Source organism: Cydia amplana, chromosome 14, assembly GCF_948474715.1.
Source record: "Cydia amplana chromosome 14, ilCydAmpl1.1, whole genome shotgun sequence".
NCBI classification, from domain to species: Eukaryota; Metazoa; Arthropoda; class Insecta; order Lepidoptera; family Tortricidae; genus Cydia; species Cydia amplana.
Window position 1 is genome coordinate 8,478,608 of NC_086082.1, and position 72,089 is coordinate 8,550,696.

Below are 72,089 nucleotides of genomic sequence, written 5' to 3' on the forward strand. Positions count from 1 at the left end.
TGACCATAAACTACGCACTTCGCGACCTATTTTTTAACCGGCAACGTCGACTTTGCCGTCCATTTTTGAGAAAAAATATTTTAAACAACTAAAATGGTCTTAGCCAAAGAAACATAATTGGTGGCTTTCCAGAGAAGGGTCCTTATGCTTCATGTGCATAAGGACTATTCCACCACCACTCTGATGGAAGGCCACATTTGAATAGGCTCACATGGAGTCAAGGCATGTGCTAGATGAAGTTTTTTTTTTATTTCACTGTTGGTAGTCGAAAGTCTAACGGCATGAATAACTAAGTATGTAAGTACGTCGAGTTCTCTAATTCTCTCATTAATTCTCTAAGATACAAATGTGTACAAACGGCAAATTGCCAGTTTGTAACTACACCTACTTAAGCTAGTCATCATTCAATGGCAAGTGGGTAAACCTAGTACTAGGAGCGAACTCACGTTCAAACTGAATATTTTGCAAATATTTAAGCAGTTGTTAGAGAACTCTTGGTCAATAGTCAATCGAGACACCAAAATATTAATCAAAGATTTTAAAGGTGATTTACTTATTTTTTTGTTACTAAAATTGCTTTAATAATTTTTAAATATATTTTGTTTTATTACCAGCCGTCAATTACTAGAAGTTATGTAGGTTTGATCTCTTGAGTCCCGTCCCCCTGAATATTTAATGCCAGTTTGCGGGAATCCTAAATGCTTTGGGAATAAGGTTTGAAAACGGTAGCCCCAGTTACAAACTCTTATTTATTTCTTCTCAAGTAAATGAAATTTATGGCTTAGCGAAAATAGAAAATGTTTTTGCAGTAAAATAACCGAAATAATAATATTTTATTAGGTATATTGTGTTTGCTACGAGAAACATAGAAGAAATAAATCTTTGTTTGTAAGCCATGCACGAGTAAGATATGGCTATCATTATTCATTCGTACTTATACATAGATCCCATAAATTTGTCTCCATAAAACTGAATGGCTCTATTTTCTTTATACAGCATCATGGCTGCCTCGCCGCCCGAAGACAACACGCCTCTAACAAGAAATGGCTCGCTTAAAATATCCTTACCTACAGTCCTCTGCACTCCTGAATCCTCAGAAAATTCTGATATCCTTTGTAAAACGAAACCCTTTATGTCTTCGGAGTCCAAATTGTCTTTACCGTCTAACCTAGGCACACCCACGTCACCTTTACGGTTACCTTCCCCGTTGTCCTTGCCTGCATCTCCTACTCCTTATATGAAGATCACGCAGCCACAACCGGAGAAGACTGTTGCTGGCCAGATGAATTTTCCACCGACGACGATAGTTCAGCAAACTGGACAGAAGCAACCTCTTGTCAACACCGGGTCGGCTACAGGTATGTTTGTTACTCGCTGTCAATATTTTAAAGCTTTGATTTACAGCAAATGTACCTTTGGAATTTGGATTCAGTTCAGACTATGCCAGTATTACTGCGTCGGTATTTGCAATGAAAGATTTCAAAAGTAAATTCAAACTTCCACTTAGTATACAGTCTGTTTTCACTGTTATCAGTATATATATATATATATATATATATATATATATATACTTATCGATCTTATCTCAGTAACCCCAAGAACAAAGGGGTGTATACTTTTTGGCACTAGATGCGAATATCTTCAAGGTTTACACCTCATTTGTTTTAGTACCTGAAAATATAAGAAGGAAAGTGCTGTGGGAGCTGCTTTCCACTGGTTTGACAAAGTCTGAATACTTTTAAAATGGTTGTAAAACCGATTTTTAAGTGACTACAAAATTTCGTTGCATATCTATGTTTGTTACGTAAGTTATTTCATTTGAAAGTACCTATGTATTTTTTTCTACTCCAGCACTTAAATGTGTCAATTAAATGACTGACAGTGATATCTAAAGCAATGTCATTTGAATGCTTTGTCTATAGGCTCATAAGATGACTGCTAGCAGTCATCTTATGAGTATAATACAACTGCTTTATTTTTTTTTAAGATACAAGTTCCGATCATCTTGATTGAAAGAGGTATGTTTTCATTTACAATAACAACTCTTTTTTTTTTAAATAATAACTCAATTTTTTTTAAATAATAACTCTTTTTTTTTAATAATAACTCTTTTTTTTTTAATAATAACTCTTTTTTTTTTAAATAATAACTCTTTTTTTTTAATAATAACTCTTTTTTTTTAATAATAACTCTTTTTTTTTTTTTTTGCTGCAGCTGTCATAGAAAAAGTAATGTATGCAACAGCTCATAATTGGTTCTTAAAATTCTCGGGTCTTTTTTTACAAAACTCGACTACGTCTCGTTTTGTAACTTCGACCCTTGAATTTTAAGAACCCTTATTATATCACTGTTGCATAAACTACTATTATAAGAAAGGGTTCATTTCATACTTTACGTAACCCATTGTCATTAGGTCAGGTATATTTATTAAGTAGGTACTTACTATAAATAAACGTACCTATAAACCAAAAAAAAACACGAGCGTGATATATTTTTGGTCGTTACTGTCAGTATTGCGATTTTTACCCTTTTATTAGCAAGAACATTACAATATCGTTTTGGAATAATGCCAACGGCTGAGTCAGCCCACTCAATTTTGTTATCTCTGCCCTCTGCCACTTAAATAATGTACCTCTATAGGAGTTGTGACCCAGTTCTTAATTTTTAAAGTTTTAACCGTGGCGCTATTGCAACTAAAATTTGTTACTATCCCTACCAATTAAAACTTCAGATAAGTACCTACTCAATTCGATTTGTTTTTATTATACATACATACCTTGGATAAAACGCAAATTATTCATTTCCAAATCGTAGATAGTTAAAGCGGCTATATACAGGGTGGTCCAAACCTTGACGTCCAAAAATTTCGCGATTTCGGTGTTGGTCCCATAATAAAATTTGCTCAGTATAATCCCAAAACCTCCCTGGCAACGGGAATGCAGTTATTTTTTAGCCACCCTGTATGGGAACCCCGGAATTTCATAACAAAAGTTAAAAGTTTAAAAAATCATAACTCGAAAACTACGGAAAATCGGCTAACATACATGGGGTATATTCTGATAGCCCACGACGTGAGGAATCTAAAAAAAAGTTTTGGACGTCAAGGTTTGGACCACCCTGTATATACGTATTGTATTACGTAGTTTAAAGTAGTAATTTTGATATGTTCAAGGATAACTCAATGTACAATAATAATTTCGTATTGAGACTATGTAGGTATAATCTGTCTATAACATTGAAACATATTATTTCTTATAAACATATTTATTCATTAACAATATTACAATTGTGTATGAATAAAAGTCGGTACGCTATTTCGCAGAGGCCAATATTTAATATATTCATACCTCAGGCTAGATCTAGGTCCTACGTACTATTTCCTGAGCATTTTCAGCATCTATAAGCATTTATTGGAATTTCTCGCGATCATCCATGAGATGGGAAATATGTGAATATTAAAAGATGCTTTGTACAACGCCTGCATATTAAATATTTCTCTAAGCCTTAGCAATAGCTATTCATGTTATCTTAGGGAAATAAAGCCATATACAAAAATAAAATATAAATGTACACACAGCTACAAAAGTGCATAACCACTTTTTGAATGGAAATCATTCATAAAGTGGTTATGCACTTGTGCAGCTCGCTGTAGAGTCAGGTAAATTATTCGTTGATCGATTGTACAATGTAAAGTTTTTATGCGGAGGTAATTTATTTAGCTAACTTCTTTAAAACTTTTGATTATTTTTTTAGTTTTTTTATCTCTGTAACCATACAGAGTTAAAAAAAACCAGAGAGGCATACCAATGCCTTGTTTAAAATAGCATACAAACTTTAGCACCCTAAGGCAGGTAAGATAGACAGGTATTTTCTTACCCTCTGAAGTGAATAAAGTAGGAGCTGCATCCACTGAAGCTGCACTTCAGTTTATACAAAGGCTGGCCCCGACACGTTGTCATAAAACACTGCATAGTTCTCCCCGATTATCTAGTCAACTAAAGGTGCTTTGCCGGCGCTGATGAGGCAGAGAAAAACGGATAACATATTATTTATTTTTATTACGAAGAGATTTATATTAACAGACACTATTTGACTTACAACAAATCCTGAAATGAACTCTCAACCTTAAATGGCGCCATACATGATGTCGACGTATCTTTGAATGATATTTGAAGGGTCACAAAACCGTGCGTATTTCTAGAAAACCGGTTTTTCGGTTTTTGTGCAACAGCAAAACCGGGTTTCCGGGTTTTTCGGTGATTTCGATTTTACATATAATTTGTAAAATAAGCAAGTATTTTTAGGATTCAGTCTTCCACGACATTTCTATTTACTCTATCTTTACCAAGACCATAAAATTCCATTAATAAAGTTTTTAACCTCATAGTCAGCAATTCTGCAACGGAATGCCTAAGCAAACTATTACGTGACAACGGGGTTGACATAGTCCTCCTTCAGGAAACACACACCGCTGATAATACCCAACTCGCTAAACGATGTAAGTTACAAGGGATTTCATTTGGTTGCGGCCGCTACATCAGCTGAGGATATAAGAAATCTGATGGGGAAGGCGATCATGGACTGGACATATAGGAACAACACCTTCTTAGCCATTTCTAACAAAGGCAAAGGAACCTGAAGGAACAAAGAAGAAGAAAACTGTACATAGTAAATTTCGCGAGATTGACTTTTGTTATAATTACTACAATCAACATTTTTAACTAGAGATCAACGAGCGTTCCTACTAAAATGTTATTTAAACTACGTATTACGTAGTATGTACGTGTACGTATTAAATTAAGGGATATTTAGTGAAAATAGTAAACAGTTTTTTATATAATACGTACACATACGAACTTCGTATAATGTATTGTTCTGAATATAATAATAAACTCTGAAGTAATTGTTGCTCATAATGCTCATCAATATAATTAAACTATGTTTATAAAACTGTAAAATCGAAAACCTCGAAAAAGCCGGTTTTATCAAAGTCAAAACCCGGTTTTGGCAATTGGCCGAAAACCCGGTTTTTTCGATTTCGGTGAAACCGGGTTTGTGACCCCTAGGTCCACGGAAAGAACATGTCTAGTCACACTCGTGACATTTTGAGTAATCGCGGTTTTAAAACTTGGAACAATTGAATAATTTTACGGTTTAGAATCACTTGTTTTAAGTCACTCGCGCGACATGTTTCGGGGAGCCTAGGTGTTAGTATGTCTCACAACAGTTTAAATTCGATTTGGAACAATGTCAAAACGTATGGTAATTCCGTGACCAGGTATTATTTAACTAAAAATAAAGTTGTGTTACATTTATTATACAGTGGTAGCAAAAGATATAACTAATAGTTCATTAAGAGCTCTTCATTTTGAGATAAAAAATATAAAAATAACATTTTCCGAAAAATGTGACTACAGACATGTTCTTTCCGTGAACCTTTCATTTATAAACCTACATCTCCTTTGTTTTTGTTTACTGAGGAACGATATGCTAACATAATATATTTGTGCAAGTACGGTTAATTAGAGGCATGTAGTGGTGAGTAGTGGTGGTCTCCAGTCCTCTTATATGTTATGGTGGCTTTCATACAATCTCATGATACGTTCCGAATAGGTCAGTATACTATTTAGTATGTTCACGCTGTATGTATAATTTACCTATCGAACGTTATTGGAGAGCATCCTACAGTCCTACACCCATCCATGCCATAATTTTTCATCCAATAATAAAATATTTATAGAATACTTGGCACTAAAAATAGCCGTGCTAAACAAAAACAGCTTATGTCGGTAAGAACAACAAAGATAATATTTTTTTTCTTATGCATAGCTTTCTTTTCATCTTTTTTGCCCTCTTTTATTTTAGTAGGCGGGTCTTGGATAAATAATTTCGGTAAAATTAAAACTGGAAAGGCATTTTAGACATTCTTGGAAGCTTGAGCACAATTCTACATTGCTCTTTGAAGACTTATAATATCCCCAATGTAAAAAAAAATATTCATTCAATCACTATTAATAGAAACGTCGTGTCTTAATACTGAATAGTTAATACAACAGCTTTTTTGTTTTCTGGCTTAACTAACTAGTGGCTCTGTGAGCTGTAGACCTCGCGAGCAGAGCTTAAAACTGAATAAATGTATGGCAAAAATATTTATTAAATAAAATATAGGTATAGTACATGTAATATAAACAAAAAATTAAAAACTACATAAAGCTACAAACAAAAATTAAACGAATACGCTTAACCCGCGCTTGATAAATGAAAAATACGAAATTTTTCATTTTTCAAAATAAAAAAATAAAATAAAAAACAACTATATAAAATTTAAGTATAAAAAAAATACAAAAAGTTATGTAGCAGTATACAATTACTGGGGATGGAACCAGGGACCTGCCGATGCAAACAAAAAAGCGAACGTTTGCAAAATACGCCATTATAGTTCTTACTAAAGCTGACGAAATTTAGCTACTCATTCTCAAGTAAAAACTAAATATCTAAATACCGCCAAAACCAGCGATACAAATTTTCTGAATTTTTCGCCATTCAATCTATAAACATATCTCAAAAAGAAAAAACTCTTATGATACCGATACGACTATTTGTTTCGGCGGGAGCTAGCACGACTCCACCATTTTGAAAAATTTCCAAAAACCGGATCGACAAAAAAATTTTATTTAGTCATAGAATTCGGTCACAAAATTTCACGAAAATCGATTAAGAATTGCGACCTGTAGAGGAGAACATCCGGACATACAAAAGCAAAATGCCCGAGTCAAAACGTAGACCTTCGCTACGCTTCGGTCAACTAACGATGCCCACGTCTACATACAATGGCTTCATTTATTTTCTAGATATAACAAGACTTGGAGGCAATTTCTGCCTATATAACAGATTATGAAATTGATACTGATTTATTATGGATATGATCTGTCAGTGCAACCTTTTTCCTCCTTATTACAAAGCAGTCAGGTGGGAAAGTGTAAACATGCTTTTAACGTCGACTGTACATACTTGTAGGTATGTGTATTTATGATATGTCATGTCAGGTATTAGGAGTAAGAAACTTTCTACTATTCTATTATTTATTGCCTAGGTACTGTTTGATCGTTTATAGTTGACATAGGCAGTTACACAAAAGTAGCAATGTCACTGGCAATCACTTAAGAAATTCGAAAGTCACTCCTGAGATATTTCAAAATTGGCGAAGTCGAGGGGTATCTTAGGACTTTATTAATTGTTTAAGTATCCTTCATTCAAGTGAAGATTTCGGTTATCCATAATGCCTATTGACGTCCCATCTGTTTAAATTATCATAATTGAATTAGGTATCTACTTCTCTGTCATTAATTTGTTAAAGTGGAATAGGATAATATTTTATATTATTTATATGCACTTAAGTCGCACCTTTAGAAATTGTGTAATGTTGTGGTTATTTGCTTATTTTCTCAACCAGCTCATTATGGCTCTCTGTATTTTGTATAAAATAAAATAAAATCGTGACTAACTATTAATTAATTATAATCACAATTTTGATGAGATTATATTTAAGAATCATTAGTGATTCTGATAAACCGTTTAAAGACATTAGAAATCCATTTATTGAAACACTGGAAAGGCTCGTGGTTAAATTGTACTTGTATAAATTAAGCTCTTAAAGTAGACTAAGTACTATATTACCCTTTAATTAAAAATTTCGGCCGATGTTTGTCTCGCTAAGAAAAATACAAGTAAACGGCCAAAACAAACAAATTGTTAGATATACCAGAAAACTGCCATTACGGGATATAAATTGTTTAGCATTTGTCCCATAAAGAAGGAAAATAACAAGACAGCATACATACATGACATTGAAAATAGAAAACCCTCATCATTTAACCGCAGTTGAGCGCAGGGCGCCGCGGCGGGCGGGCGCGTGCCAGGCTGCGACTGCGACAAACGCGATGCCGACCATCGCACAAGTTCTCCCGACCTGAACGCAAACTGATGGCTCTCGACATTTCATATTCATGTGAAACTCTCTCTGGCTCACTCATGTGGCTTTAGGGCACAATTCATACGCCTGCAACATTTTAACTGCAGATAATAAAAGTTTTCACGCCAATGCCGCTGGGAAATTTTCTCGTTCGTTTTTTCGCAACTTTCATGACGGAAAACATTTCGAAAATGTTTACTACTTATTAATGATAAATAGTTTTGATGTCGTGTTTCTTTAACATAAGGCGCAATGAACAGTGTCAGTTAAGTGAGGATTCCGAAATGCCTTGCTGCGGGTGCTGGTGGAACGGCCGGCAGAGGCACCGGCCCCCTGACCCTCCTGACACCTCAGGTGACTTCCTCGATTATTGTTATGCCAACCACGTCCTACGTACAGCTCCCCCTACGTTTCCACCGAAGTACCCACGGCCAACTTTCGAAGCTAACTTAACCAACTTTATTCAGAAAGTTAAATAGGGGTCCCAATTGCCAAACACTTTATGAATACCTAACTTTACTCTGAATACTCTGATATTTCACGTGATTTGACTTTTTGACATTTTCATTCAAAGGCAAGCTTTCGTTAATTAATTAAACTTGTTGTTTCCGAGTAAAATTGCTTTTCCAGTACAATTAACAAAAAACGCTTTTTCGGCGCCTAAATAAATTGCTAATTCTGGTTTTTCCCGCCTTTCCCCAGCGATGGTGTAGGGACGCGTTTCACCGGCTTGGCTTTACAAGTAACTTTCATGATTAAGTAAGGATAATGGCGTAATTTTATTAACGAAGTCATTTTGTCGGAGATATAGAATTAAAATTGCCCGGGACGTTGTAGACGAAGTTAAACAGTATTTTCGTATTTTTGACAAAGGTCATCGACCCACATGGCATAAAATTCGTACCTATTTATATTTAATAAAGGAAATAAAGTATTTTTGTCTCATTTAACATAATGCATCCCAAATGAAAATCTACCTAAGTACTTAAAAACCGTACCCTATTTTTTTACGTGCCTGTACTTTTTCCACTCAGAATCATGAACTCTTTCAATGGAGGTTGAAAAAGGTTTCCTAACTTTCCATATTTTACTGTATTTTTATCCTATTACAGATACAAAAAATCTAAAAATAAATTGGATATAAGCACGGTTCTTATTTTGGAAAGGTTCTGGAATCACCAACCCTTTTTCATCGAAGCAGTCGTTAATCGTAACATTAAATTCTTAATTTCATGTATATACCTACCAAACAACTCTGACAGTGTCACAGCAAACATTAGGACCGAACTTGTAGGTAGGTATGTGTGTGTCAATAAGAGTAAGATATACGTTAAGTATTTCGACAAATATACTAATTTCAGTACAAGTCTGCGTTTAAACTAAGTCGTACACAAATTAGATTCACTTTGTCAAATGTGATGTCATTTCATTACCATATACGTAGTACCTAACAATGTCGCAGACCCGAATTTGGAAACAGAATGGGAAGCATACGCAAACAATTTATTCCTTGGAAGGCATTGCTTGATAAAACATCCTCGTATACATTTTAATAACGCTATTGTGTGTTAATGAGTTTCTGATGATAAATAGGCTGGAGGATTATTTGATTGGTATCGGTCAGATACTCGTCGGAAACTAGATCGAATGTGAGTCAGATTTTAATTGCTTTGATCATTTGAAACACGCAATTACGTTATAGTTGTTTCCATAATTGAGTTTAAATAGTTACTCTACTATACTAGGCGAATGCTCTTTGGGCAAAACTTTAATCTTCTTTTGTAATGGCCATTACGGCTGTTATGTGTGGTGTAGCAGAGTAGGTAGTTATTGTTATTAATACTGTTTCACTGAGCCTCGAGCCTGAATTTGACGCGATTTTGATGTGAGAGATATAGTTAAGTACCTAAGTTTCGTTAAGTCCTGATTAAGAAATTAAGTTTTAAAGTTTTTTGTGTATTTAGTGTATTATCGTATCTCCGAAGCAGGAACGTAGAAAAATCTCTTTAAAAACTGGAAAATAAAATCTTTTAATTAGATTTATTTACTTAATTCGTTCTTAGAGCTAAATAATACGTATTTCTTACAATCATACTTAATACTGTTTGTTTAGATAAGTAGAAAGCTATACTAAATTTATTTTACTACTTCTCTTTACCTAATTAGGTACGTAAAATGATTACCATATTGGCAAAAGCCACGATGGCGTACGGCCACGTTTGAATTGCAAACCTGCTCCGGGTGCCTACATAATGTATTTAAATTCCGAAATTAGGTCGATACATATCAAACTTACTCATGTGTACCTTAAATTTTCAATTTAGTTAAGGGAATTATCCCGGCAACCAGGCATTTTCTGCAAAATGCCGTAATTTTAAAACAAAATCCTAAACGACAGTCAAAAATTCAATTTAAAACTGCTCGTACCCACTTTATACTCTAAGCTGGGCGTCTTATAAGTAAGTTATACTGCGTTTATGCCATACTAGTAATAAAACCATGTACATATAAACTTATGAAGTCTGCTCAGATATCTATGAACTGGGAGCATAATGGGAGACACCGCTGCCGCAAAAAGGGTAATGGTCCTTGATCGTAACTCCAATCGCTTACAGAGCAAAGGCATGTCAACGGTTCGAACACTAAAAGAAATCAAGAGGTCTATTCAGAGTAATTCCTTGTTATTCATTTGTAATGGATATTATCCGTCAGCTGTCAATGGTGAAATCTGAATACATCTAAACCTGTTTTAAACATAACTTGTTATTTAGTTTTCCTTGAATTATTTGCCCAGAATAGGTAATTAAATAAAGCTACGTACCTGCCGGCAGTTTTGAGGTCTAAATACCACTATTGGGACCCCAAAACTGCCGAGATATAGTAGCGCGGGCCATCTACTTCACCGTAACGACGTCATCAAATTGTCTCCCGCCTCACTGCGAAAACTGCATATTGCACGCAAACTATGCATCGGACAATCGCACATACATACAGAGCGGGATGCACTACAAGTAATTTTAAATCAAGTTTAGACATGTATAACCCGAATGCGGCTCCTGTTGTTCCCCTGCCCCTGGAATGTTTCCTTTTACTATTGTCTCCATCTATTGAAGGAATACAGCGAGTTGACGCTCATTGTTTATTTGTATTGACTGGAGATCTGTAGGTGTGTAGACTAAACTCGACAGACGGGCTATAAGCTAATAGCGAAGTTATTCTCATAGTTTCACAAATTAACGTATTAAGGCAGGGACAACCTTATCCCACGTACGCAACGTATGGTATATTAGGTATATTTCTATAAGATCTAAACATCGTCCATGGATGCGGCGCACGCGCGGTTTTCTATTGTTTTCCGCTACATACATGATTGAAACGCTACGGGCGCTACGGCGTAGCACTTTGTGACCATTAATAGGTCCGTACATCGATACATTTTGTGATTTGTCATTGTTTTCAAAATTAGTTATTAGGTGTCGACAGGAGAGATACTTACACAAAGTTATATAGAATGCAAAATAGCTAGAGAATGTGATTTTTGTGCACAGAAACTTTTTGGTAAATCTTGCAGTTGGATGTGGAACTTGTTACCGGTACCGGTACAAAAAAAACCCGCTGTTACTTCGACTTCAATACTGGTACTGATACTTGTATTCAAAGATACATCAAACGCTAAAAATATTCTCTACTCGAATTCCATAACGTCGGATGTGAATGTTCGGCCAAAATTACATTTTACCGTACGGTACTATATAGATAGTTCATTATCTTTCTAATAGAACCTGACTCCGATATTTTTGTCATTTTCAGTTTCCGATATACAGAAAATACATAAGGTCTGATTTGACGATTTTATTTATTTCCGTGAGGCATAAAGCATTATTATTATAGGCATATTGGCAAACAAATATGTCAATTTATTTTTCGGGTTCTCTAATATGTTCTCACTGCTGAAAAGTTTTGTGAATTACACGAGATCAAAGTTATTTACATCTCGTGCGCTTTTGAGTCTCTTACTACGCTCAAGATTCTAAATTAGATTCACTCGCTACGCTCGTGAATCTAGTATAGAATCTTTCGCTTGGACGGGACTCAAAATAAGCACTCGAAGAAATATCAAACTTTGATCTCTTGTTGTACAAATAACTATTACTCTTCTGAAAAGTTGACTTTTTCCATATCCAGCCTTATGGAACTCGAGGCGAGATGTGTAGATGTATGTATAACCCTATTGAAACTCGCTATTCAGATAATCAAACGGCAGCCTTGTTACTGGTGACTACGCTACCCGGAGCTGCATTCGAACTTAACAACTTGATCGATCTTATTTTGACATAACTATCAGTGTATCTCGCTCGTGCATACATTAGAGCGCGAGCGAGATGCGATGTGAATATTGTAAGAATGATATAGGGATGAAGTTGATGCTCGAATGTGTCTCCTACTCCTCGACGATTGCTCGTTAGCTTTGCTTCCGCTGGCTTGAGATGTTTACTAACGCTCCCAGCGACTTATTTTAATAGTATGCTGCAAGGCAAGGCCTTCCTTTGAACTTAAAATTACTATTACGTCGAGGAAATATGATATGTACCTATTGTACCTACCTACATTATAACATAGAAGTAGTTTCATAAATGTTTACCGATTTTTTCCGTTCATTTTAGTCTACGATTTTACGTGCTATAAGACAAAACATGGGTTTGGGAGGATTCAAAATAAAAGATTCCGACAAATCAAGAATTCCCTCCTATTTGAAGTCGGTTTACTACAGGTACTTTTAAGTGAATAATCCATTTGGAGTTAGATATAGGCTTGACAAATTAAACCCCAGTAATTAATCTAGTAAGCCCACGGGGCTATAAATTTGGCGATAACACTGCTCGTATTCGGGATTGCTTAAATCTCTATTACACGTTACAATTGCTATTGCTATTAATTCATAACCCCACCTACATTAATCAGGCTAAGTACTTTTCGTTATAGTTTTATTAAAACGTAGGTACTACATTTTGCCCCCTCCCGTAAAACTCATTAATCACACTCCCATATATACAGTTTTCCACATATTTCGTGACTTTGCGAGACGATCTCCGAAATAAAAAGCATCATCCTATTTGTTAATAAGTTAAAAAACACGACTTTTATATATGCTTTTCGCTATTTTGCCTAAATAAGTACGTAACCAACATCCAAACTCTCCCATATATAATATTGGAAGAATTACACTCCACTTTTTTACGGATTACTTTTGCCTGTAGGTTTTCAACGGACTGGAAAAGATTGAAAGCACTCAATACGTACCTACCCTTTCTTTTGATATTTTCATATTAGAAAAGCTACTTTTGACCGGACGAAACTGGGTCATGTAGAACGAAAACATAAACAAAAGTAGGCGGGGCGCCAAGTTTCCTGGAGCCAATATAACGACGCTTAGTTAAATGCCATCCCTCAAGATCCCTCTAAGGCCACCCTATATTCTTAAATAATTATTTTTCTGTTACAGAACTTATAGTGTACAAAACCGTGCACCTGTACGGATATGATGGTCGTTCTTGTCTACGTGACAGCGTGATAAAACGGTGTCCGTCACTTTCTTTCCCACGGTGTTAAACAGTGACAGTTATTTTATCACGTGGATAAAGATGGATAAAGCTATCCATAATAGGCTGGCTAATCAATGAAATTTGAAATACTTTAAACCTCGGTGGCTTAGCGACGCAGTCTAAAAGGTTTACCGTCATGAAAGCTCTTGGCAACACTCGTTTGCAAGAATTCAAAGAGTGATTCTAAATGAACAAAAGGAGTTTTAGCAAATGCCTCATTTTAAAATTTTATAAATAAAATAAGTATAAAAAAGCAGCGCAACTGAATTGTTTAGACTTGCAATTTCCATAAATAAATGAATGAATGAATGAAATCGCTTATTTCAGGCAACTATAGTGGCCCATACATAAATACCTTAAAACTAGCATACATATTATAAAAATATAACTAAACACTAAAAATCACATTATGATTGCGATGCATTACGCAACCCCGCAGTGTCAGGGAACCGGCCGCGGAACCGCCGAAACTTGACACCCTTCGGCCAAAACTCCTCCTTGGTGAAGGTCGCTAGATGATAAATATCAAATCAAATGGTTGAAACTAGCGGATGTCTTTTATATTTACCGCTAGTTTTTCAGTGAAGGAAAACATAGTGAGGAGAATTAGAAAGCCTACCAGCGTTAATAGCTGAATCCCTTTCGTTCATGAAACTCGATGCCTGTACCTGCCCAGCAATAAATGTATACGACGGCGGCGAGGTTTATACCTAAGCTTTGTCTTTTTGAAATTCTCTAGAAATTTACTTGAAGTACAGCCTTTAGAAATCACACCGCCTGTATTTTACCTCTACACATGCCTTTTCTGTGTATTCTTCTGTAGCTATTCAATTGTATGGAGCGTGTTTTTATATTGTATTGTACCTTAACAAACGTGTCGCTCTGGCGGTAAATTACAGTGTTTGCGTACACCTGTTAATCTTACTTGTAGCACAAACCAGTTGTTCCATCCTTCCACGAGACTGAATGATTTACTTAATTACACACCCATTAGGCATTCCCGGGGATTGAGAACGGCGGCCCCACCGCGTATGTCAAGTTCAAAGCATAAGGGAATCCATTTGTTCTGACATTTTTAGTAATTATAATCTACGAGTATTATAGTTCTTATTTATTTAAACTATTTGATAATTATTGACCTATTTAGATTATTAGAAGAGTATGTATACCTAGGCCAAATAATATCTTTCAAGGACCAAATGGATAAAGAAATCGAAAAAAGAATAGCATCCGGCTGGAGCAAATACTGGTCACTCAAAGAAATCATGAAAAGCAACCTAGGTATAAGGATAAAAAGCAAAACCTTCAACACATGTGTCCTTCCATGTCTAACCTATGGCTGCGAAACTTGGTCTCTTACTAAAAAACAACGAGATAAACTTGCGAAGTGCCAGAGAGCGATGGAAAGGAGCATGCTCGGTATAAAATTACAGGATAAAAACCGCAACTCTGACATAAGAACCAGAACAAAAGTAGCAGACATCCTCACCCACATAGACAAGCAAAAATGGAGATGGGCAGGCCACACTATAAGATGCAAGACAGAGAAGTGGAGCCAAAGAATTCTCATGTGGCGCCCCACAGATGGGTCAAGATCGAAAGGCACTCAATTAACACGATGGGAAGACGAAATTATACTCACAGTGGGACCACTCTGGACAAGGGTGGCAAGAGAGAGGAAATACTGGAAGGAGTTGGAGGAGGCCTTTGCCGACAGGCACACTGAACTAAGAGACTTCATATAAATATTCAAAACTAAAATTACTACAAAAATCAACAAATATGTTCAGAATAAAGGGCTATATAATAATAATAATTTAGATTATAATTTGGAAAAGCCGAGCAATGATCATCTGACTACACTTTGATTGTTTAAAAAATAGTCCCTTCCGGATCCTGCTCGCCTGTACTAATTGTTCATCCCCATCACACCCCGTTTAGAGGATGAATCCTAGGATAAAAATGTTATAAGCCAAGTTTCAAGCTAAGTACCTATGTAACAAAAAGTTTAACGAGGCCGTATAGTAATACGAAGCAGCCAATTACTGTACCACATTGCTTTTCTCGATAAATGAGCGGAAATTCAATAAAAACCAAATATTTTATCCTAAATGTTCAACGTATTCAATGTGTGGTGCAAAGTTATTGCTTGCCTAGGCCAGCAATTTGAATGCCGCCATTGCCGTTGAATGTATGAAAATACATTGACAGCGTCACTACCTATCGTTAAAGCTCGAATATAAGAACGACATTTACGTACATCTTTGAAACCTATTTCACCTTGCATCTATTTGACCTTTTAAGATGATACGGCTCTAACCGGTCTGGATTTAGCCATGAACTTTCATCTTTGTTATATAAAACTGGAATAATTAACGAAGCGAAAACGGAAAAGCTGAGCAATATTTATAGGAACAATGTGACAGGACAGTTGGTAGTTTACATGAATAAACGAATTCTGCAAAACTCATTTCGTTCGCAACCTGAATTGGGAAAATGGAGGAGCGGGCACCGCGAGCAATGTAATTTTTCATATTCATGTGCATGTGAATTCATAATTCTGTTGGCAATTATTCAAAAGTCACGAACAAGAGTTCGTGTTGCCTACTAACTGGCTTGCAATTCCTCTGACTTCAAAGCCTACTTTGACAATTTGCGTTTCATGAATAACGGGGCCCCGAGAGAGCAGAGATAGACTAAAAACGAGAAAATTACATGACGACCTACTGATTTTCACGACGAGAAGCGGAAATACGTTTACATAGGTGCCTCTGTTTTGTGCAAAACGCGTCCGTCAACAAAGTAGCTAATGCTTTTGAAATTTTAATAGATACGCCATTATCATGAATTGTCTGTCTGTGAAGCTAATACATTTTAAGGAATCTTCTCATTCTGCCAGATTAAAGGGTATTTTGGTAATGCTTTGTAAGTTTGTATTCCTATTTGCTTGTTTTCTTAATGCTTCAACCATCTCTAACTACATCTAATAGTTGCGCTGGAGCGGAAAGGATGAGCCCCGTATCCAGGATTCGTGGCTTTTTGTTTCCTTTATCTTATTCGTAAACCGGTATCGGAATCAGAAAGTATCTCAAACATTCAAAATCTTTGATCCGAATTACATACTTACATTAATTAACTTTATTCGTTTGATATAATATAAGGAAAACATATGAGGCTATACTCATCATTACGTATAATTTGTTAAGTATATGGTTATTTTGCGTAGTATAGAAACATTTACATATATTTGTATAAAGCACAAAGAAAATTTCTGTGTTAGCTGATAAACATTACATTATACGAGACAGATTTAAGGACACCGTCTGATTGGTCATTGGACTGTTATCATTATGGAAAACATATTAACATTTCATTAGGTTAAATATTAGGTACCCGTAAAACTGTGACGTAGGGAATATTGTTAACACTTATCGTATATCTCGTAGCAATTCAGAAATCCAGAGTAAACAAAATACCTAGTAAAGTCGCTCCACCCATACAACCCGCTTTTCAATGTTACGGAGAACCCATCTAGTTTTCTTTTCGCAAACTTGCTGCTTACAAAGTTTCTCCTGGCCTGGCTACGAATTCTGGTTCGTTTCAAATTGCCAATTAATTATTTCAAGCCATGACCATTCCAATTCAAAAACTAAAACACGATTTTCTGCGCTTACGGATATTGATTATTTACCTTTGTATGTCACGACGTCGTTTCTTTCGGAGTAATGGGCCATTAAAAGCTTCTTTATTTCAGAACACCTATATAAAATACAACCTTAGGAATAGTGTCCATCAAAGAGAACAATATATTTCCTCGTTCCGTTTCTTATGACATATTAATAGCCATGCATAGTCTATACGTCTATAATAACGATAAAGCTATCAACGAGGATGCGTTCAATAAACTTTGGCACCGCATGAAACGGCTATATCGGTTTTGATCGTAAATTATATCTACAATATTGATTCATTCCACATATCATGAAATAGGTCGTCGGGTGTATTGAACAATCCCTCGAATATGTATATTAATTGGTGCCATACATCAGTTAAAAATGCCTTTTATCGTGAGGTAAAATGTATATACGAAATACATATATGAACTACCCAATATGCTACTTCAATTTATCATGAGTGTAAGTAGGGACTCCTGACACTCCGTATTTTATTATGACATTTAGTCTAAAGTTCTTTTAAGTCTCAGAATAGGCAAGCTGATAGGAGACGCCCGAAACTAGTACCTAAGTATGTACTTTACTAATCATATAAAAAATGCGGTCCACGATCACCGGTCGGTATATTTCATACATTAATTTGATTTGCCCCCTAGTTAGTGTAGTGTAGCAAGGTAACTGAGTTTATAAGTGCGTTTTGCATCAAATGAATGTTTAATCAGCTAATGTTTTAATATTTACTTTTTGAAGTAAATAAATAAATATTAGGGGACATCTTACACAGATCAATCTAGCCCCAAACTAAGCAAAGCTAAGCTTGCACTAGATACATAGAAAACACCCATGACAGGAACAAATAACTGTGTTCATCACACAAATAAATGCCGTTACCGGGGATTCGAACCCAGGACCACAGGCAGGGTCACTACCCACTCAGACCGGTCGTCAACTACCGGTCCGTCGGTAAGTATGACATATATATATATGTCGCTGGGGTGTCCATCAAATCTGGAGTTCGTCGGACTGTTTCTTTTCAAAAAACATTTCCTTCGCAACTTAACTAGACGGAGCCCCGCTTCGCGGGGCTCCTATTTCTGAGCGGTTTACCCTTCGGGCATCTGAAGCTACCTAACGTTCCTAACCTACCTACCTATTGATTTAGTGAGACGTCCGTGAAAACATTACACTTTGGGGAAAAAAGCGTAGGTAGGTAAGTAGGTTAGGTTCGTTAGGTAGCTTCAGATGCCCGAAGGGCAAACCGCCCAGAAATAGGATCCGTCTAATTAAGTTGTGAAGGAAATGTTTTGGAAAAGAAACGCATGTAGTGCGGTGGGACCATGGTAAAAATAAATTAAATTGCAAACATTGTCAAACTCCGGTTACGTAGACGACCGAAAGAACTGGTCATTCTACAATCTAAATAGTAGATACGATGCGGCTAAACGTAGGCCGCCTTATTGAAGAACGTATCGCAATGACAATCCGGCTAATCGTCGAACCGCCGCATTTCAAAACGCCCCTGTTTTGTAAAACGGCTAGCCGTAATGTAATACGGCGGATTATACGATCTGACTACGACATATATATATCTAAATATACCTAGATATATACCTATTCACCGCAGACGTCTCAGTTATTTTAAATTCAAAAAGCTCAAAACCAGCAATCCTGAGAAAATTACGAAGTCTCAATCAGTATTGGAGTTTAAAAGTAATTCCAGTGTCGCCGTCAAAGGCATCACCGCGCTTGAATCGTGTAATATTTAACGAGCTTCGCTACGTATTCTGATTGTTGAAAGATAAAACCAAGTAAAACATTCGAACGGTAATCAATAGCGTACCGATTGGATTAGGTAGATAAGTCTATCAAATATGCTCGAAATACGATTTTCCGGCAATGATTAACAGAGGCCAATTTGCGAATTTCCTGGGGCAAGTCGCAATCCGAAAGTTTTCGGTTCGGCCCGCCGAGGGCCTATAGCGGGCTCGTAAATATTTTGGAACTAGTTGGCGAAGCGACTAAAATACCGAGTTTCGCAAAGTTATCCAGACAATTTTATATGTTACTAGCTCAGGTACTCGGCTTCGCTCAGAGAGTTGACATGTGATTGTGTGGTAGTTGTAAAAAAATCAAATGGCCTCCAATATTCCAGGATATTCTGCATCCTATTCCACAATATTCGAGAGTGTTCTGGAATATTCCACAATGATCTAGGATGTTCTCGAACATTTAAAGACATTCCAGAATGTTCTGAAATGCTGCGGAATGCCTCCGAGACCCGAGACACCACACCAGCTACAAATTTTTGTAGGTATATATTTCACGATATATTCTGAACTTTCGTCTATTAAGTTAAGGTTCAAAATTCAAAAACAAAACGACTGCTTCTGGGTCTGGGTCTGGGCGAAACTTTCAGCCCTTATATCTTCAAAAGCACACGCTTGAGGTAAAAACGGGAAACTTCTTCATGGACGGGAGATAGAGGGCTACCACACCATATAACTTCCTTGAACGTATCGGGGCTCATTTCTGAGTTTTAGCGGCACGCACATTGTACACTTGCTTTTATTATATATATTGATTTGCATAATTTAATAGGGTGACTGCTATAGTTATTGGCCACTCCAACACAACCCATTTGTAGATTTGATCAGGAAGGACCATGGGCGTACCCAGAATTACCCAGAATTTGTTAAGGGGTGGGGCAGAAGTAAATAAACTTATAAATCTTGGTCCAATTTAAAAAAAATATTAACTTCGGGTCAGACAGCAGGGTGGGGCAACTGCCCCACCTTGCCCCACCGTGCGTACGCCTATGGGAAGGACCCTAATGACTTCAAACATAATTAGGCTATAGCTAACTTAACTGAATTAAATGATTGTTAGCAACACGAACGATAGTTAGGTACTTATATAAAGCTCTTTCATCACGGCTTTCAGTGAACTCGGCCGCATTTATTTAATTGCGATTTTAAATCGCTATATATACGGCTAGTTTTTTCAGTTTGTGATCGCTTTCGTCTGTTTTACTAGATGATTTTTATTTTAAACTCACATTTACTAACGTATTAGACATAGTTCATATAGTATTAACTATTGTCCATGCTTATTTTATGTATCAAGATGAAATGTATTTTTACGCAATTGCTTCGAACAGGCAATGAAAGGTTTATTATCGGAACCGCAGCTCATTTATAGCTTTGATACGACCCTAAAGGCTTCAAACATAATTCGGCTACAGGTAACTTTCATTAAAAGATTGTAAGCCACACGAACGATAATTAATTAATTATATCAAGCCTTCCATCCCAGCTTTCAGCGAGCAAGCCGCATGTATTTAATTGCGTGTCCCTTCGTTACGTGCTACCTAGCTAAATTGAACTGTTTATACTGAGCGCCCATATTTGTCCTGCTAAACGAGGGAGGCAGATAACTTTACATCAAACAGCTAAGGTAGATAAAGCATTTTCGGCCAAATCGGTTGTATTTATTTACTGACGTGCTTTCACGGGCTTAGTTAGCAGTGTTTATTTACGTTCCTGGTAATTCTAGATCAATAAGTTAAATCGTTAATTGTGTTTATAGTCGTTTATACAGTTATCAGTTAACTTTTAGAAATAATTGGGTAGGTAAGTAAATGTCATGAACTCGTGAATCATCATTTCCAATGATACCAACAGGCGTATACAAAGCCTTAGCTTAGCAAATAAATCAAAATATTTATTCAGTGTCCACAAAACCAATTTGCATTAAGGACGGGAAGGTCTCTATTGTCCTTGTTTAATCTCTGAACCGCAGAACCCGAGTTGCAATCAAAGTTGGAGTTGTATCTAATCCATATTTATTTTTAAACAACTAATATTTGTAAACAAGGTTTTGGAAATCTGAATTCGACTGTATTTTATTTATTTAATAACCCCTTTCCAAAATTCGTAGCTTTGAATATTGCACATCCTGATGGATGCAGAATTTAGTGGATGTTATTTAAAATTTATTTTTTAAGAAGAGCAAAAAAACAGAACAGTCCGACATGAAATACTTTGTCCTCAGTTAGTTTCTAAATTTTCATTACGATTGGTTAAGGTTTGTGGGAAAAAAACTGGCAGCAGACCTTTTTTTTTGTTTTTACTTAGGATTTTCAGTCAGAGCTGCAGTTTATCGTATGGCTACGGGCACAAACGCTCACAAACTAAGTATCACATAAATTCGACAAAACGTCATATGTTACACGTATCGATACTGAACAGCTGTAAGAGATTTTTCAAACTCGAAGGAAAATAAATCTTAGGGCCCGATTCGGATTTTGAACTAGACATCTATTAGATGTCTATTAGACATCACCAAGATACGACAAGGATATTTTTAAGATCTAGCCTGTCAAATTTGACATTTCCGCGATTCTGGAGATACTCTTGAACGATTTCCACAAGATATTATTACGATATTTTAACGTAAAAGTGACATTTGTTGCCCGAATTTAGCTGCAAAAGAGAACTAGTTGAAATCTAAACTACAACATATCTAGTACATATCGTATCGTTCTCTAGTCTAGAACGGATCTTGTTTTCCGAATACCGCAGATAGTCTCTTCCAAGCTCGATACGTGCAGCTTACTGGGTTTCTCTCACAAAAGCGAACAGCGCTACCGTCGAAAAGGAAGAACGTGGTATAAATATACAAACATGTACGTGTTTAATGCCTTTTCCTTTTGAGCGGTATACTAGTGCCTAACTATATATAGTGTTCACTGTATGAGCGCTAGACGGTGGATGCACCCGCCACCCGCTAAAAGCAAATATTCCTACTTGCATTTGCTAGAGTTTGTGTGGCATTTTATGAACGCTAGAAAGATATATTTTTTAACACGATTCCGTTTTATACTCTGGTAAGCCAGCTTTGTCAGTAGAAGGATCGACCTTCCAAACAAATTATGAATTTCTTAATTTTTCTACTGGAAAAGTTGGTTTGCGTGAGTACAGTTATAAATGACAATGTCACCGGCGAGCTGAAAAGTAGCACAATCGAGTAATAAAAATCGGCCAAGTGCGAGTCGGACTCGCGCACGGGGGGTTCCGCACCATCAACAAAAAATAAAGCGAAAGAAGCAAAGAAACGGTCACCCATCCAAGTACCGACCCCGCCCGACGTTGCTTAACTTCGGTCAAAAATCACGTTTGTTGTATGGGAGCCCCACTTAAATCTTTATTTTATTCTGTTTTTAGTATTTGTTGTTATAGCGGCAACAGAAATACATCATCTGTGAAAATTTCAACTGTCTAGCTATCACGGTTCGTGAGATACAGCCTGGTGACAGACGGACGGACGGACGGACGGACAGCGGAGTCTTAGTCTTAGTAATCCCTTAGTTTTTACCCTTTGGGTACGGAACCCTAAAAATGCTAAAATAATTAATTGTTCTGAAAATAAAATTTATAGCAATTTTATAAACTAAACTTTATAGCACAATCGAGTTATAAAAATGCTAAAATAATGAGAATTCATATAAAGATTTATTAGAGTTTTATTCTGATTTTAATTTCTTGTTCTGAAACTCTTCCAGAAGTTTCGCTTTTGACAGCTGACATATCAATTTCATAACAGTTTCAGAATAAGAACCTAAAATCAGAATCGGGCTCTAAGTTTAGTAGCGCGAACCCGTTTACTTGCGTACGTATTTTTACATGCAATTAACGTTCCCACCTCTCACCGCAAAAAGAAATACGTAAAGAAATATAGCAAACCATCACCAATAATACGAAACTCAACACGTATTTCGTCGTCGTATATTTATTTAGCGGAAATACGAAGCAATAATAATTGTAGTATTTACTATGGACTTCCGCAAAGTAACGCCTGATTCGACAAAATGTGTCAATATTTGCGAAGAAAAAAAGGAGAATAAATGTATATTTACCTACCTACCGCTGCTCTAGCTCACGATTGCCATAACGTATCACTTCTCATAGTAAGTAAATAAGTATATTTACGTCTTTGATGATTGGAACTTTGCTACCCAGACAACTTATGCAGGCGACCTCAATCCTCGTCAATTCTAGCTGAGTTCAAATTACAGATCACTTACCTACTAAATGAAGCATAATCATGTCCGTGCTGGTAATTAATTAAATATCGACTCAAGTGTTATCGACATCGATACGAAGCATGCAATTTCTAAATCATAATAACAAATGTGACTTCTCTTTGAACTTAACATTATTAATTAAGAACATCTTAGTTCTTTTATTACCAACTTGCAAACATCTTTCAATTATTCTTGTTGAAACTATAAATATCCGACATCTCACTTTTGCTCGAGTCGTTCTGACAGTGGTATGAGTACAATACTTATTGTAAGATGTCCCTTGGCCGCCTCTTTACTACTAAAGGACGACCGCTTATTTTACTTGCATCCTGGTTTAGCACCTGTTCATGTGTATGTGTAAAAATATCAGCATAATTCGGGTTCAGTGCCGAAAATGGCCAATTGTGTGTTAGAAAGGGGTGCAACTCGTTGCTACTTGCCACGGGCTTTCCTGTTTACAAGTGTCAGTGCGTTCTTAATGCAGAATCTATAAAAGATAGTCTATATCCCTAGTAGAATCTTGGACGCTATATAAATTTCAAAGTACCTACCGACCCAGCTTCGCTGTGTCAAACTCCTTGTAATTTTGTTCGGAGTTTGTCCTAAGTTTGTTAATTGCTGGGCAATTATAAAAGCTTAAGTGTTTCATTAAACAAAAAGAGCACACGTCTTTCACACGTAGCATAGAGTAATAAACAGAATTAAGTTATTGTTGGGGTAGTCAAGTTTCATAATTTTGGTAAAAGTAAACAAAAGTAGGACGGGATTATTATTGTCTGTCTTTATATTATCTCGGGATCATGGAGTCACGGACATTTGGAAGTACGTGGAGCCGAAGCCAACACACAAAAAAAGGCTGTTAACAGCAACTGTGCCAATCCTCGTCTTATTCAAATGCATCTTCCACTTGCACCCTGCGAGCATATATATAGCTCTGCCAGTGCCACCCAACTCTCATCAGCCGGCCAATAAAGGAAAGCCGCAGAGAGGGGCCTGACCGCCTCACGGGGGGCATGGGACCCATGAGACGTCACTTTCCATTCAGTTCGGTTCGCCACAAGCTGTCCGGATTGTGGGGGCTTATGATTATTAATTACCTATTTAAGTTAATAGAGTTAGACCAAGATAAGTCTGCAACGATTTTGATAGTGTTATTTTAAACGTCGAACTTCTATGAAATAGTGACCTATAAATAACACTTGTACTGCGTGTGCTATCAAAATCGTTGCAGACTTATCTTGGTCAAACTCTATGACTTACGTGGCTTCATGTCTTCTCAACCTAAAATGTTTGTCATCTGTTTCAGTTTTCTTATCTATAGTTTGTCAAAGGACTGTCTCATTTCAAACATAGAGAGAATCATACTATATTTGTCTTACACAAAAGAAAAGGATGAGTATAGTTTTCCTGGTTCTTACTGACTGACAAATCGGTTTGACCAACCATATCTGTAAAGTTCTGAATATGTGTGCAATCTATTACGGTCTAGTCAGTTGTGTCTGGATATGTCATCCCAACATCATTGCTTCTTTTCTCCATTAGTGCCAGTCATTTGTTTTCTTCATTGCTCATATCGTTTGACATTGCAGTAGGTTCACGTTCCGTGATAAAGGAAATGTCAGTTAATAAAGGATTATACAATCTGACATGTGTCATCCGCAACCGAGTGCTCGGATTACCCAACAATCACGTTCTTGTTTCTGAATAGGAAATGTCGATTTCGCGTTTTGGGCGGGACCATAGACTAGGAATCCTCTAGACGGAGTTTAGAGCAATTATTTCATGAAACCGATGCTGCCAAAAATACGGGGGTGCGGGGGGACGAGGTGAGCGAATCCCGTGCCGTGATTGGTCCGTTCAAAGACACGGACCAATCACGGCAGGGGATTCTGACACTTTGACTCGAAGATGGAGTAAAACTATCGTATATAGTGGCAGAGGCGTTACTATGCTCAGTCTAGAGGATGTCTTGTCTGTGGGCGGGACAGTGGGAGCAATTTGTTACGTCAATCACTCTTTTTGAGCAGTGTCTCGTCGGAAACGTAGTCGGGGCCACGTCGGGGCTAATGGTAATGACATTGCCTTTTGATTATATGAAGAGAATTAATTTAGGCGAATCGGGTTTTTACATTAACTTGAATATTAATAGCGTTGACGAAACCCGGAAAAATACGACAAACTTTCAAAACGACTCGTTTTTTTTTCATGTTTCTTTCGAAACAAACAATGCAAATTTCAGTTATTACAATACTTCCGAAAAAAACGAATAAGGCCGAAAAAAACAAGAAACTATATTATGTCGTAATATTCCCCAAAGAAAAAAGTTGATTATTTCCGGAATTTTCATCTCTAAACACATAAAGTACATAGATTAAATCGAATCAAATCAAAATACATTTATTTCGGATACCTATTAGGACCCATACATGAACATTTTAAGAATATGTTGGTTGGTTTATTTTGTCAAAGTTAAATATTAATGTGTTTATGTTAGTACTTTATTGGACAGGGGATAAAAATAATAGACAAGTAGGCACAAAAGCAAACTTATCTTAGGGATCTTTTCGAACAAAAATTTCAATGAGCAAAGATATAAAATAAACTCAAAGAATGTAGGAAATAAAATAAAATGATTTAGGATTATATCGCTTATAATGAATCCAAAGAATATCTTAAACAAAAAAGTGCTGGTAGAATCTTACTTATGAAAAACCTTATTTGCAAAAAAAAGTTATTTTTATTCGTCTTTTGTATATTTGTATTTTTATTTTGAGTGTTAGCGAATGAAATCAGATTTGCCGCTGATGAGGCTCATGTTTAATCGAAAACCCAACCCAAAATAAATCTATAGCTGGGTAAAAAGTTGTTTAAAAGTTTATACAAAGGTTCAATCATCTTTTTTTTTTAATAAAAGTCCAGTCGCCAGTAACGCTGTATTAGTATTTCTAAAATACAATTTAGTAACTATCTAAACAAATTCAGTATCCAAAGCTAAAATGTTTTAATTAAGAACGTGCCCAGACTAATCGCAACTGTTTGCTGGTTGCAGAATCTAATTATTCTGAAACAACCACAAAAGATTATTCTATTAAACATGTTATTAAACTGAATGCAATATCTTTGTAGATGTTCCATTATGTAGACATTGCTTTGCATATATAACATGCACCCTCGGGTACATTAGACTGTGTCTACAGTACAATATCAGGCGTATTCAGAGTTTAAAATATGATTTTGACATAATACAGGTTCATGGCGTATCGTTCATTATATTCATCAAGATTATCAAGGAGGCAATGAGATTAACATCAAACCAACGTTTTACTTTTAAAATCTGAATGTGCCCTCAGTGTAGTGTAACCTTATTGTTGCGCTGCATAGTGGGCTAAAACGCTATGTAGTTGTATGTCTACTTGTCTATTATATTGGTATAATCTTATTTAGTTTGAATTCGCGCTGGAAGATATAACTGTAGATAGCTGATAGTGCAGATAGGTATGGATATACATATACGTTGCACTACTGCAGCGCCAATACTGATGCGGATTTTGCTGTTTGCAAGTGGTGAGCAAAAAGTTACTGTTTAGCGTTTCATTAAGTAGTTAAGTGGCCCACTGATTAGCAGTCCACCGGACGACATCAGCCTGTCAGTTAGAACCACAGACAAGACATCCTCTAGACTGAGCATAGTAACGCTACCCCCTCTGCCACTTATACGGTAGTTTTACTCTATCTTCGAGTCAATCCCGTGCCGTGATTGGTCCGTGTCTTTGAACGGACCAATCACGGCACGGGATTCGCTCACCTCGTCCCCCCGCACCCCCTTATTTTTGCCATCATCGGTTTCATGAAATAATTGCTCTAAACTCCGTCTAGAGAATTCCTAGTCTATGGTTAGAACTAAAAGTTGACAGTTCCGAACAGCTGAGAGGCTGATATCGTCCGGCGCACTGATAATCAGTGGGCCCCTTTAGTAGGTAAATTTTCTAAATGTATACTTTTAATCATATTGCGTAATGTATAAGTGTAAATTCCATTTGCTTTCTTTCATGGGGATGGTTGTATGAGATGTGCCAGTGCAACACGTATATAAGCAGTCATTTGCACCTCGTGTGTTTTAGGTCACTCGCTACGCTTAAGATTATAAATTTGAATCACTCATTACGCTCGTGACTCTACTAAAGAACCTTTCGAATGCCGATACAAAAAAAACGTCTTTGCCATTTGTGTGGCCCGCGATTTGTATTTTATTATTAAATTAATTTCTTATATTCTAACTGTGTAGGTAGGTGTGGGTAAATGTGGTTGAAAATCGTGTTTATACAAACCGAGAACATACTTTGTAACAAAATTCGAATAAAATGTAACGGTTATTGCTGTTAAATGAGTAATAATGTAAGATTTCCTGCAATAAACGCTGAAATAGTAGGAAATGTAATAATACATATATAATAAAACCTTGAGTTTATTGCTCATAACAATTTGTTGACTAAAGTGTTGTGTAAATTATCAAAACCTCATCAAAAGGTGTCAGTAAAAAGAACGCTGAATACGCGTAGCGAAGGGTGGAATAAATTTAAAAGGAATGTTTAAATATTAATGATGTTTCGCTCTAGTCCGAAGATAAAAATAAAATTCTGCCGCTTCACAAAATCTGACGAAAACTGCCATCATGCATAAAATAAATAAATTAAAACTGTAAGATTGGAAACAAGCAAACTGTGAATTATGCTTGCATATAGTACACGTATATGTGTTACCGTAAAGACCCGTTTTTTTAGTGAAAACGCGTTTTCCACAGTTAACGGCAGAGTCGAAAGATATAGGTGCGATGACGAGCGATGCGGGTAGAAACGTTAGGTTAACCGTGACCAAATATCGTGACCAGACCAGACAGGAATCCGTGGGACAAATTTTCTTGATAGGTAGGGACTTCCTATATCGATAAACTCAATTATCGATGCTCGTTCTATATACTAGTGATCGCCCAACATTGTGTGTTTTTTGTAACTATTGTTTTGAAGACAAGTATGAAATTCACACATAGCATATTTTAAATAATCGCTAGGTTATATAAAGGTAGGGCGTAATACTTATTACACTATGAAATAGTCAATATTATCTCAACCTCTTTTATTGATTGATTATCAATCAAAGCGAATTGAGTTATTATTTTATTTGATTTTTACACATTTAATAACAACATATTTTTACAAGCAAACCATTGAGTGATCACTAGTATATAGAACGAGCATCGATCAATGAGTTTATCGATATAGGAAGTCCCCTTGTCAAGAAAATTTGCCCCACGGATTCCTATGTCTGACCAGAACCGATTTTAAGTATTTTATAATCTTTACTTAGATGTTTTTTGTGTTACATCGTCCAGTAAAAAATGTTTTTACTGAAATCAAGTTTTGAATTATTAGGGAAAACTATTTTTCACAAAGCCCCTTTGTGAAAACTAGTTTTGACTCAAAAATCCCAATTAAAACTGTTTGATCATATAGCCTCCCTTTCATAATTGTATACCAATAATTCATCGATTGACGGTTTCTATCAACAATTGACGGATTCTGGTTTGTTCAAAGTTAGCAGTTCAGTTCACGGCACCTTTACCTTTTCAGGTGGGATGAAGAGTGTTTTCTTTCCCTCCGAGTTTCTGAGTTTCCCTCAAGTTATTTTTAGCATTATCGCACCGAATCCCTTGAACCAATATTTAATTTAATAACAACGCTATCTTTGCTGAGGTAATTTTGCGGTAGGCATTACGTTGATAAGATAACTCGAAATCAACCGAAAAGGATTTATATAATAATAGATTATGACTTAATTTGCCAAAAATAAACTTTTACTATATCTAACAGATCATCTCAGTACCTACTTATAGGTACCATATATACTTATTAACAATTACGACAACTGAAAAAAAAATACAACCAAAGTAAGACGGCATGGATAATTTGAATCTGTTACCTAAAGTGACATACATACATTATCTATGTACAACACTTATGAACATGCCATATTATTTTAGTTTGTATACTATATTTATTCACCATTATGGGTAACTACGATACTCGTATTCCATCAATCTGATTTGCCTTCTTTAAATTCCAAGCGTTTGGAGAAACTTAATATGGCCGAAATTACAATTTTTCCACGGGAAAGATAAAAAATGCCTGAATGGGAGAAAAAGGTAATGGCGAATGCCGAAGGACGCCATTTCCGTTGACACCGAAAAATTGTTGTTCATCTCATTATATCAGCTTCAGAAAGGGACAGGATTTAGGCATGAATGCTTAAGTAATTACTAACGCATCTGAGTAATAAACAAGAAAGGAGCTTGGGAATCGCAAAGTAAAGGATGATATTATACTTATTATATTGTCTTTGTTAAATTAGGGGCCCCTTTATTGTGTATATTTATTTATGTTTTTTTTGTATGTATGAAAGATAAATACAAAAAATTAAATATAACACTAGACAGCAAACCATTAGAATATGTTGATCATTATATATATTTGGGGAAACAGATTGGGTTCAGCAGCACAAACAACGAACTAGAAATAGAGAGGAGAGTCAAAAGTACATGGAACAAATACTGGAATTATAAAGAAATATTCAAAAGCGAATTGCCAATTACATTAAAAAAGAAAGTCATGGACACATGCCTTATACCAAGTTTAATTTACGCATGCCAAACATGGAATTTTACCGAAAAGGTAAAAAATAAAATAATCACATGCCAGCGAGGAATGGAACGCAGCATGCTGAATGTGAAAAAGATATATAAGATAAGACACAGCACAATAAGAGCAAAAATAAAAACAATTGATGCTCTTGCTCAAGCAAGCAAGCTAAAATGGAGATGGGCTGGACACGTGGCGCGTCTGAAAGACCGCAGATGGACAAAAATAGTAACATCATGGAAAGGGCCTGATGGCAAACGCCGACAAGGAAAACCAACTGCACGCTGGGATGAAGATTTAAGAAAAATCTCCGGGCCGAACTGGCAAAAAACTGATCAGGACCGAGAAAAATGGCTAGTTTTGGGATAGACCTTCACCTAAGGGGTTCCTGCTTTAGACTAAGTAACTAAAATACTAACAACCAAATAAAAAAAAATAAAAAAAAACTAATATCTAACTAACCAAACATACATCCATGTAACATATTTGTAGCAGGAAATAAAAGGCTTTTTATTTTTGTTTTTGTTTTATTTTATGTATGAAAGATAATAGTAGCTTATAATTTTGTTAAATGTAACTTGAAAGATCAGTAGAAGTAATTGCATGCCGTTTCTTATCTGATTCTCATTCTAACTTCCTTACATGCTCGACCACCCGACGCTTGTTTAATAACTTACACGTAGCGCTTAACTTCACTGGGGATGAGGCAATGGCTTACCCCGACGTGACTTGACGGATGTATGCTCTATTAACGGCCGAAAGGAAAATGTGAACTTAATTTTCTGAGTGAATTTATGATTTATGATATTAAAGGTTAATCTTTCGACTTTATTAAACCGGGGAGTAATTATTATGCTACCGAGTATTGATTAGTACTTCCGTACTTTACGTAAATTAATACTCATACATATGAATGGTATGAATAGATAGGTAGATAAGTAAAAATGTATTGGCAACATCGTGAGGAAACTGTATTCACCTTATTCTATTAAAACCTAAGTTTAACTTTCGGATTGGTGGATCAAGTGGCCCTTGTTTTTTTTTTAACATATTAGACTACGCTACTTGTAGGGATTTAATTTCCCATTGTAACCCAGCAGCCCTAGGAGAGCCGTGGAAAAAAGGCCATATACAGGGTGCTTCCTGTAACAGGAGCAATAAATTAAACTAAAGGCTGCACTCCTCAAACTGACCTACATTTGTTCAGCAACTTTTAAAAATTATGAATCTTTTACACTTCCGCTTTTTCATACAAAATAAATATTGCCTTCAATGTACGCTGACATCAGTGTGTTTGACGTTGCTTGTCACGCTTTAAACATGACAAAATGTGCAATACATTGCGTCTTAGAATATACTTTAAAGTGTAATAAAAATCAAAAAATGAGTTATTTTCAAAAGTTACTGAACAAATGTTGGTCAGTTTGAGGAGTACAGCCTACAGTTTCATTTATTGCTCATGTTACAGGAAGCACCCTGTATAAACGCCACTAGGAAGATGATGACATAATGACTCATTATATTAATTTTAGCGACTTGGGAACGAATAAATAAGGCATTAAATAAAAGAATCACACAGGGAAAAATGTCACAAATAATAGGGAGTAACATTATAACTTAATCTGAATAAAAATTTAAAACAAAATTACGAGGTACGACTCACGAGTTTTCCCATTTACTTGTAAATCATATTCTATAAAGTCCCACGCTATTGAAAGTTTTAATGATTGAATTCCTAATTCAATACGAATTTATCATTCCTAGCGCTGAAGTTTGATCGCTCACGATCGTTGGCGTTCCCATCCGTTGTAATTTCCTATCGGCTTAAAGTTATCAGTTTCCTAATCACTGTCACCGCGGTATCACATGGTCGGATATGTTATACGTCAGCCATAGATCACTTATGCGCCCACTAGATGGTTCATTTATGACGTCATGCGCCACCAGACTGGCGCTCATATCGGAACACGGCTGTGAGTCTGGCCAAGTTACATTTACTAGAACAGAAACGCTGCCTGCGGGCGCATGAACTCTACACTAACAAAAATTGCTGAACTGAAACAATAATATATCCGCGAAATAATACCAGCCCTTTGCTAGCCAATAAGTGCCAACCTGTTATACTTACTTGCGTGTTTTTTTATGCAACTGATGTCAAACCCCGCGAAAAAGTCTGTTATTAATAGTATTTTATGCAACCGTTGTTTAAGAGTGGTCAAAAAAGGCGAGTTGCGTGAGTAACAATTTGAGGCGAGGCCGAACCCAATAAGGTTAGCAACATTGTATTTCATTCAATATTTTTTAAGTGGTCATTACACGAAGTATCTAAAAAGTGCAAAAAGATACTGCGTGTATGCACAAATGCTTTTTTGGGGAATAGACTAAAGACTAAAGACTGTCTTGACAACTATAAGGTAAGGTTTTAAAGGTTTGTGCGCGACCCTTTAAATGACAAATAAAAGTACGGGAGTAGAAAAAATGGTTTAGGATCCATCTCCAAAGCGTAGGGTTGGACGATTAAAAAAGGCATGTGTGTTGCCTGCGGTTCTTCATCAACGCTACTAATGGGGAGTCTGGGCGAGGATGTCAACAAGGAACCCATCGATCCGACGTAATTAACTCTGTGACGGAAGTAGCGTGACGGTTTGCCAAACTCAATCCGTTTACATTAATCCCGGACATGGTTCACTAAGGATATACTCCATAACATGCAAATTAATCGTAGAATGAGTTCAAATTCACCTTGCATCGGCTTTTATCATAAACTAGCGACCCGCCCCGGCTTCGCACGGGTTAACAAATTATACATAAACCTTCCTCTTGAATCACTCTATCTATTAAAAAAAACATTAAAATCCGTTGCGGAGTTTTAAAGATCTAAGCATACACACAGACAGATAGACAGGGAAGCGACTTTGTTTTATACTATGTAGTTATTCAATTCGAATATCCCTCGGCGTGTTTCAAACCGTTCCGAATCTCTTTATCAACGAACTTGAGCGCTCATCTCACAACACTTTGACGGTCTTCGTTGATAATAGTTCTGTATTTTACGACGCGGCAACTGTTATTTTAACGGATAGACTGTTATAATAGTTTGAGACATCAAATACGAATTTTGCATGACCTATTTATAAGTTCTGTTAGTGAAACTAAAACAGTTAGCTTGATTTCCCTTTGCGTCGTCGATTCTCTAAAGCGCCATATCTATATAGTTTTAAACTAGGCAAGCGGGTGAAATTAGAGTTCAGTAGGCAGCGCCTATTTCTAACGTAACGTAAGTCAAGGCGTCATTTGGTTGAGGCCGTAGTCTCGCCATTTGCGGTTAGCTTTAGCTTGGCAAAAGTTATCAATATTTTAGGATTAACTATAAGACTAGAGTTGGTACATGTGTGTATAGGTTACATGTACACGTGTCACGTTTTTCCACTTTTTTTATATTTTGAACATGATGCGGTGGCACAAGATAACGTCATAAAACATATAAAAAATCACACAATATACTCTCACCATATGGCAACTTTTCCGCACTATTAGTAGAATTGAATCAACGAAAAAAAAAATTTTTTTTCCATACAAGTGCCCTCTACCTTAGGGTACCTATAGATACTGTATCTTATTAACTCTCTTGTCTGTGTTTAAGGGTAAAATTGAGGGCGTTATCCATGTGATAACATAATCGGCACTTTTTTACACTGCCAAAATCACACTTTATTTAAATACAAACGATTCTCAAATATTTCGACATAGAACTTTGAGGGTAGAGTCTGTGCGGAAAGAGAAGAGTCGTGGAATGTATTGGTCTCCATACATTTCACGACTCTCCTCTTTCCGCCCAGACTCTATGTAATGTTTCTTGGGCTGTTATATGGAAATAAAAATATCCCGATGTCTGTTTTTTTTTTCTTTTTTTTGTACTTACATGTTTTACGAACAAGCCTTTTCTCAAACATTTTCCTTCCCGATTATTAAGAAAGTTAGGTTAGGTCCATTAATCATGTCTACAGTTATGTTTAAATAGAAATATAAATGGGGTGGTTTCTTTTATTTTCACTTTATGAAATCGGATAAGCACTATATAAGAGGATTATTTAGTTTGGATTGAAAGCTTTAACTTTGCAGAGGAGAAACGTAACAACCATGTTCGGTTCGTGTATGAAATGTCAATATATTTCATAAACAGGGACTGTTGTATCAGTTATTTACCGTATTTCAGCACGTGGCTGAAACAAATACGTTAATAAAATAACCGTTTCTGTTGACTGTTCGTCTACTATTAAAGTTAAGTAAATTGCAATTGCGAACTTTGTTCCAATACTCGTAGTAATAAAACTTATCATTTATAATTTAACGAATTACGACTCTGGTTGATTTCACTTTTCATTAAACTTACGATACCATCAATGAATAGAGGTCAATTCATTAAAGATACAAAGCAGCTCACTAGTAATAAATCTGATTTAAAAACCACTTCAAAATTTCGAAGTTTTGTATTCGTTGTCCCCCAATATTTATTTATTTATTTAATGGTGAAAGCCTGGAGGAATCGAGGAAACTCTACAAATATTATCTACAGGCACGCCTATAATGATACCCATATTTTATAGTAACTCTAGGTTTTGATATTGTTAAGATAAGATGAACCTACGCAAAGTTTTGTATATTTTTATCCACTGAATTTAAATGGAAACGATATAATTATTACTTATGATGTATACTCTATTGCACGCATGACAATAAAGTTGGCCAGCTGCATTGACCGTGTACACTTAGGGCTCACGCTAGACAACGTTCATAATATTTATATAGCATCGTCGTCATCGAAAACGATGAGGACTATAAATAAATAAATATGTATAATCTTATGTACCTATGTAGCAGATATATTTAAGCAAACGTACATTTACCATATCTGATTACAGATGCTATCCAAAATGACACATTATCTGATTTGCGTCGGCACGTATTATTTTGTCTCCTGCGTGTGACAAATATGAACACTAGCGTATATTACTTATAGGCCCGGAATATACGCTTTCTATCTCATCGAAGCGTAATGCGATTGGGATAACATCGAGTAAGCCCTTGACAGGATCGATAGCTCGTTGTCTGACAAACAAAGTGTTGCTCTAGAGCAAACGCTTTACGTTTTCTTTACGGCATGGAAAGGAAACGGGAGCGCGTTTTATCTAGCCGCGTGTAAACTTTTACGATGTACGGCTCAAAGTTTCAAATACGGACGGCTGCTGCAGACCTCCAATAATGTTATTTTTGTACACAATTCACCGTAGACGATTTCATTAACGGAATACATTAAGTACCTAAAGCGGTTTCTATAGAATTTATTTAGATTTTTGAAGGTACTTTACTTAGCCACATTTCTCTGTCTTAGATTGGTAATGTTGATCGGTGATCTCTTAATTAGACCAGGTTGATACGATCGATAAAGATCAGATAAAAAAATAATTACCTAGATTTGATATTTAAATTAATTTCAAATCGATTATTCTTTCAAGAATTTCCGAAAGCTAACATACCAAAAATAGACGCTCCAAATAATGTGGCTCATGTCCTAGTTCGTACGAGTAATAAGTTTAGAGGACATGAAAGCACTTCCATTATAGCGGCATGTTTTCAAGTAAACCCTGATTCAATAATATTGCAAATAGCTTAGCGTACTGAGTTTGCCGGTCACATACACACACAGATAACTTGATATTTGCTCCGATTCTGTTTAGAGTATGCTGCAGGCTGGATGCGAATTCGTACAAGAATACAATAAATCAGTGTTTTACCTGTTTGTATTGCTACATGTTTACCTGTGCCTGTACCTGAACAGGTGTGTTAGTTGGGTGCCGAGGAGAAATGCGTTCGAGGCAACCTACTACAAAACTACTCGTTCCAGCTTTTGCTTTGCTGGTTGGTTTCCAATAGGATTTTACTTGCAATACCATTGATGTTGTTAAGGATATAAGGTCAAAATAATGAAAAAATATGAAAAATGGCCCCGAAGCTTTGCTCTTCAGTCGTAATTTAATCAACCGTAAAGCTACACGTGATGGCATTACAATTCGTAAACACCGTTTCACAATGCATTATATTAACATTTTCTGTACTTTGAAGTAAGTAAAACTTTTACTTATAAGTATAAGAAGTCCCTTACAATAAGTGTGAATCCAAAAAATCTGTTACAACTTTCAGGAGAGCGTATTTTTGGTCCAGTGAAATCCACGTGAAATCAGTCCGGCATCCATCGGATTATCGCATTTGCAAACTCATCTTTTATTCACCGGCGCGGCACGAGGGTCGGATAGTCGGATCGATTGTCCGGAATGATAAAAATAAAATTCATTTATTATAACCAACGCTAACCGATCCATATTGTAGCTATTGTGGTCGTCCAATAGAATGCCGGCAACCCGTTCATTCAATAAAACGTACTTTGCTTAAAACCGCATTCCCCGAAGCTACAATCACTCACCAGAATTGCAGTCGTAATTCGATTGCGAAAATTTCAATTTGTATATTCACGCCTCCTCATTACGGGCTGGCAAACAGATTAAGACGAATCCCTTCAGAGCCTTCTATTTATTTACGTTACGTTTCACTACTTCAATTAAATTCCCGGACTTTTTCTCAATCTTCGTCCCTGAATTCTTTGTTCGTTTTTGCTCTCGTACACGTACAAGAATCGCATTCGAAATAATCCGCTCAAGTGGAAATAAGGTCATGCTACAATACGTGAAAGCAGATTTAGCGTTTAGCTGAAAATACGTGTAGTTTTTCGGACGAATAAGGCCACCAGTTTCAATGATTTGTGGAAAAATATTCACGCTGACGTCGTAAATCCGGCTTGGCATTAAATCCCGCCTTTATAAATGTCCCAGTTATCAGGGAGTGGTTAGTAGGCAGTTTTCCACGGCCGAGGCGGTGTTGCTCATTAGGCGCTCACTCGGCGCGAACATTCATTTTGATGATGGTACGGTTGATAGATAAGGCAATAAAAGTAATAGAGTTTAGGATCACTCACGCTAGACCCTCTTCCGGCGCTTCGTTTTCTATGGAAGGCACCAAGTGATCAGTTGATCACCGATCAGCTGTCATATGAAAGTGACATGTTGGGTCGGACGCCTCGGCCTGGACCCGGCCCGGCCTAGCGTGAGTCATCCTTTAGTTCTGCCTTAATATTAAGATATACATCGACGTATTTCAGGAAAAAGTTCTCAGATACATAGGTATAGATGAGTAGTACTCAGACAAGCCTTTCACTATTTTATATTCTTGTTTAGGTACTTTAAAGTTATTCTTATATCATCGCCATCTTTTATTATCATTATTAAGGCACTTCCCACGCTAGCCCAATGCGAATTAGGGAGTTAAGTACATACCGTCTTTACAAATGTAATGTGTTGGTTTTCGCATACTGTTTTCCTCCATCGAAATCTCTTAAATACACGTCCTATTTCGAGTGTTTGTTCAAACATTTCGGGAACGTATTAACATAACACCTTATTTTTCTCTTTTATCTTTATTTTATCTGTACGAGGAAAACAATAAGTGATTTAGCGAAAAAAAACCTTTTCTTGGATCACGCATGGAATTATGTTTTCCTTGTTTCGTACGGACTACGGTACACGATTAGTCTTTTTTGAACGACCGAAGAGAGTAGATAAGACCCTAATAAAGGAAACCCTTGCGGTGTTCGTTTTACGCGAGAGCTTTTTCTTTTAACGATGAAAGTAAACGTGGACAAAGAAAGCCACACCTTACTTTCCCCAAATAATAGTTTCTATCCGTGTAAGGCGAAGGCTGACGTGCAGTAAGATTGTGGTCTATTGACCGTGTACTTGATGCAAATATTGAATACTTATTAATGCGTGTGAAATGACACTTTAGATTCACCAAACTTTGTTTGCCTGGTGACTCGGTTCGTTTTTAACAAGCTTTTATTAGGTCGACCTTTATGTAACTAACTATGTAATGGAATCTTGCAAGTTATATTTGATCCACTTCCCGGTTTCCGATTGAGCTGAAATTTTGCATACACATGTAAGTCGGGTGACAATGCAATATTATGGTACCATCGAGCTGATCTGATGATGGAGACAGGAGGTGGCCATGGGAACTCTGTGATGAAACAACGCAACCTAATTGTGTTAAATAGGGGTTTTTAGAATTGTCTCGATGAGTATTAGTTGTCTGTCGTAAGAAAAGTACAGTCAGCGATAAAAGCTTGTACCAAAAATGAAAATTTTGACAAAAACTTATTTGGGGAATGACTTACTCACCCCCGTAATTATACAAGTTAATTACAAGATCAGCGTACCTATGTACTGTATTATCACAGAATATACCATATTAAAAATCAGTTTTCATTATAGTTACGGACGACAGTATTTACTGAACGTCTAGCCTTTGTTTAATAGGCACTTACGTGAAACAGCGTATACTAACGCAATACGAGTATAACGGAGTACTTTATAGCGTTAATATTTAGATTAATCCGGTATGTTGGCGGAGCTTGTTCCATGTTATCCTTTAATCTTGTTTGTGTTCGGATGCTGCTTATTTTCTTTTATGCGGAGCTGACGAAAGCGTGTTTTCATACGAGTCTTTATTTTGATTATATGTTTGAAAGATATTTAGACGCATTGGATGGAATGTTAATACCTAGTATGTTTGTGAATTGATATGTTTAGCAGTATTTATCATATATATATATATATCATATAGTTTATAACCTCTTCATGCTTTTATATATAGTCATAGTCACGTCACGACCAACAAAAACGGAAATATGTATAATATAATATGATTTCTGCAAATTTAATGATATATTTGTAAGAATATGAAACGTACCCATGGAATTTCAAAAGACACTTGTTTAATTAAATTCAACCTAAATCTGAACGGAGTTTTGTTTCAGTTTTGGCAAGTACTTATTAGCATACCCCGGCGATTTCGGTGCACGAATGTTTAAAAATGGAAATCAGTCTACTGTAAAAGAGATAACTTGGAATAAATACCTACCTATACCTATTATTTAATTAAATTCTTTGTTTCAATTTTATAAATACAAAAGCGTATGTCATCATTATTTCTGATCTTTGTATTATGTATTTTTGTTTAATTTATTTGCATTATTTTTTAGCTGTGTTGTAATTTTTTTTATAATTTGCATGCAAGAGTCTGTTCGGAAAGAGTCGTGAGATGTATTGGGCCCCATACATTCCACGACTCTTCTCTTTCCGACTCTATGTTTATTAAAATAGACTTGACAAAATCATATCATTGAACAAAGCATTATTGAAAGGTCGGATTGACAAAAGATCCCACCTTTTTTAAAGTACCTATCTATTTTACACCGGTTTTCTACTACACAAATCACAAAGCTAGTGCTTCACTTTCCACTTCTATTAGATGTGCGCTTGTGAGCCTGAAGTTCAAGTGTTCACATTGCTCCAACTTACCTAATAATAGCTAGTTGTCTGCGTCGGAACTCGTACTTAATTGCTTTCGTCAGTTGAAATGGTGTGCGTTTTATATTCTTTTAACCGGATTCAAAATATGCAAACTATTTGGCTATATCGTTCTGATAGAACACAATCCTTGAATTTTGATGATTAGGTTTTGTCATAAAAATGAAATTATATAGGTACTTCTAAATATTAAGTAACTTATAATATATTTGTTAATATCATCGCATCTTTTGTTTATTATATGAACCTCCGTCTACAAACGATAAGAGCGTGAATAAGCGTGTTCATGACGCGGCGCAAAAACCTATAAAGAATTCAGCGTTAAATTCATCCTCTAAACAATCAGCCAAGTCGGCTCTTGAAAAATATAACATATGTAGGTTATATAATTATCTCTAAAATTGCTTTGGTAACTTTTTACACTTATAACTATGATGTGATTAGTGTATAATACATATACTTGGTCAACCAGATCTTGACAGTAGAAAAAGGCGGCAAAATTGAAAAATGTAGGCGCGAAGGGATATCGTCCCATAGAAAATTTGAGTTTTTTTACTGACAAGATTTGGTTGACCAGCTATAATACATATAATGATGAGCTAAAAATAAAATTTGTCCATCGATTGGGATAACTGGGGACGGGTGGGGTAAAAATAGACAAACGAAATATTCCCTAATTGCCGGGTGGGTGTGTAATACGAGCAAAAAATTAAACTGTAGGCTGGTATATTTAGCGTCAAATCTAATTTACTCCGATTTTTGAGCCAATATTAGCGAATGAGGTGTCGATTCATTTAGTAAATTGCTTGTTATAAAACACAAACGAAATGTCAAACATCTACTTACTACCACTCTAGCTTAATTAGTCAAACAATATTAAGTACTGAAATCCTAATTAACAAATCACCTTTCCTGTTGAGCTGTAATCTATTTCAGTCCAGAACTTAAATAGTCAAAGCTGAGAAATTTCGTCGTTCTCAATTAAGTTACCCAATATCGATTCGTAACAGAGAAGTTTGGGACTCATTACTTTCAGGCGCCTCTAATGGTGCCACATATAACATGTAACTTAACGAAAGTTTACTTATTGCTCGAGCTACACTGGCTGAACATTAGATCCTACGGCATCGATAGTAAAATGTCCAAAAAGGACCAAAATCACTCAAGCTAAGAAGTGTATACGATTTACCCCTATAAATGTTGAAACAGTCCCTACGGCCGGGTTCTAAGCAGTATTTACTTAGGTTGCTAATTTACAAACTAACATCAACTACTTATTGTAGCTATCGGGAACTACAAGTAAATTCAATAAAGTCTGTCGTCCTACGTTGTAGCAAAGACTGTCGATTATCCTACTTTGTAGCATAGCTCAAAGACTGTCGAATAGTCAATAAAAATCCGACGGCGAACACGTAAGTAGATGGGCCATCGGTTAGTGTCTGTCTCAAGGCACCTACTTAATGTGGAAGATTAACGTAATAGCCTATATATTTTATCCTAAAAGAAAGCCCTGTGGGACGTCTAAAAGTCGACGGCAATATGATATCGGACATGAGGGGAACTGTCGAGGGAGTTATATGGACCCGTTACTGCCACACATTGCCACACAATTCAGCCTTTATATCTCGACATCTTTGTTCCACGCTATATTGTAGGTACTTCATGATTTTCTTAATATAATCAGGCGTGTCTCACTCCGCGATTTCGTCGCTTTGCTACAGGTAGCTAAAAGTACATCCGTTCGGCCCCAATTTTAGGGAATGCCATAAGCCGCGCGTGGCGCTGTCGCCACCTAGCGGCCATATCTGTGCTGATCGTAACAGACGCGTTTTGTTAGAGAGTGAGTCTTCTGTACATAGTAGGTACTACATATTATTTATTCTGTGATATAATTTAAACTTTTGTTCCTTTAAAAATTCTTCATCAAATTGTTCTTATTAGCAAGTAAGTAATCAATGAGGGCCGCTCCATTAATAAGACATCTGAACCAGGCAGAACTGAACAAATCAGATGTTCGAAAAGTCAATAGTACAATACTAATTTGATTGGTATTGAGAGGAAAAAGGGAACTTTGAAGGTCTCATAACATAACTTAAGGGAGCTTTGATTTTTTGACCATTTGTTCACAAACGCTAACCAGTGAAGTTATGTTTACATACACAAACGAAAAATCGATTCACAAATTAATTAAAAAAGTCACACGAATTTATTAAATACACAAGGTAAACACAGGATCCTCCCAAAGTTAGAATTTATTCATATTTATAGTACTTACCTTGAAAATTAGCTGCTATATTGTTGTCAGCTTTGTAGTTTGTTCTCACTCTTCTGACGGAATCCAGCGAAAACTGCTTAAGCTTGGTTACTGAGCTAACAACTAAAAATATTATCCCGGTTAAAAATCACCCCACAAGCCGTATTTATTTGTATAAATATGAATAAATATAAATGACCATTATTTGTTCATGAAAACTGGAACCTAGATTAACGTTCCTGGGGTTCCTGTCACACTGTCCATTACTTGGGTTATTATTTATATGAATTAATTGGAAATGTAAATTTGACACCGCCCGCTTAGAGTACCTATACAAAAGCTATTCAAAACCAAATTACGATTTAGATAGGGGTTAGAGGTCTGGATTGAATTTACAAATGCCCTTTGAGGAAAATCAAATAAGCATTAGGTATTACTCGACGTCCAATTTAATGGACGAATGAACAATAAGCGTCTTAGGAGAAAGGTAAATACAGAGTTAATTTATTTCGCATAAATAAACTGTTGTATTATCCAAGATTATTCCTGTTTAGAGCTCGTAAAAAATAGTCTATTACCAAAACACCTGTTAAACAAAAGGCAATGAAATTTCTTGGAAATAAATATCAGCGAGCTGTCTAAACAGCTGTAAGTAAAAATATTAGTTTATTGTACCTAACGTAAACACATACATGCGCATCAGTAGGAACTAGGAAGTCACTTTGTCAATCTCTACCACAACTGGGAGGGTGCTGTGGAATGTTATTTTTTTTTTCGGTACATGGATCTTAAAAACAAACTTACCAAGTTTCATAAAAAAGCGGCCAAGTGCGAGTCGGACTCGCCCATGAAGGGTTCCGTATTTAGGCGATTTATGACGTATAAAAAAAAACTACTTACTAGATCTCGTTCAAACCAATTTTCGGTGGAAGTTTACATGGTAATGTACATCATATATTTTTTTTAGTTTTATCATTCTCTTATTTTAGAAGTTACAGGGGGGGGGACACACATTTTACCACTTTGGAAGTGTCTCTCGCGCAAACTATTCAGTTTAGAAAAAAATTATATTAGAAACCTCAATATCATTTTTGAAGACCTATCCATAGATACCCCACACGTATGGGTTTGACGAAAAAAAAATTTTTGAGTTTCAGTTCGAAGTATGGGGAACCCCAAAAATTTATTGTTTTTTTTCTATTTTTGTGTGAAAATCTTAATGCGGTTCACAGAATACATCTACTTACCAAGTTTCAACAGTATAGTTCTTATAGTTTCGGAGAAAAGTGGCTGTGACATACGGACGGACAGACAGACGGACAGACGGACAGACAGACAGACAGACATGACGAATCTATAAGGGTTCCGTTTTTTGCCATTTGGCTACGGAACCCTAAAAAGTGTGTAGGGGGCTATTCATAAATTACGTCATTTCAAATTGGGGGAGGGGGGTCTGGACATCGGATGATGGTAGCATGACGTAGGAAGAAACGGGGTCATTCGAAGCATGATTTTTGGATGATTTTAGGGGGGGGGGGTCAAAAATCGTCAAAAATAGATGACGTAATTTATGAACAGCCCCTAGGTATATATAAGTAATAATCTTTGGTACGCATCTCTAATAATCACTTCGTTTAAAGGCTTTCGTTTTTGTTTGTTGCAGGCAATCCCAGGAACAAATGCGCACTGCAGCCCGGACACAGTCTGATGGACTGGATCCGGCTCGGCAACTCCGGGAAAGACCTCACGGGCGTCGGCGGCCGTATGCGGCCCGTGTCGCCGGACGAACTCGCCGCGCATAATACGCAAAGTTAGTGTCACTTGTATAATACTGTTCATGCGAACTAACCCGACTTGATATTGTCATTTACGAGCTATTGTGTTTTCAGATGACGCCTGGTTAGCTATACGAGGTCGTGTGTACAACATTACACATTATTTGCCTTATCACCCTGGAGGTAAGATTTACTTTGACGCTTTTGAATATTTCTAAAGTTCTCCATGGAATTACACCTACTTACAATTTTGTTCTGTATTTAGGCCCAGAGGAATTAATGCGCGGAGCAGGAATAGACGCTACTCAACTATTTGATAAAGTACATCCATGGGTTAACTACGATTCCCTTCTCGCAAAATGCCTCGTGGGACCGCTACGACTGGACAGGCCAGACGCGGAGGAACTCTTCGGTCCATTCACTCCCTCCCCCAAATCAGAAAACCGTCTAAGGGAACCCTCCAAAGCGCAAGAGCTCGTCAGAAAGTCCATGGAAAATCTTGCAAATTGTATTACCCCTGTTAGAAAAAAAAATTCGGCAAAGAGCGAAGAGAACGTTAAAGGCAGCCCGCCAAGCAAAATAATGCAGAGTTTAATACAATCCAGCGATCTACCAGTGTCAATAAGTCGGAGAGCAGCTGCCAGCCCTGTCAAAACGTCGGAAAAAAGTGTCACCGCCCCTTCGCCTCTCCGCTTTGATTGGATTCAAACGTCTGCTAAACTGACGTTGTCGGTATACACGGGGCCTCTGGCGAACCCGGGCGGCTGTGCGAGGATCATTGAAGGGATATTGTTTGTTGAAGTAGCCATTAACGGCTGGGTGCGAACACTCAAATTAGTTCCCGAGGCGAAGTTGTTAGAATCATTACAGCTGCGAGTGTATGCTGAAAGCGGGAAAATCGAGGTTCGTATATTTATGCGTTTTAAAGTAGACATTTTTCGGCGTTCATTTCGTGGTAAAAGTATATTTGTTATCGTATTAGCAAGAAAACCAATTTGAAAATGTCGCTTCATAAAAGTTTAAGCGCTGGGTATTATAAAAGCTTCCTTGAATTTTTCATACGTTTTTTACGATACCACCAGAGTCACCAGACCGGACGTAACTCAGTATAAACTTTATAATGCAGATTGAATAGGCACTTTTACAACCTACTCGTATTCGTCGTATGGTAAGATTTTAAAATTTTATCGGTATTGCTAACTACAGTCATATGTCTACATCGGATCCAATTAATAGTTAACGGGGTCGCATTGGTATTTCAATATCCAAATATCCGCTTCCGAAATTATGATCGCTCTGCAAGTCTACATCAACTGTGGTATGGTATATGCATTCCAGTGGCGGGGAGTATAAATATTTCAATATTTCCTTTCTTCAACATATAGGTGATATCACACAAAGCGGAGCCGGGCTTGTGGAAGACCTGTGGGGAAGCGGTGGCGGGCGCGGCAAGCCGGGTGTCGACGCCGCGCTCCGTGTCGTGTCGAGTGGCGCGCGTGTCGCGAGTGTCGCACGACACGGTGCTGCTGTCGCTAGCGGCGCCCGCGCAGGCACTGGTGGCGCCGCTGGGACATCATGTGCGAGTGCATAGGACTATATCTGGTGAGTAAATATACAAAGCAGAGCTGAAGGTATCTATGGCGAGGCGGTACCAGGCGCGGCAAGCAGAAGTTATGCTCATCTTGTCTTTATTACCAATATCCCTCAAATACAGAGCAGTACCGTTAAGTAGTACTTACAGATATGTTGATTTCAAGCAAATATAACATAATGATTAGTATTAAAAGTACGTACGTTTCTAAATTATAACCGCGAGTCTCCTATTTTTAATGTGGATATCCCGTAAAATAGGAAATCTGACCTGGTAACGGCCTGGCCACGACATTGGTCTAAGGCGCGCGTTAAGTCGCAAAAACAACAGCCCAGCCCTTCTCTCCTGTAAGTACAAGTTGCTATTATAGGCACTGATGTGCCACTTTTGAAAAAACAAACATGTTTTAAATACGTATACGCCCCAGCCGCTCCTAGTCGCTGCCGCCGCTACTGAAAGTACGTGGCATGCCTGGCGGTCGCTCGCGTTTATCGCGTCGCCAGCCGCCCCGCGAGTCGCCTTATACCAATGTCGTGGCCAGGCCGTAACCACAGTATAATAAAGAGTACTAGCATACAGTATGGACGCTCCCTGCTAGAGTTGTGCCGTTCTCGAGAACGTTCTCTGTTTTGTATGGGGAACGTTCTCGCTCGAGAATATTTCCCATAGTAAACGGAGAACTTTCTCGAGACGGCACAACTCTGCTCCCTGCCTCCCGTTGAAAGTGCCGCCCACCCTCTGAGACCCGCTCTCGGTTACCTCTCAGTTACCCTACAATGTCTTATCTCACTCACACAAGCATGGTTCGCGTTCACCTACACGAGCTTAGGCTGTGTGCGTAGGAACGCGTTTGTTTCATACATTTGATCGCCAGTGTCCGAGGTGTGCCGTAACGCTAATTGACGGGGTAATGCCGGGCTGCCGGCTTTAATTTTCGACTTGACCTCATTTTGTGAATTATTTACCTGTCTATCATGTTTATACAGTAGGCTGCCCAAGCGTGGAGCTCATCAATCATAACTCACAAGTCATGATAGTTCTGACAAAGTGCTATTGACCCACATAGACCCGTACTTATTATAAGTAGATAAATACATACGAGAACAGCTTACCTTACTTTACTTTTACTACACTCTTGACTGAAACAAACTTCTTGAAACTGAAAGACTGTTTTGCTCTATTAATTTTCTAATTCAGAGTAAATAGTTCAATTCAAATTACCTTAAATGACGTAGGTATAAATATAATAAATATCCTATAACTCATGGTGTCTCGTAACTCCTGTTTTTATCTTAAAGGCAAAAAAGTGGAAAAAATAAAAATTGTCTCTCTTGGAAATAACCTTAATTAATGAGAAAGTTGACTGTACAATATTATGTACCTAATCGTATCACTATCTGCATCCTAAAAATATCATACCTACCTACCTTCATACCTATTTACCTACCTTTACTAAGTGTCTCTTCTCAGACAAGCTATCCCCGTGCTCACAGTCAACGGGGTAACTTTATTTCTATAGCTATTTCATCATTTTAAGCGCACGCCTCAGCCCAAACAGTAGTTACACTTATCGAGATCCAAAATAACTACGCGAATGGAATGGAGATCATAATAATATCTTTGTTCTCCCCAGGAAATATACTCTGTAACGTGATGTATAATGTAAGTAATCGGCTTAATACCTTACGGGACCCATGAGATTACTCCGGCCAACGTTATCCGTTCGCTTGTTACGAACATAAAGTACGGATTAATATTAAGGGAGTAAGTATCATAAATGCCAGGCCCTTATCAATCCCTTATTCTGTTGACAGTGACAATATTTCATACGTAACATCTACTTTTGTAAGCAATTATTAGAAAAATAAGTGAGGTATTTGGCGTAGGTGTCGTCTGCGTGAATTGAACAACTGTTTATTCAATTAAAACGTTAATGAAAGTAACTCAAACTCATTTTTGTTTAAAATAAACTTTATGGATTCTAAATTTGACTTTTGTTCAATGCTTTGTTAACTTTGGGAGTTTAATACTTGGGGGTTTGGGAGTTTTTGGAGACATTCCCAATTCTTCTATTTCACTTAACAGAATATATATAGGTACCTACGTTTTGTACTTATTTCCACTCTACCACGACGCGCTCGACGCTTGCTTTTCATGTACCAGTTTGTATGTTCTCATAATACTGGAGTTTACAAGGCGGTCGCTTACCTTCAGGGGTTTAAAGATTTACTGAGGTCGGATTTTTTTCTCATGTTTTCCTAAAAGTGAAAAAACCGGCCACGTGCGAGTCGGACTCGCGCACGGAGGGTTCCGCACCATCAACAAAAAATAGAGCAAAAAATCGTGTTTGTTGTATGGGAGCCCCCCTTAAATATTTATTTTATTTTATTTTTAGTATTTGTTGTTATAGCGGCAACAGAGATATATCATTTGTGAAAATTTCAACTGTCTAGCTATCGCGGTTCATGAGATACAGCCTGGTGACAGACGGACGGATGGACGGACGGACGGACAGCGAAGTCTTAGTAATAGGGTCCCGTTTTTTACCCTTTGGGTGCGGAACCCTAAAGAGGGCAAAGTGGGAAAACGTCTTACATAAAACCGAACTAAATTATACTAAATTCAATTGTTACAGAAGTGGAATGCGTGAGATCGTACACACCTGTCGGTGAGGGCTGGGGGCCTGATACAGTACGGGATAGTGCCATACACCTCGCCGTGAAGGGGTATGACACTGGCGCGTTGTCACCATACCTAACAGCGTTACAGCCTGGCGATGAAGTCACGGTGTCTGGGCCTTACGGAAGCTTCCAGCTGCATACGGTAAGAAAGTGGCTTTCTATCATTCTTTTCCCATATAAATCAGCGCCATCACATCAGCCGGAATGTATGTAAAAGCAAAAAAAAATTTGCGCAATTTCGGTATTGGTCCCATAATAAAAGTCACTGGGTGGAGTATGGCTGGTGTATAAAATTTCAACCTGTTGTTGAATCAGTTTTACGAGTAAGATACGCTTTCGCTACTGAACTGAACATCATTCCAATTTTAATTACTCCTCACATTACCTAATATGAATTATGTTCACTTCATAATGTTCATATTGCAAATGAGAACCCTCTAAAAATTAGAGGCACTCGACGCACAAGTATTTTCACTATGGCAACGTTCGCTATCCCATCTCCTTGGTTACGTGTCAGTTTAATAAAAGGTTGTTTATTTGTAATTTGTGATGTAAAAATGTATTTTAAATATTTACTCTAGGTTCATAAACTTAGGTACACTAGATACAGTCGCCATGAGATATATCGGAGCGGCCAAGGTGCTCAGAAATATCTGAACACGCTTCCATTGTCAAGGCTTTAAAGTGAGTGTTGAGATATTTTTGAACACCTCAGCAGCTCCGATATATCTGATGGCGACTGTACCAACATACTTGCCTATAGCAGATACATAGATGGTTGCTTATGGTTTTCGGAAAACGAGTAAGTACCTACAAAGGCAAAGTAAAATTTAGTGAACCCATTTGCGTTATAACATAATTTTAAAATATTTCGATATTATATTCGGTAAAATACATGCAACAAGAGATCAAAGATTGTAATTAAAATATTACCTAAAAGTCAAAATCTCTTGAGTTAAATAACGCCACAACAATGGTTCCTACTCCTACTCACTTCTATTCTATTCAATACGTTGTATCATACAACTTGTATGTATGTGTTGATTGTATAAGTACAATCAACACATACAGTTAGGACTGTTCTTATAAAATACTCTTATCAATCAATCAATCAATCAATATCATTTATTTGCAAGAATACTTCATTCTTGTTACAGGATGTTCTTGTAGAATATTGTAGACTAATCTATCGTAATTAAACGATGCGCAAATATAACAATAATTTTCAGTCTAGCACATGTGTTAGACTGAAAATTATTATATTATTGAATTGAATATTCAATAATTTTAATACATGCAATATAGCCAATTCGATAAATACATTTCTTACGTTATAAAATCGTAATTTTCTTATAGTTAAGAACTCGCGTAACCCGAAACGGGATCCAATCTTCTGATAAGTTGATTTGTATTGCTTCTCGATCGAGCAGCGCTGATTCCGAGAAGCAATTATAGCCTTACAGATTAATTAAGCACTGCCATTATTGCGTCTTCTCACTACCAGGAGTGGCGAACTTAAGAAACTAGAAATATGGTATGATCGGCTTTATATTTTAGAACCTTGGACCTTGTTTGATTTAAGTAAGGGCCAATTGCATCAACCACAATAGGGTATTTGACTGTATTTAAAATAAATTATTTTACACCATACATGAAATAAATCACCAGCCAGCCTATTATGGATAGCTTTATCCATCTTTATCCACGTGATAAAATAACTGTCACTGTTTAACACCGTGGGAAAGAAAGTGACGGACACCGTTTTATCACGCTGTCACGTAGACAAGAACGACCATCATATCCGTACTGAAAATTAATATTTAATAGAGAATCGTAGACAGCAGTTATCTTTAGACACAATTTCTAATTTTAAACCCGTATAAAACTATAAAGAGTAGGTTATTTGATTGTGACGTCACATGCTAGTGTTTCATATAAATTCCAATATCTGGGTGACCGAGCTTTGCTCGGAAAACATATAAAAACTCGAAAATGCGCGTTTTCCCAGAGATAAGACCTATCAAGATCGATTTTTCGCCCCCGAAGACCCCCATATAACAAATTTTCGTTAGAGCCGTTTCCGAGATCCCCGAAATATATATACATATAAATAAATAAATAAATAAATATGCAAGAATTGCTCGTTTAAAGGTATTAGATAGATTAGATTAGATAGTAGCAAAGTCGTTTTGACAGTTCGAAAAAAGAAACTGATTTGATTAGTAGTCAAATACCCTATTGACCACAATCACAGTGAACCATTTAGATACCGTCTATTTATGCAAAACAGGCTACGAGTAGGTATCTATATCTCTTTTTAACATGTATTATATTGTATTACAGCTAAAAGGGGTGAAGGAGATATACTTCGTGGCGGCCGGGACGGGTATCACGCCAATGCTGGGACTGCTGAAATTCATGCTGCCGAGGTCCAATCCGAGATGGTAAGATTTTAATACTGACTGCTTATGGCCTCTCCAAACGTCACCAATAATTGCATGCGATTTGCAATAGATTGCGGCATTTGATCGATCGATTGAATTCGTCGCTCCTACTAAGCCAGAAATTAACTATAATCTCTTGCAATTTATTTTGCAAGGTCTGTAGAAGCCGTAACTGACAAAATCCAAGATTGTTAAGATCATGTCTTATACCTATCTCTATTAAACTACATTTTCAAAAGACCAAAGCTGAACGAAAGTTACATTCCTATTAATATTATAGAAAAATACTGATCAAAATACGGAAACCCTGGTACAAAATTCAGGGTGGATCTTACTTCGAAATAAATAATTTAATTAAAAGAACATCCCCAAAGAGTTTGCCAATTTTATCATTTTATAATTTTATATTTCAGTGAACGCATTCATTTGTTATTCTTTAACAAAACGGAGGAGGATATCCTGTTCCGGGAAAATTTCGAAGAAATCGCTAAGGAAGATGACAGGTGAGAAATGTATTTCAAGCTTTGGAAAAAATAAATGATCGAGTACATCTCGTTAACTTGGTACCTACAGATTTAAATGCATTAACTCCCTGTTATATGAAACCTTTTGTTTTAACTCCAATTTAAGATTTTCGTTACTTAATCGTATTTTTTTATCGCACTCTATAAACCAATGGAAACGGGGCTTGGACATAAACCTAAGGTCCAACGAAACAAAACAAATTCAACTTTATTCCGACTGAAAATAAATTAAATTACATTGAACTTAGTAAGTAGGTACCTACGTACTCTAGGTAGGACCGTGAGCCTTATGAGGATATAAAAAGAACCTCGCGTCGCCTCTCTTGCCGTCTGTCTAATTCCTTGTGTTCCTAATTCTCGTCTTGTAATTTCGGAGTTCCGTACCTTTAAAGCAACGCAATATTTACCAATTTCAGGTTCTCCGTGACCCACGTATTGTCAGACGCCGGTCCGTCGTGGTCCGGGCAAAAAGGCCGAGTGACTACCAACCTCCTCACACAAGTTATAGGCAAAGACTCTCTCAAGTGCAGAGAACATTGCACGCACTTCGCCTGCGTATGTGGTCCGACCGTGTTCACGCACACCGCCATAGACTTACTGAAGAAACTCGACATGAAAGATTCGTGTATACACGCGTTCATGGGATAATGTATCTATACTGGATCAACCAAATCTTGTCAGTAGTAAACGGCGGCAAATTTGAAAAATCGCGGGTTAGCAACACTGTTCGAATAATTCCAAAATCGCGTGTTATCTGTGGAATGTGGATCGTGAATGAGAGCCATCATCTTATTGTTTACATTCTGAATCGTTTCTATTTCAAGAGAAATTTCTGCTGTCACCATTAAATACCAAGATTATACATGACCTCAAGCAAAGCTAAGGTGCCTACAATGTACAATCATGCTCTTTGACGGTAAACATTACTAAAATTTGAGGTTATGATAATTCACTCGAACTGACGTATGAAGGGCGGAAAAATAAACACGTTTTGGTTCGATGTACATTGCTGCTTTTCTTAGCGCAATTCTGCTCTTTGAGTGTTACATGGTGTTACCCTACTTTAATTTGCAGTACATTGCTATTGACAAGATTTGCTTGACGCACTATATGTATAAAATTTGTAAATCAAAGGTGTCAAATCGAGTTGTAAATACGACTGTATGTGTTTTCATTTAAGGTGCATAACGTAATGAAATTATGAAGGTTTACTATTTTGCATCGTAACGTAGTTTTCGATTACCTATTATTATTTTATTATGATGCAGGGATAAGGATAACATCTCTATTTAAATCTGATTCAGATTTAGTAAAATTAGGTATAAATATTTTACACTTTCTAAGGTAACCAAGGTATAAAATAGGAATTATATTTGTGAATAGACACGTTGGTTGAGGTGCATATTCGAATGATGTAAAAAAATATTATCTTATCTTATTAACTTATGCGTTGCGATGTAATGTTACAGATTTCCCGAGTAGGTACCTACTTATCCAAATCATTTACAAGCCCATATATTATATGTAATGAATACGTGTATAAAAGAAAGGCCAATAAAATTATAGGTACACAAAATGTAAAATACAATTTCACAATAAAAGTAGTGATTAAACTGATATATATTGTAATTTTATGTATGTCCATTAAGTATTAAAACAGCAATACAAGTATTTTAAAGAGAAGTATCCAAATTAAAAAGTGATCTAAAAGTAGATAAGCCATTTAATTATACATATGTATATATGTATTCAGAAAAGGAGTGTAATATACACCTGAATAGTAGTTTTGTATGTAGGGCTATTATTATTTTTTCTTAATCCAAACGGCCCGGCCCAGTACTATCGTAGGTGAAAAGTTTTAATATGTATTTATTGTCATTTTCAGAAGCTATACTTGGTCAACCAGATCTTGACAGTAGAAAAAGGCGGCAAATTTGAAAAATGTAGGCGCGAAGGGATATCGTCCCATAGAAAAATTGAATTTCGCGCCTTCTTTTACTGACAGGATTTGGTTGACCAGCTATAATAACTATGCAGGTACAGTACTTACAACTTATGAATTTAACATTATAATTCATTATTATATTTATCTACAGGTAAATTCATTAATTTTACGATAACATGGCCAAAACACCAATGTATACCAATGTATAAAGTTGGATTAGTTTGTAAATCAAATGTGATAAAAATGAAATGATGTGTAGATAAAAATTTCTTGGCCAGTTCAGTCAAGTATCTAAGTGTATATAATATAGGTTATTAATTTCTATAATAAAAATATTAAAAGACAAAAATGCAGCCGATTTTCGAATCTAATGTTAAATTTGTTAAAGACAATTGAAGATCGGTAATACGTAACATGTACAATTTAGGACGCAGAAATAAAGTCGAAAATAGTTGTTCATTTTGCAAAACTGTTGCTTGGAGTAATTTATATTAAATTCCGAGCCAGCAAAGGATTCTAAAATTACAAAACGCCTTTAATTACCAGCTAAAGTGAACACGATCATTTTGAATGATAATTTTGAGCTTAAATTCCTGACATGGTTGTATTATTAACCTTTTGGACGCCAATGACCGATATATCCGCACCGTAGGTTCAACGCCAAAGACCGATTAATCGGTCACAAACCACAGAGCAACATAGACCTACGTGCATATGCATAAAGTCCAATTTCAGTTTTGACACTTCGGTGACGTGGCGTCAGCGTGACAGCTTTTGTGTTTAACACGGCGTCGAAAAGGTTAATGTTCCCCTATCCAGGATACTCTGAGATGTGTAAACATTATACACTTCGTCGCTTAGATCAACAAGAACTAGTTACTCGGTAGATAAGAGAATTACTTGTCTTGTGATCTTGTCCTTGACTACCTAAATAAGCAGACAGTAATTTATTTAAAAACGTCAATTGATGGCGTTAGGGCACGCACACATTGGGCTTACAGTTAAAAACTGTAATTATTATATTAGCGGCATTCACATTGCGGCATAACTATTAGCTGGCACGCAGTGACGTAGACATTTGTATATTTTTGCTAGTAATGTTGTACTTTAAGTTCGTGCTTCGAAATCTACGTTTATAGATATAAATGGTGACACCGTTTGATGTTGACTAGCTTGTCAGCCGGTTGCTTTAACCTTTTCGACGCCGTGTCAAACACAAAAGCTGTCTCTCACCGAAGTGTCAAAACTGAAATTGAACTTTATGCATATGCACCTAGGTCTATGTTGCTCTGTGGTCTATGACCGATTAATACGTCTTTGGCGTTGGACTTGCGGTGCGTATATGTCGGTCATTGGCGTCCAAAAGGTTAATACTAACTAGTTGTATTGTTTAAATACCTGAAGGTAAACTGTGAATCCATGCGCCGCAAGTCTAATGTGAACATGCCCTTAATTTTGTGAAACTGTTTTTATATGTACCTACATTCGTATTTTTACAAATTGTATTATCTGAAGTAAGGAAAGTTCTTAAAAATCGTATTCCTGTATTTTTCAATATAACCTTCACATTTTAAATCATATATTTCAGTACGTGTAAACATGTATAAAAATTACAATACCACGGTATTACGACATATCATATTTGGATTAATTTAACGGTATTATGTGTAACATAGTAGTTTCTTTTGTGAGGTATGGGGTAGCAATAGCAGACGATAGTTTCTGTAGTGTGATAACATTAAATAAGAAATATACTAATAGGCGAAAACACCACTGGGCAAAACACCATAAAACCAATTTTACATATTTTTAGAGTGGTCAGATACTAGCTAATTTCAGTCCATTTGAACGTAAATAGGTACAAAGAATTCTAAATAGATAGCAGCTTAATGTTTTTAAAATGTGTAATTCAAACTCGATCAACTTCTTTCTTCTGTAATGGCGGTCACACAGGTGCATAGTCCATACGACAAATTCCGAACAAACTGGAATACTTACATAGTTTCTTACCAGAGCATATTATATGGCATGTGCAGTGTGAGCGACATTCATAACTGCATGTCTTTTATAGAGGGTAAAATGTGAATAATTGTAATTATTAAAGTGCCTACATTCCAGGTGTAATGTTTTCGTTATAGCTTTATGGTGTGTTGATAATTTAACTATTTTTAAATAAATGACGTGACGTCAAATGCCGTTTCTTTTTATGCCTTCATATCGCTTCATATACCTTCAGTAGCGGTGAAAACCCATCATACTGCTAATTATTAGAATAAGATTTATTCTGGACGCGTATAGAACATTTTACAAAAACATGTTACAAAAACGGTTTAAAACGTCACTGAAAAATTAGGTAAGTAGATATATATGTACTTATTATTTATTACGTCCGCCTAGTCCAATAGAAAAGCCTCTCAAATGATACCCTATTAGTCGGTCACTTACGCCCTTGTCCAACGCACTGCTTCAACAGATCGTACTTACGTAATGTTCTTCGGGAATTTGGGATGTGTAAAATATAAAACACAATTTTGGAAGGAACATAATTATTATACAACCAAACAATAAAATATATTACACAATCCGATTTCGTAAATGCAGGCCCAGCCACTGTCCGTTACACTACACTCGAACCACTCTCACGGGTGGTACTTAAAGTAGTTCTGACAAATATACACAATGTTTCTATAAAATATAAGCAAAAGCTGGAACGAAAATGCACTGGTATGAATATTTAAATAAGGCGCATCACACATAGGAACTGGGTGTTAGGTTTCTTGATAGTCTAAATCAAAAGTTCACTATTGCATTAGGGTCATTCCATGTGATTTCAACAAATTTGAATTAAAAAGTGTGCCGCATGATTTTTGATTTGCATAAAAAAAATTGAGGATATATTTCATGGTGGCAGAAGTGCTGAACCACCACCAGTTTTTTTTTTATCTTTTAATTTTCAAGTTTTGCCCATTCGAAGTTAGCAGTGGGGTCAAATTCTTGCTTGTACAAAATCAGACCTAACTTTTTTTCTATAAAAAGTAACGAAATAATTATTACTTTTTTTGATTAGGTAAGAAATGTGGATATTAAACTGTATGACAAAATTTATCTGAATTAACTACAAAAAAAATGGTGACCACCCGAAGTGTATACCTAATTGGTCAATTATTGCAATTTTAAATTGGTTCTTGTGCCAACCCTGGTGCATATCAAATATTACTTTTTTCTGAAATATAAAGTACTTGCCGTGTTCATCTTGTAAAATAAATATAATTGTGTTAGATCAATTACTTCTAATAGAAAAATATAAGTGAAAATTGAGAAATTCGAAAAATGCTCATGTTTGACTCTAAAAAAATCCATGTGGAAGATAAAATAAAAATTTGATTTTAGTCAGCAAATATAGCTGATACCTTCGTTAATTACATTTAGAAAAAAAAGTTTTGTTATTTTGCCTATTTTTTGAAATATTAATTTTTTAACATGCTACTTTTTACAACTATCGATACAAAATGTTTTATGTTATAAATTAATAAAAATGGGACGGTAATTGGTCATACGGATATTATTTACGTTTTTTATGTTCAAATAATTTTTTTGACATGGCAATAATTTCATTTGTAAATTTAATGAGGGTAGAAATTCGACAATGCACTGTTACCTGACAAGGATTGTGAATCACTTGCGAATGTTTCTTAATTTAGCCGTGTAGTGAATAACCGACGCCTCCTGACTTGTTAACAAGCTTTATTTGCATGTTACATGGCTAAATTACGAACATAAGTAAACGGCCCAATAATCCTTATCGAAGTTCTAATAGGAAATCGTATTTATCTAGGAGATAATGAAGTGGTGCAAACTCTTTGTAGTAAGTGCTTGTGTTATTAATAGTTGACTGTTCGTTATATATCACTGACAAGAAGAAGTATTTATTTGACAATTCAATTACTTCGACAATGGAGCCTTGTTCAATTGGAATATTTGGAGGGGAAGATTGTCATCAAACGACTTTTTCGAGGTCATCATGGCTCAAAACAATAAATGAAATAAGTGAAACCGACAGAAGTCTTCTTATTAAACGTACAGGTATTACAATTATAAACACCATTTGTCAGTACCACGGCGTGGTTGAGGCGTCGGTTATTCACTACACGGCTAAATTAAGAAACATTCGCAAGTGATTCACAATCCTTGTCAGGTAACAGTGCATTGTCGAATTTCTACCCTCATTAAATTTACAAATGAAATTATTGCCATGTCAAAAAAATTATTTGAACATAAAAAACGTAAATAATATCCGTATGACCAATTACGTTCCATTTTTATTAATTTATAACATAAAACATTTTGTATCGATAGTTGTAAAAAGTAGCATGTTAAAAAAATCATATTTCAAAAAATAGGCAAAATAACAAAACTTTTTTTTCTAAATCTAATTAACGAAGATATCAGCTATATTTGCTGACTAAAATCAAATTTTTATTTTATCTTCCACATGGATTTTTTTAGAGTCAAACATGAGCATTTTTCGAATTTCTCAATTTTCACTTATATTTTTCTATTAGAAGTAATTGATCTAACACAATTATATTTATTTTACAAGATGAACACGGCAAGTACTTTATATTTCAGAAAAAAGTAATATTTGATATGCACCAGGGTTGGCACAAGAACCAATTTAAAATTGCAATAATTGACCAATTAGGTATACACTTCGGGTGGTCACCATTTTTTTTGTAGTTAATTCAGATAAATTTTGTCATACAGTATAATATCCACATTTCTTACCTAATCAAAACAAGTAACAATTATTTCGTTACCTTTTATAGAAAAAAAGTTAGGTCTGATTTTGTACAAGCAGGAATTTAACCCCACTGTTAACTTCGAATGGGCAAAACTTGGAAATTAAAAGATTAAAAAAAAATGGTGGTGGTTCAGCACTTCTGCCACCATGAAGTATATCCTCAATTTTTTTTATTCCAATCAAAAATCATACGGCACACTCGATTTGTTGAAATCACCTGGAATGACCCATTAGTACATTTTTAAAACCGAGGTCAAACTATGCTTTTAGTTAATCCAGTTTACTGACAGTTCTAATAGTGTAATGATTCATTTGTAATAGTTTTGAATATAATCAGAATAGCTCTACTAAGGCCCGACGCTCAATATCGGCAAGGTAGCCTCGGCATGCCTAAGAAGGCCTTGGCATTTTTCGGGTCGCTTCGGCAGGTAAGGCGTACATCTAGACGCTGAGGCAGTCTTCGGGAAGTTTTGGCAGTCTAAGGGTTGTTACGGCAGCCTAAGGCGTACCTAAAGACGCCCAAGCAGTTTTCGACGCCTAAGAAGACTGCCAAGGCGTCCTTAGGCTTGCCGGTAGTGGGCGTCGGGCATAAAGATATTATTCCATAGCACTGGCTGTTGAAATAGAGATGATAGTATGAATTATTGTGAAAGGGGATGCACCTACTTCCTAACGTACCATATAAACAAATGAAAAATATCATTGGGGAAGCTGCGGACAACTATAAATTTAGAATCGTCATCTTATAAAATTGTGCTATCTTATAACATAATGTTACCTCTACATTGACCACTTAGAGTAGGTTCACAATAAATAATATCAACATACAGATATAAAATATCTTTTTCGTTAAAGACAACGTAAATTTAACATCCGATATTTTATTATGCATCTTTCTTTGCTGGAATAAAAATGGAACAAAACAAGTATCATGTATATTAAAACAAAAACAAACAACATAACAATTGACACTATACAACCATAGGAAAGAGTTGAATTTTATTTTGGAAATATTCTTTAAAACTCACCTTTCAATATCACATTTCAAAGTGCATACACTAATATTGACGTTTTAGCAGTTAACTACAATTTTTTGAACTTTCCGAGGTTAATAATATGTGCCCAGCGAGATGAAGATTGACACTAGTACAAATGGAAATAATCATTCGTTAATTAAGTACGAAATCACAAAAAGGTATATCATAGAAGTGTCGAAATCCAAAAAATAATAATTTTAAATGTCTTTTTAACTTTGATTTGTTTTTATTTGCTTCCACCATTCTTTATGACCGTAGTTTCTTTATCTATGTATGTGGTTTACATCTACCTAATTCCTATATGCATTATTTTAAAGACTGTATTGATTTTTTACAACTTTTTGATAATATTGGGTTTAAGACGATCGTTATCAAAGGGCAGGTGATTTTACCTACTAGGGTGAATTGAAAAGTTTTGAGCCTGAGGTTGATAATAAAAATAAAAGGAAAAAATAATACTGGGACGTAAGACTTACATATTTTTTTATCATAATGCACTAGCTTTTGTTTTTCTTCTGTCACAATTGCACATTTTGTGATCGAATTACTAAGAGAGGTTCGCGATTTCCTTTAGAATGGATAAAATTGAGCACCGTTCTGTCATGAAGTACTTACAAAAAAAAGGGGTTAACAATTAAGCAATTTTTTGAAGACATGTGCCAGACTTTAGGAGAATCCGCTCCATCATATGCCACTGTAAAACGATGGGTAGCAGATTTTAAACGCGGCAGAGAAGCAGTTGAAGATGAACCTAGGCGTGGTAGAGCAATAACGGCTTCTACTGACGATAATACTAGATATAATTATGAATGACGGGCGGTTGAAAGTTGCAGAGATAGCGGAGACGATTGGCATTTCCTATGAGCGATTACAAACATAATGACCAAGGATTTTGGATTTTCTAAGGTTTCTGCTAAGTGGGTACCGAGACTAATTTCAGCTTAAAATAAACGCACCCGCCATACAGTGTCACAGGATTGTGTGGATCTGTTTCAATGCGACCCACAAGATTTTCTAGGTCGTTTCTTAACTATGGAAGAGATTTGGGTCCACCACAATACCCCGGAATCAAAAGTGCAATCCTGACACTGGAAAAGGACAGGGTCCCCACCTAAAAAAGCTATGGCCATTTTGTCAGCGAAGAAGGTAATGGCTTCAGTTTTTTGGGATTGCAAGGGGGTCATCATGGTTGATTATCTTAAAAAGGGTAAACCATAAATGCTGATTACTATTGCACCCTGTTACAACGTCTGCACGAAGAAATTAAAACAAAAAGACCTGGTATGATATCTAAAAAAGTGTTGTTCCACCAAGACCTAGCTCCTGTCCATACTGCAGCGAAATCTTACGCACTGGGGATGCGGAAAAAACTTACATGCACTGGTTCTGCGTTTTCCTCCTTATAGAGTCTCCAGTCTCCACTGATTCGGCGGCACTTTATTTTGTTGTATGTATACTTAATTATAGGGATCCCTTTGGTTTCATTTTCTTCAACACACAATATATCGAATCGAGTTTTATTTTACATGTATTGATGTGACATGTGACATTTTTTCTCTTTTTATTATCGCCTTGCCGTCTATATTGAAAACCCGACAAGGAGGTCAGAATTCATAGGTTAAGTATTTAATACGTGGCGCAAACATTCCCCCGGCCTTGAAAGGAATAGCTTTCAAAAAGTTATTTAAAATAAATCATTTACTACATAATAGCATCCTTATTGCTCAGAGAAAACTAAATTGACATAAACATATGAAGCCTCCATAACTTGAGAGAGATAACTAAATACTAATAGAAATATGAAATTATATTATTGAGAAGGCAAAGGACATAATTTGACCAAAGGTCTTTTAAGTGTGCCTGATTTTGTTTTAACCAAAGCAACTCTGGCAATACCGTCCTTGCCTGGAAAGAGTTGAGTTATAAGACCTAACGGCCAATGTAGAGGCATAACATTATCTTGAAGGATGACTACAACAGTTCCTTCCTTAATAGGCTGAGAAGGAGTATTCCATTTTTGTCTGGTTTGCAACGTGTGCAAATACTCATCGCGCCACCTCTTCCAAAATGATTGCGTTAAGCGATCTAATAATTGATATCTTTGCAAAAGATGATCAGATGTTACCTCCGCAACAGACGCAGCTGGAAGATATTTCAATGGAGTAACATTAAGAAAATGAGCTGGCGTCAATGCGGAAGGTTCAGCTGGATCAGAGCTTAACACGGATAGCGGTCTAGAATTTAATAAAGCCTCAATTTCACATAGAATTGTCATTAATTCCTGAAATGACAAGATTTGTTTACCTATCGTACGAAACAAATGTGATTTGACGCATTTAACGTTACTTTCCCAACATCCTCCAAAATGTGGAGCACTGGGGGGAATAAATCGCCAAATTATTTTATTGGCTGATAGTTCAGTTTCCCAAGCGTCTCGATAATCATTCGCAAGGAAATTATGAAGTTCTTGCAAATATGTATTGGCTCCCTGGAAGTTGGTTCCGTTATCGCTGTACATATATTTTACAGGACCACGTCTGGATAAAAACCGCTTAAATGCTGACATAAAGCTTGCTGTACTTAAGTCAGTTGCAAGTTCTAAATGAATTGCTCGCGTTGTGAGACATGTGAATAAGCACAAATAAACCTTTTGACTCTTCAGGCCTCTTCGTCGAACAGGTGTACAATACAACGGACCAGCGTAATCACAGCCAGTATGTATAAAGGCTTTCTCAACTTGATTTACCCTGCACGCTGGTAAATCTGCCATCATTGGGGAGTTAGCCTTTGGCTTGGTCCGGAAGCAGTAATTGCATAAATGAATGCGATGACGAATAATACATCGAGCTGCTATGATCCAGAATCGATGTCGTATAATAGATATAAGAGTTTCAGGTCCTGCATGTAAATGGTGTCGATGATAATAATCGACCAGTAGGTTAATGATGTGATCACGACGTGGCAATAACAAAGGATGTTTATAATCGTAATCTTCATCAGAATTACTGAGACGTCCTCCGACGCGAAGGATTCCATCTTGAATAAATGGCTTCAGGCTTGCTAAAGCTTTTGTAAACCCTTTTTTCAGGGTCATATCTAAAATATGTTGACTGAAATAAACTCTTTGTAGAGCTCGTACGATTTCTAATTCGGCTGCTGTTAAGTCATCAGCACTAATAGGGCCTTTAGGTAATCGTTTTATAAATTTTAAGATATGGGCAACTGTGCGTACATATTTAACCCATGACGAGAACCGTTTAGACAAATCATAAATTAAGTTGTCGTTCGAATTGTCACAAGTCACTAAAGAAACCGTTTTTTCTTCAGGAACGTTGACTTCGTCTGGTATAAACGCCTGAATCGGCCATTCGTTTTTCGGGAGTTTCATCCATGGAGGGCCTGATAGCCATAGAGGATGGATCACCAGTTGAGCTGGAGTTAAGCCTCTAGACAGGCAGTCGCTTGGATTTTCTGTTCCCTTAATATGATAAAAATGATCGCTTGATAAGTTATCTTGGATCTTGGTAATTCGATTGGCCACAAAAGTTTGCCATCGATGAGGCGACGAATGAATCCAACAAAGTGTCACTGTTGAATCGGAGAAGGCCAACACAGAGTCGATTGGGTATCTGGTTGAGTAGGTATCAACCACCCTTTTTATAAGTTGTGACAATAGCAATGCTGCGCATAATTCCAGTCTTGCTAGGCTGACAACCTTCACGGGCGCTATCTTAGATTTAGCGCAAATTAAATTAATGACACCTCGGTCATCATTAGGAAAAGTGACGTAGGCATAAACCACTCCACCATAAGCTCTTTCACTAGCATCTGAAAAGCCGACTATAGTTAATGAACAGTTTTCAATGACACCAATATGTCTGGGAATGCTAATGTTAGATAGTAGCGGTAGTTCACCTTGGAACTGTTGCCATTGGCGTACAATATGATCAGGCGGCAATTCGTCCCAATCAATTTTCAAAAGCCATAACTCCTTTATTAGAAGCTTAGCGAACACAATTACAGGGGCAACTAGGCCCAGAACATCGAATAGTCGAGCTACCGATGAAAGAATGTTTCTTTTACTACACGGTCGATCGTCGGGACTAACCTGGAACTTGAATACATCTTCACCAGGATACCAACGCAGACCTAAAATCTTCAACGTTGTATCATCGTCGAAGGTGACACTTTGGGATAAATGTAGTCCTTTCGGTATTTCTTTCAGAACAGCTGCAGAATTTGACGACCACTTTGCCAGTTGGAATCCACCTTTCAAGAACAAATCCAGCAGTTGTTTAGTCGCTTGCATAGCTTGGTCTTCATCAATAACGGAACTGGCTACATCATCCATATAAATATCACGAGATGCAATTTCCTTTGCGAGTGGGTATTTATCACCTTCATCAGCTACTAACTGTTTAACAGTTCGCAGTGCCAGAAAAGGACTGCTACGTAGACCGAAGGCTACCCTATTATACTGAAATACCTTTATAGTTTCTTCAGGATTAAACCTATAAAGTATACGCTGATAAGGACGATCCTCCCCCCGTACGTCAATACACAGATACATTTGACGTACATCAGACGTGATAGCAATACCAAACAATCGTAAGTTTAGGAGAATGCAGAACAAGTCAGCTTGAAGACTTGGTCCTGCGTGAAGTATGTCATTTAACGATAAACCGCTTGTGGTCTGTGCACTAGCGTCCAGCACAATTCTAACCTTTGTGGTTATTCTGTCAATTTTGACAATTGCGTGGTGGGGTATGTGATAAGCATCATTTGACTTATCATTTGGAACCTCAGATAAATATTTTTTATCAATATGTTCACGGATAACTTCATCATAAGCTGGTTTTAATTCAGGTTGCTTGACGAATTTTCTTTCAAGCGCTAAAAATCTGCGTTCAGCAGTCTTGTAAGAATCGCCTAAATTGCTTGGGTCCAATTTAAACGGAAGTGCTACTTCATAACGTCCGTCTTCCAAACGATTGATTGTATTCTTGAAAATATCTTCAGCTTTTTCCTCGTCTGGACTATGAATCACTCCTCCATCCAAATCTTCAATTTCCCAGAATTTTTGCATTAAATTTCCGACATGAACCGAAGTAAAATACCCAGCTGCTGAGTAGGAAGCGTTAACTGCGGGAGCATCGCCTAGTATGATGTACCCCAGTGTAGTTTCTAAAGCGTCAGGCAAACCAGGCTCGTTTTCAATTTTATCTGACATCAACAATTTGGTGAATAACTTAACACCAAGAAGTACGTCAATTTCACCTGGAATCGCCCAAGAGTCATCTGCTAAATGTAAATTATCAAACAGATCAGTTGCAGATTGATCAATATGACAGGTCGGTAAATCAGGCGTGATCTCATCTAAAACAAGCGCTTCGATAGTATATTGATGTTTAGGATCATATCTTGACCTAAATGTTAAGTTGACAGTTCCTCGGATGGGTTGTGTTATCGTTGTTCCACCTAATCCATTTATTGACGTCACTGGGCTGCTGTGTACAGGAAGACCTAAATTCTTGCAGCACTTCAATGTAACGTAATGTTTCTGTGATCCTGGATCCAGCAGACATCTCAAAACCTTGTCCTTGCCGTTACGCCCACTAGCGAGTACCTGAGCAGTGGCGAGAATTTCCGTCAAGGGTGATGTAGTCTGTCCCGATGCCGAATGAGTACATACAGAGGCACCGTTGTCCTTTACGGATGAACTTGTGCTAGCTTCACTATCATCCTTAGATGAAGACTTGGACTCGTTGTTATTCATTGCAGGTTTTGAGTTTTCGAAGTGTAACGTTGTATGATGTTTGCCTTTACATTTACGACAAGTTTTCTTCGAGGAACATTTCGATGCAGTATGATGCGTGTTCAGACAATTAGTGCACGCGTGAGTTTCCTTAACGAAATTAAATTTTTCGTTAGGCGTGAGTTTCATGAAATTATTGCAATTATAAAGTTGCGAGTGATCATTACTCTTGCACATAGCACATGAACTTCCGTTGTCATGCCCTTGCGTGCTAACATACGCTTGGGGCGTGCGAGGGAGGGGAGCTCGCACGCTGCTAGTGTTGGCAGCGGAGCCGCTTTCAGCCTTAATTGGCGTTCGTTGCGATGTCCGATATAAAATCTTCACTTGTTCCCTAACGAAACAAATGAATTCGTCATATGTAGGCATTGTAGAAGAATTCCGAATAGACATCTCGAAATTCTTTGTGGTATCTGAATCTAATAACTTAAGACCCAGGTGAATGAAAATAAAGTCACTTAAGTTTTCGAGCTTGAGTTGTCTTATTGCTGAAATAGTAGCAGCAAACGAATCAATTATTTTTTCTAAATTAGATGCCGAAGGACCGTTGATGTTGACAGGTTTCATCGAAAACAGCTGGTTTAAATATGACGTAGCTAATGCGCGTTTATCATCATATTTCGCGATCAATGCTTCCCAAACTGTGTTGTAATTTTCTGCGGCAGGTATAACTCCCGCACAGATCGACTTTGCCTTTCCTGTCAAATGACTAAACAAATAATGAACACGCTCAGAATCCGTAAGTTTTTTATTCTCATGTATGACACGCTTAAATGTTTCATAGAAGAATGGGAAGTTTTGAATATCTCCATCGAAAGAAGGAAGTTCAATCCGAGGGATTTTAATGGAGTCGTCCTTACATGAATGGCTCGAATCCCTGGATGTCGAAGGGCTCGGAGCAGGTGCATCAATTTTTGAAATTTGACATTTGATTACGCAGTAGAGATCTTCAAACGCATTCATTGCGTTGTAGTTGACGATGTACTCCGGGTCCAACTCCAAGTTCAGAAGATTGACTTCATCCATCAACTCTATAAATTCTTTTCTCAGTTGATCGACCAATCGAGCTTGCGCGATGAACTGCGAGAAAGCCTTCTTGTCACTGCTTAACTTTGGAATCATGTCATAAATATTTTGTAAACGCATGAAACATTGAGCACGTTTTGCTTCCGCGAGCTTAAGTCGCGTTGCCATGGTTACCTAGTTATTACTATGACAGCACGAAAAAATATGAACAATTTGTGCTAAGATGCACAAATAATTATAAATTATATTCAACTTGTATAATACCTTAATGCAAGTCGAAGGAAAATGAAGTAAATACGAACGTTACGCTTGTATAATACCTTAATACAAGTGTAACCTTCGCAATAGGTTAATTACAGTTTATGAAAAACTGAGGCTTTTAGAAATAATTTACCCGTAGCTTTCAGTTTAGTAGAGTGTATTTAGTAACTTAAAATACACTGAAATTATATACTTAACGAATATGGTGTGCAAAAATGTTCCGTGAAAATTATGTCACAATATGACAGTTACAAAATACGAAATTTATTTGTAACGCATTTATAAGGTAGCGTGATGAATAATCCCACACGCTACGCGTAAATGAAATATGAAATAAAAATAACAGACAATAAAAATAAATTAGTTTACTGACCGTACTTTGAAATAGAATTATGACGGGAACATTTTTTTGAAAATTAAGAAACCGAAAGGAAATCCGAAATTATATTTTGTACCTACGCGATTCAGTGAGCAACAAGGTTATTATGTAATATTTTTAAAGGTAAATTTGGAAACCGGTTCAAAGGCCAAAAAATGGGGATGCGGAAAAAACTTACATGCACTGGTTCTGCGTTTTCCTCCTTATAGAGTCTCCAGTCTCCACTGATTCGGCGGCACTTTATTTTGTTGTATGTATACTTAATTATAGGGATCCCTTTGGTTTCATTTTCTTCAACACACAATATATCGAATCGAGTTTTATTTTACATGTATTGATGTGACATGTGACATTTTTTCTCTTTTTATTATCGCCTTGCCGTCTATATTGAAAACCCGACAAGGAGGTCAGAATTCATAGGTTAAGTATTTAATACGTGGCGCAAACACGCACAAATACATAACTGTGCGTTTGAATTGTGGCCGTATCCACCCTATTCGCCTGACTTGGCCCCTTCTGATTATCATCTTTTCATGAACCTAAAAAAACACTTGGCACGACGGAAATTTTCGACGGATATTAAGGTACAAGAAGCTGTGACCTGAATATTTCGATCACCTTGAAGATTCATTTTTTTTTACAAGGAATAATGATGTTAGAAGCAAGGTGGCAAACGTGTATAGATAGTTTTGGAGACTATGTTGAGAAATAAAATTGTTATAAAAACACAAGTCTTTATTTTAAAGGTTAGGCTCAAAACTTTTCAATTCACCCTCGTATTAATATAAAGTCAGTATTCGTGTTAACATTATCTACGGACTAATAAAAAGTTAAACTCCGCGAAATCAGGAATGATTTATTGTTGCCTTTCTGAGAAGAGATATTGGTATTGTTACATGGCGAGTTTCATTTAAACCTGTCTCGGATTCACTAAACAACTCCAAAAGTGTCGTTTTTTTCTAACAAAGCACAGGGCATCTTACGATTTCATGCGAAAACAACTTACCGCTCGCTAAGCTCACGTATTTTCAACGTATTGAGTTTTACAGTTTATGTAAAAGTATCGATTACCTATTATGAACCAATTCAATACAATTATGTTTACATACGACAGAGGAACTGCGCCTAATTTGTGGATAACAAAGTGAACCCATGTCTTTTGGTCAATTAACCCTAATTATGTTTAAAAAACAATTTCAATTGTGCAAGCACGTTTGCGTATATGCCCGCGTATTGCATCCGCGTTATCTGTCTGTGATCTGATAATCAAATATATACGAGAACGGTATACCTATTTAGTGGATTCGAGAAGGTATTTTGCTCTTAAGAGGGAAGTTATTTTGCTCTTAAGAGGGAAGTATGGCACATGATCGTCCATACAAAAAGAAAAAACGTTTTTCCACTTCTAATTATCTTCCATTTTCCATGATTTTCAGTAAGTTATTGACACAATGAAAAACTAGGTTTATAGGTTTTCCTTTATTCAAAATCCGCAATACAATTTTTTTTAATAGCATTATTATAAACCTGGAATAATAATATTAGGTATGCTGAAACGATCGACATCAAAATCAAAGTGATATGTTAAGATTTAGTTAGTGAAAACCGTTTTCTCCCGAAATGGAAATTATATGAAAAAAGTACCTTTTGTCAGTAACTATACTTCCCTCTTAATGTGAGAACGTGATGAGCAGTTTAAATTGCCTACCACCCTTATTAATATTGATGCAATACAAAGGGCAATAAACGCCAGTGTCATGCAATTAACCAAATATGTACCAAAACCATTTAAGCCCTCAAAATTGAAAATATTTAGATGGTTATTCTGTTCAACTCAATTTGTATAGAATAAACGTCAAAGCATCAAGACTCAAAGGATTTAAATACACATTCACAAATATTAAATAAAGTATTACGTCAATACTCTCACTCACAGACAAGACATCCTCTAGACTGAGCATAGTAACGCTACCCCCTCTGCCACTTATACGGTAGTTTTACTCCATCTTCGAGTCAATCCCGTGCCGCGATTGGTCCGTGTCTTTGAACGGACCAATCACGGCACGGGATTCGCTCACCTCGTCCCCCCGCACCCCCGTATTTTTGGCAGCATCGGTTTCATGAAATAATTGCTCTAAACTCCGTCTAGAGGATTCCTAGTCTATGCTCTCACTACATTGCTCAGTTCTGCACATAACTCACTGGTTAAGCGTTCATATCGGTGACAAACAGTACGTCCCTGTCTTTGAGGCCCACCTCGGCGAGGTTGGAGAGGCCCTTCGGTATGGTGCGCTTTGGGAAGTTAGTCGTAATCTCAAACTCTTCTGGGGACTGTGGGTGGCTGAATACAAAGTCGTATAAGTCCTGAAACAAGTAACATTAAGAATGATAACAGGGCTAAACACATTAGGAAAAACTGGGGTCTTATTGGAGGACATAAAAAGTCAACGATTTGGATTTGCTGGGACATCAGTTAGCCGCGACCATGACCAGTGAAACCTGTGTCGAAACGTCGGTAAATAAAGGTATGTGAATAAATTTCGCGTTAGACCCGTCTATAAATGTGAGTTAATATGTGTTCAAAACGCGAAAGTTTTAAATATTATATTATCTAAGATTTTCATCATACAAGTTTTAAGAAGTGAAAGGTTTTAAAATGTTAAAAGCCTTTTTATTAATTTGCAATGTACCTATGTACTATGTTTGTACAGGTCAAATCTTGCAAGTTATATTTGACCCACTTCCCGACTTTCAATGAAGCTGAAAATTTGCAAACATAGTCGGGTGACAATGCAATATTATGGTACCATGGAGCTGATCTGATGATGGAGACTAGAGGTGGCCATAGGAATTCTGTGATAATAATAATAATATATTCTGTGATAATTTGTTTATAAGGATAATGTAAGAAAATAAAGCTTTAAAGTCCATTTATATAATGATGTCCACAGAAAGGTTTTAAGCGCAAGCATATCTTATACGGAATATGGCAAAAGGCTATGCATAGGATTGACAGAGAAACCTATACTGCCGTCGTCTGTAAGATCGATTAGCCAATCCCAGTAGGTACTAATGTTCCTTATAAGATTGATATTCATACATGATGGAAAAATGCTACTTTTTCTACTCGTCGACTGCAATGCTTGAATTAAGACTTCGTATACCAAAGTGAAATCGCATACTTTTTTCACTATGGGACCCATAGTGGACCCGGGGATATTCATTTCGATACAGTTTAGTCAACTATAATGAAATTGACCAATCGAAAGCGCGGAGCAAGTACCAGGGCCTCATGAGTTACGAGGTGTCGTTGACCAACCTGCCGGGGGCGCGGGGCGCGGGGCCGGGCCGCGTACGAGTATGAGGTATCGCGGCTGCTCGCGCATCTTAGCTGTATACTTTTGGTTTTTTTACCTACATATATGATTCTTCTACTAGTTTTAAGTATTTTTTCGTTGACTCGTAGAAAAAGTATTGTATACAATAGTGATATAATCAAGCTTTTCAATCTCGTACCTTACTTAGGCAACTCAGAAAGCTTCGTTGCCTAAACACGGTACTCTATAGTGTTGAGTCGCTCACTCGTGAGGCACCTCATTTCTACCACTCATTTTGTTAATTTGTCGCAGTACTTCGTACCGCAAAAATGTCTTACTTCACTCCTCTATTCATTTTACTTGATTCTAAAATTATCTTTCTCCTAAAAGTTCTATTCTTAACCTCCAGAATTGCACTCCAATTAAATGTTACTATTTATTTATTTATAAAGGAAGTGATGAATACATAAATATGTATATACATTAAATATTTTTGTCGCCGTTGGAATTAATGGAATAGTCGACGCTGAAAATATGCTAGTACCTCACCTCATTTGAAGTAAGACATTGTAACACCTCATTTTAGAAAATGAGGTACTCATACAAACTCATTTTAAATTGATGTCCTACCCATCACTAGTACTCTACTGAAAAGCTCTCCATTATATCACGATTGTATAAAATACTATTTCCTGTTCTCTCGTCGCCGATCGAAATCTTTTCGATATTAGAATATCGGCCGCTCAAGTATTTCCGGTGCTTCGTGTAGTGTAGTGTAGTGTAGTGTAGTGTAGTGTGGGGTAGGCGTTACCTGCGTGGTGGTGTCGGTGCTGAAGCGGCGGGTGAGGCGCTGGCCGCCGGGCAGCCGGATGAGCAGCACCACGGCACTCGCGCCCGGCGCCGGCTCTGTAGTGTAGTGTAGTGTAGGGTGGTGTATAGTAGGCTAGGTGTTACCTGCGTGGTGGTGTCGGTGCTGAAGCGGCGGGTGAGGCGCTGGCCGCCGGGCAGCCGGATGAGCAGCACCACGGCGCTCGCGCCCGGCGCCGGCTCTGTAGTGTAGTGTAGTGTAGTGTAGTGTAGGGTGGTGTAGAGTAGGCTAGGTATTACCTTCGTGGTGGTGTCGGTGCTGAAGCGGCGGGTGAGGCGCTGGCCGCCGGGCAGCCGGATGAGCAGCACCACGGCGCTCGCGCCCGGCGCCGGCTCTGTAGTGTAGTGTAGTGTAGGGTGGTGTAGAGTAGGCTAGGTGTTACCTGCGTGGTGGTGTCGGTGCTGAAGCGGCGGGTGAGGCGCTGGCCGCCGGGCAGCCGGATGAGCAGCACTAACGGCGCTCGCGCCCGGCGCCGGCTCTGTAGTGTAGTGTAGTGTAGTGTAGTGTAGGGTGGTGTAGAGTAGGCTAGGTGTTACCTGCGTGGTGGTGTCGGTGCTGAAGCGGCGGGTGAGGCGCTGGCCGCCGGGCAGCCGGATGAGCAGCACCACGGCGCTCGCGCCCGGCGCCGGCTCTGTAGTGTAGTGTAGTGTAGTGTAGTGTAGGGTGGTGTAGAGTAGGCTAGGTGTTACCTGCGTGGTGGCGTCGGTGCTGAAGCGGCGGGTGAGGCGCTGGCCGCCGGGCAGCCGGATGAGCAGCACCATGGCACTCGCGCCCGGCGCCGGCTCTGTAGTGTAGTGTAGTGTAGTGTAGTGTAGGGTGGTGTAGAGTAGGCTAGGTGTTACCTGCGTGGTGGTGTCGGTGCTGAAGCGGCGGGTGAGGCGCTGGCCGCCGGGCAGCTGGATGAGTAGCACCACGGCGCTCGCGCCCGGCGCCGGCTCTGTAGTGTAGTGTAGTGTAGTGTAGGGTGGTGTAGAGTAGGCTACGTGTTACCTGCGTGGTGATGTCGGTGCTGAAGCGGCGGGTGAGGCGCTGGCCGCCGGGCAGCCGGATGAGCAGCACCACGGCGCTCGCGCCCGGCGCCGGCTCTGTAGTGTAGTGTAGTGTAGTGTAGGGTAGTGTAGAGTAGGCTAGGTGTTACCTGCGTGGTGGTGTCGGTGCTGAAGCGGAGGGTGAGGCGCTGGCCGCCGGGCAGCCGGATGAGCAGCACCACGGCGCTCGCGCCCGGCGCCGGCTCTGTAGTGTAGTGTAGTGTAGGGTAGTGTAGAGTAGGCTAGGTGTTACCTGCGTGGTGGTGTCGGTGCTGAAGCGGCGGGTGAGGCGCTGGCCGCCGGGCAGCCGGATGAGCAGCACCACGGCGCTCGCGCCCGGCGCCGGCTCTGTAGTGTAGTGTAGTGTAGTGTAGGGTAGTGTAGAGTAGGCTAGGTGTTACCTGCGTGGTGGTGTCGGTGCTGAAGCGGCGGGTGAGGCGCTGGCCGCCGGGCAGCCGGATGAGCAGCACCACGGCGCTCGCGCCCGGCGCCGGCTCTGTAGTGTAGTGTAGGGTGGTGTAGAGTAGGCTAGGTGTTACCTTCGTGGTGGTGTCGGTGCTGAAGCGGCGGGTGAGGCGCTGGCCGCCGGGCAGCCGGATGAGCAGCACCACGGCGCTCGCGCCCGGCGCCGGCTCTGTAGTGTAGTGTAGTGTAGGGTGGTGTAGAGTAGGCTAGGTGTTACCTGCGTGGTGGTGTCGGTGCTGAAGCGGCGGGTGAGGCGCTGGCCGCCGGGCAGCCGGATGAGCAGCACCACGGCGCTCGCGCCCGGCGCCGGCTCTGTAGTGTAGTGTAGTGTAGTGTAGGGTAGTGTAGAGTAGGCTAGGTGTTACCTGCGTGGTGG

At 37.5% G+C, this 72,089-nt stretch overlaps 2 protein-coding genes across 4 annotated transcripts in view; one reads left to right on the plus strand and one right to left on the minus strand.

Moving 5' to 3' along the window:
* The first annotated feature begins 948 nt into the window (after positions 1-948).
* LOC134654082 (cytochrome b5 reductase 4) lies at positions 949-51,422 on the plus strand. 2 transcript variants are annotated; one of them, XM_063509499.1, is made up of 9 exons: positions 949-1,358; positions 43,420-43,566; positions 43,646-43,714; positions 43,797-44,434; positions 44,917-45,133; positions 47,758-47,945; positions 50,147-50,247; positions 50,661-50,750; positions 51,188-51,422. In XM_063509499.1, the coding sequence occupies exons 1-9, from the start codon at positions 974-976 to the stop codon at positions 51,417-51,419; spliced, it is 2,067 nt and encodes a 688-aa protein (XP_063365569.1). In that variant the 5' UTR covers positions 949-973; the 3' UTR covers positions 51,420-51,422. The 2 variants fall into 2 exon arrangements, with proteins under 2 accessions (XP_063365569.1, XP_063365570.1); XM_063509500.1 differs by lacking the exon at positions 949-1,358 and adding an exon at positions 7,823-8,326.
* A 16,778-nt stretch (positions 51,423-68,200) lies between these two features.
* LOC134654070 (FAS-associated factor 2) overlaps positions 68,201-72,089 on the minus strand; it is a 25,067-nt gene continuing 21,178 nt past the window's right edge. For both annotated transcript variants that reach the window (XM_063509483.1, XM_063509484.1), the window contains one exon: positions 68,201-68,399. In XM_063509483.1, coding sequence (XP_063365553.1) covers positions 68,241-68,399 — 159 coding nt within the window. In that variant the 3' untranslated portion in view covers positions 68,201-68,240. The remainder of the gene's footprint in view (positions 68,400-72,089) is intronic.

Coding starts and splice junctions, on each gene's coding strand:
- LOC134654082 (XM_063509499.1), top strand. CDS start 974: ATGGCTCTATTTTCTTTATACAGCATCATGGCTGCCTCGCCGCCCGAA. Junction 43,715..43,796: donor TTTGCCTTATCACCCTGGAG/GTAAGATTTACT, acceptor TTCTGTATTTAG/GCCCAGAGGAATTAATGCGC. Junction 47,946..50,146: donor GAAGCTTCCAGCTGCATACG/GTAAGAAAGTGG, acceptor ATTGTATTACAG/CTAAAAGGGGTGAAGGAGAT.